Raw genomic sequence first — 72,089 nt, 5'->3', positions numbered from 1 at the left:
GTTCCGACATTTTCTTTTCTATGCCCAGAATCTTCTCATCTTGAGCCAGAAATTTCTCGTCAACAGACAAAATCTTTTTACCCAACTCTTTAATTTGTACCTCCATGTTTTCTACTCTCTTTTCAATCACCATCGTGATGTTTTCGAGTTTCTCGTTAATTGTTCTAGAATTTACCTCTAATTTCTCTTCCATGCCCTTAGCGATTTTTCTAGAGTTCTCTTCTAACTTTTCCTCCAATTTTCTGGAATATTCTTCACTCTTTCTGGAATTTTCTTCAACCATTCTGCAATTTTCTGCTTTCATTTCGTCCATTTTAGCATCTAATTTCTCCATCATTTTGGAATTTTCTTCACTTTTCTTATTCATTTCCTGCATTATCATAGCCAGCATTGATTTCAAATCGTCACCCCTGGCAGCTACCGATGAAACTTCCTCAACAGTGGATTCGCCCTTTGCCGGTAACTCGACTTCCTCCTTATCGTCGAACTCATATTCATCGATGTTCATTCCACGGCGCTCGAACTCTTCCAACAAGCGTTTTTTGTAGTTCGGCCTTGTTGCCAGTAGAACACAACTCCAACTTACTTAGCTCCTTCTTCAAGTCTTCCACTCGTAGATCCTTAAACTTCATTGTAGGATGATCGCAATCTCACTTCCTGACACCAATTGTTACGGAATTAGATTTAACTAATCTCCGTGTAGACGTTGTTTTATTCCCCGATACGATTTGTACCAAATAAAACAGGGTTCGTTTTAGATTACGTTTCTACAATGCTTTATTTACTTTATTACACTTATTCAGAACCGACTTTAATTACAAAGCACACAGCAAGTCTCTAGTTAGCACGCAGCTCTTATTTAACCGATCTGTTCAGTTCAACGCTTAAAACACAACTAACTCGTCATTGCCAGTTCCCCTGTATTTATATCCCAAAGTCTCCCTGTTCGAGAGTCCTCTAGAAAATGTCTGGCAACTCCTCGAATATGTACAACGAACACACAGACGCACATTCGCACTAAGCGAACAACCAGACTCACATACATGGGGAATGATCAATGACGTAATTACAACAACAAATAAATGCAAGAAAAGAAGTAACAAACTAAACGATAATTACATGATTTTGGCAAAACAAACAAAAGAACATTAACAAAAGGTAATGTAACGACTAGAATGATGAAGAGAGTTCTACATGGTAGTTGTTGTTGCTTAAATAAAATAACTGCGTAATAAAACGTTACGTTACAATTCAAATTTTTAAATTAACGGAAATTAAACTAAATTAACTTAAACCTATCAGTAGTGCGATTCTCTAACTCATTTTTTGAGTTACCGACAAATGTCGGTCAAATTAAAATGCTTATAATTTCGGTAGTTAACGATATTATTCGGTAAGTTAGCGACAAATAAAAACTAGTCGTAAAGTCCTACCGATAGCAACAGTGTTGCCCACTTTTATTTGAACTTTTCATACATAATTTTGCGTTTTAATGTTACCGATTTTTGTCGGTAACTCAAAAAATGTGTTAGAGAATCGCACTACAGTTACATTCGTAACAATATTTATCTCTTTTATACCCTGCGTTTACAAATGACAGGACAGTTGACTTCATGTATTGATTGTAAAAATCCCAAAACTTGTCATTAAAAAGGAAAACGGAGAAATATTAACATCAAGTTAACTATTTGGAATCCAGACACTAACTAAACGTTCACATATTATTGTTTAGTTGTAAACACAGTCTGGAATTAATTTGGAAGCTGTGAAATTGTGTGGTTCCAATAAAGTAATTGAGTATTTTATCGCCAGTACTGCTTTTACTTGTTATTGTTGTTTACTTACAATAACTGATTATGGCTCCCAAGAAGAAAGTGTATAAGTGCCCAATATGCAATATGACTGTTACTAGTTACAATTGCTCTGTTCCTTTACGTGCCTGAGGTTACCATATCTTACCATTTTTAACCTGTAAAGTGTTCCCTTATTTTTAATAGCATACAATTTATATGATAGCAGTTTACCATTTTTACCATTTTCTGCCACTGTTACCATTTTTAAAAGTAAAGGAACAGACCAAGTATTGGTTGCTCAGTCAGTGCTTAAAAATCACATTCTTATATAAGAATAAACATTTTTCTTTCAAATGCTCGAAGTGCATGAAATCAAAAAACGTCACTTCTGAAAATAATACTGTACTAAATGATATAAGTAACCAAAGTAGTAATGATTTATCTGTTGCGTCAGCTACTTGTAGTAGTATGAATATGACTAGTGAATTGCGTAAATGCTTCTCTGACCTTAGCGCATCACTAGAGAAACAGCAGGAGAGCTTTAAGATGGAACTGCATGAACAGATGAAAATTTTTGAAGAAAAATATTACGTATTATTGATGAACTTCGAGAAGAAATGAACACTAAATTCATGAAGCTGGACCAAGAGCTTAAAAATTGTTATGATATGGCTAACCGTTTAGATACCTGTCGACGCAATGAGATTCGCGAATTACATATGCAACAAGACATAATGCAAAGAAGGCTTAACAGATCAAATATTGTGGTAAATGGATTACCAGATGGCATGAAAGACCTCAGACAACCCATAGTAAAAATTGCTTCTTTGTGTGGTTTAGAATTGAGCCCCTTTGACATACAACATTGTTGCTATTTTCTAAATGGGAAAGCTGTTTTAATAAAGTTCAACTCTGTATACACTCGAGATACTTTGATGGCTAGATATCACAGTGGAGTTCGTCTATATTTACGGGGGATGATTCACGAAACAGAGTTTTTCTAAATGATCACCTTAATGCTACATCTTCAAAGCTAATATACCTTTGTAAAAAACTTAAATCTGCTGGAAAAATACAATAATATAAGCTGTTTAATGCAGATAAACCAAAAGTAGATGTTATTATGCCTGATGGTTCTAACAAAGAAATGGACATAGATCAGTGTGCGCAGTTTTTGGACGGAATGGACTCGTCAACTCCTGTATTGGCTACTTGATTATTATTATTTTGTATGCATATATATTTAATCTTATGTGTATATTATTACACTATATGTTTTTTTAAATGTATGTTGTCACTTTTTGTATACAAAAGTGCAGACCAACTGATGTCATACACGTGGAAAACATAAGGAGTAATATGACCATTAGCTTTAATGTTTTAATTTAAATCAGATTTTCCGTTACCTACACTCTTAAAATGAATATTGTCAGAGATAATTGTTATTTGAAGTCTATATTGAGCAATCCTAGGGATAACCTTAACATTGGTCACTGCAATTGCCAAAGTTTCAAGATCAACAAAAGTTCTTTAAAAATTAATGAGATAAGGGATATTTTAGAAGGAAATTATTTAGATTGCGTTGGAGTTAGCGAGACATGGTTAAAACCATACATGCCTTATAATGCTGTAAATGTACCCGGATATATTTGTCACAAAAGTGACCGCCCTAATGGCAGAGGTGGTGGCGTTGCCTTATATATTTCACAAAATATCAGACACAAAATTGTTTACAGAAGCACTTTGTATGGAAAAATAGAATGCATTTTTGCTGAATTAATTGTTGGTAGGAAAACGGTTTTGGTTGGTACAATTTATCTTCCTTATGGAGAGTTTATGGGTGTAGAAGAGCATTTATCTGATTTGATAATAAGATATAATGATGTTGTGTTAATGGGTGACTTTAATAATAATTTATTTAATTTGCAAAAATCACTTCGTGTGAGGAATATTTGTAGAAACATGAATTTATCTGTTTTTCACAATTCGATACCTACCCATTATGATGTTGTGCATAATTCAACATCTCTTATTGATTATTTTCTTCTGTCCTCTATAGACAATCTTAGACTTTCAGGTCAATTCCAATGCCCAGGTATTTCCCACCATGCTTTTATTTTCGTATCATTAACTATTCCGAAATGTAATAATACTCAGTTTTTTGAATTTTTTTTTATGAAGAATTAATAATGGCGTGTAACTTTTCCGATATGTATTCAACGAACAATGTTGATTTACAATTGAATGTGTTTTATTCGAATTTATTCAATATCAATTCTGCGTTTCCGGTTCGAAGACGTAAAATATGTTACAAAAGAAATGATTCCTGGTTCAATGATCCAGAAATTAAGCGATGCTTATCTCTCAGAAACCTGGCTTGGAATAATTATAATTTACATCCTTCTGCTGATAATTGGAAAGCTTTTTGTAGGTTGAGAAACAAGTCCAAACGGGTTATTAGGAGGATTTAAACTCAAGTCCATGCTAGACTATTTGATGATAAAACTACTGCTGAATTATGGGGAATATTAAAAAAATATGGTGTGGGAAAAGAAAATGATGTAATAGATGTTGACGTAAATGACCGTAATGACTCATTTCGTTCATTTCAATTACTTCCAGTTTTGATGGGCAATTTTCTTTTCGTTTGGCAGATGTACAGTCAGGGACAAAAGTTTACATACACCCCCTAAATCCCGGGTATTAGGGTTAGTAGTGATTTTTATGAAATTCCAAGTATGCAGTTTTATTTCGTCTGACTAATAAACAATATTTAATAGAACAAAAATATATTCCATAATACAAATAACGGTAAATTTTTCAAAAACCTAAAAATTATGGGGACAAAAGTTTACATACACCCCAAGGAAATGTGCGTATTGCCGTGCAATTTATGGAATTAACAGCAAAATTTATACATTTTATTGTTTTGGCGAATGCTTCTGGGTGTCTGAGATATATTTTAGAGAAAAGAAAATAATTTTTGGGGGTCAAATGCCGTTATTTAAGGTCAAACTTCTTGTATAGCTTGTTAAAGCTGACCTTGCTTTATTCTTTGCGTTTTTAGGTAATGCACTTTAAAAAAACCACAAAATTAGTGTCAGATTATAAAATGTGAGACCCTAGAAAGCTTTGGAGTTGTTCTTGTGCAAAATATAAATTCTTGGACGTCGATAAATGCCCGCTTTTCATCAGATTTCTCAGGAAGTTAATAGATTCCTCGGAATTCTTGGTGCAAATTACATATAGAAGGCCTTGAATTGCCTTGTAATATGGTCTGACACAATCCTCTGGCATCAATTAACTCAGAAATGTACATTTATACGAAACTTTTCGCCCCTATAGTGACGGTAATGATCATAATACGAAAACGACGTTGTTCACAGTACAAATTTCATGCTTTTTTGGTAGTGCTTACATTTTGATGCTTTGGAAGCTTCGGGAACAGGTTTGTAACAGAATATTTCACATTTCTGATTCAATTGATGTCAGAGGATTGTATCAGACCATTTTACAAGGCAATTCAAGGCCTTCTATATGTAATTTGCACCAAGAATTCCGCGGAATCTATTAACTTCCTGAGAAATCTGATGAAAAGCGGGCATTTATCGACGTCCAAAAAACAATATTTTGCACAAGAACAACTCCAAAGCTTTCTGGGGTCTCAAAATTTGCAATCTGACACTACTTTTGTGGTTTTTTTAAAGTGCATTACCTAAAAACGCAAAGAATTAAGCAAAGGTCGGCTTTAGCAAGCTATACAAGAAGTTTGACCTTAAATAACGGCATTTGACCCCCAAAAATTATTTTCTTTTCTCTAAAATATATCTCAAACACCCAGAGGCATTCGCCAAAACAATAAAATGTATAAATTTTGCTGTTAATTCCATAAATTGCACGGCAATACGCATATTTCCTTGGGGTGTATGTAAACTTTTGTCCCCATCATTTTTAGGTTTTTGTAAAATTTACCGTTATTTGTTTTATGGAATGTACTTGTGTTCTATTAAATATTGTTTATTATTGAGAAGAAATAAAACTGCATACTTGGAATTTCATAAAAATCACTACTAGCCCTAATACCCGAGATTTAGGGGGTGTATGTAAACTTTTGTCCCTGACTGTATATGATTTAAGGAATTCGTTTTCTCGTATTAAATCCAAGGCAGTAGGATCAGATGGTCTAACATTAAAATTTATAAAAATTATTTGGCCCTATGTTGAATTACATATACTACATCTGGTTAACACTATTTTAATGTCATCAACATATCCGTCATTGTGGAAAATAGGCAAAACCATTCCCATTCGTAAGAATGATTTCTCTGACACGTTTAGACCCATTTCGATGATGCCTATTTTATCTAAAATGGTTGAATATCTTATGAAGTCTCAAATTCTAGAATATCTCACTTCCTTGTCTATACTCCATGACTGCCAATTAGGGTTTAGGAGAAATCGGAGTACAACATCGCTTCTAATTGGTCTAACCGACAACATTAGAAATGTACTTAGCAATCATGGCTGCTTTGTTCTTCTTTCCATTGATATGGAAAAGGCATTTGACAGAATTGACCACACAGTTCTTGTTAATAAACTTTGCACATATTTTGAATTTTCCCAATCTGCAGGTCGCTTAATGGGATCTTATCTTACTAATAGATTTCAATATGTTTCGTGTAATGGTAACAATTCAGATCTTTTGCCAGTTTTAAGTGGGGTACCTCAAGGGTCAGTACTTGGACCGTTACTTTTTATAATGTTTATTAATGATCTATTTCCAATAATACCGAGTTCTAATTGTATTCCTTTTGGATTTGCTGATGATATACAGCTCCTTCTTAAATCTGATATGGGATATTGTGATGTTTTGCAGTGTGTCATTGACTCGTCAACGGCTATTTTAACTAATTGGTTATACCAAAATAAGCTGACCATAAATAAATCTAAAACAAAGGCAATGCAATTTGGATTGGGAATAAATGCTAATATATCGGTTAAATTTGGTCACAATGATATTGATTTTGTAAATAGTATTAAATGTCTTGGTCTCATTTTGGATAGACATTTAAACTTTGAGGAACACATAAATTCACTTGCTTCGAAAATAAATTTTCTTCTCAGAAAACTATATAATTTGGAACTAACTTTGAGCATAAGAAAAAAATTAGTTCATGCTATCATTATGCCTATTTTAATGTATTGTGTAGAAATTTATTCAGGCACAAATGCTAGTTATATGAAAAAAGTAGAATTCGTTTTCAATAGGGTAATTAGGTACATATATTCCTTACATATTCGCCAACATGTCGTCGGTGTCATGCTTAAGTGTTCCATACGCCATTTGCCAGATTTGAGAAAAACTCAAGTTAATGTTTGAGCCCATACGGATTAAAAGTGGTGCAAAAATCCAATACTTTAAGAGATCAGATCTACTTTACTAAACTCAAAGAATTTATCAGTAGTTTATTTTTGTCAGATATCTGTGATAGTCTAGAAGTTATGGCCGATTTTTATAATTGCAAAAAGTTGCTGATTTGTTCCATGGAGTCTTTTTTCATGTTTTTGGCTGTTTGTGTCACATGGAACACATTTTGTCACATTTCAACAGAACCACTTTTTATCAATTGTGTTCCACCTCCCTTATGTTAAGGTGCTAATGTGAGGTTAAAAATTCACGGCTTCAAATGAAACATTTATATGAGCAAATAAATATATTAAAAACCATTATTATATGTCTCCTAAACTTTTGTTTATTTGAAATATATAGAAGTAGCGTAGAATATGTGGAAAAATTTCGATCGGAACTGATTTTTACATTTCTAATGAAACATAAAAAATGTTTTCTCAAAACACCATTTTTGTAATCGGTATCCACATTAGCTTCAAGACGAATGAACGTATCTGCGTATATTTTTGTGAGCTTACATAAAAATCTTGTCTTAAAATGAGGAATTTTTTGTAGGGGACGTTACCTTAAGCGAAAAGAAATTGTGGTTTTCATATAAAATTACATTATTCAAAAATATTTGGAATTAAAAACTATTATCCTACAGTTTTTAAGTCCAGTCCTTTAAAGTAATTTGTTCCATACGCCACATTGTTCATAACTTAAGAAAATTGGGCAATTTTTTGTTCCAAACGCCTTGATTTTTTGGGCGGAACAATTCGTTCTTGTCTCTTTTTGTTCCATACGCCAAACGACATGGATATGGAACTAAAAAGTTCAAAGTTGTTTTGTTCCATAAGCCAGGCTTTATGGATATGGAACAAAAAGACATGATTTTTTGCGTCACAAAGCGAATATGGAACATATTGACATTTGAATATCTCAACAACTATAGGAGATAGAAGAAAACCGATTAAAAAATATGAAAGAGCATGGTTTAAAATCTAGTAAGGTGCCTTTATCTCAAAATGTCAAAAATGGCGTATGGAACACTTAAGCATGACACCGACGATGTAACAACTCATGTTATCAATTTTCTTGGATGCAGTTTGTCTCACTTTATTGGCATACGCAACATGATGCATTTCCACAAAACTATTCGACTTCAATGTCCTCTTTTTCTGGTTAGATTGTTTGTGTTTTCTAAGTTTATAAGAAATCCGCAACTAGTTTATCCGAAATTAACTCCACAACATCGTTTAACATCGTTCTTTCCACATAAGAGTTGCTAGGATATATAACTCCCTCCCACCTTGTTTAAAATCATTTAATTCATCTCAACTTTCATACCGTTAAAATCTTCTCCAACACATGCACTCACTTGAGTCAGATTTATTGTGAGCTATATAATTATTCTTGATCTTTTCCATGCTGTACAACTTTGTTTTACAAGACTTTACCAAGCAATTTTGTGTTTCTTGTTTGTGAAATATTTTATGTGTCGATATTAAAGAAAAGTTTATGAGTTTTAATAGGAGTCATCTCTAAATATATTAAAGTTTTCTACCAAAATATTCTTTAATTACTTTTTTTCTATTTGTGAGTAGTTGAATTTTACACAATTTTGAATGAATTTTACACAATGTAAATGAATTTATTAATTAGTAACATTTTTATAATGAAATTTACAGTTATGCTTGGTTTACATTTACGAAATCCACTCGATTTCAACTGTCAAATCCATAGGTTAAACGTCAAATGAAATCCAGATGAGATTTCATTTGACGTTTGAGCTATGGAATTGACAGTTGAAATCGAGTGGATTTCGTAAATGTAAACTTAGCATTAGAGTAGTTATCATTTAAATTTTTAGTTATTCATACTTTAAATTGTATTTAAATTGTTGGAGTCTAAAAATCTAGCTTTTATTCAATTTAATATTTTTATCCATATTATTATAAGTTATTTAATCTTTTCAAACTATGTATTGATTGTAGTATACTAGCCACATATGGCCATTTGGCTTGGCTTTGAAATGAATAAATTTAAATAATAAATAATAATAATAATAATGAAAATCGTCGATTTCATTTTGTTTTCCGTTCACATATTTTGTTTTTGTTCATGTTCTTTTGTTTTCAACACATTTCAATTATTAGGTGTGTCTTTTTACGTGATAATTCGTAATAATTATTACGAAATGTTACTAAGGCGGCCATCAGACCATCTGCTTTTTCACATGTACATATGTTGTCACTTTGAGTATACTAATATACAGAACAGCTGATGTCATACATGTGAAAAAGCAGATGGTCTGATGGCGGAATAAGCTGTATTTTTAGACAAAGGTTCAGTAAAAGAGAGCGGAGTGAGAGAACAATTTTGAAAGTTGTTTGCTGAGAAATTGCTAAAAGTTGCTGAAAGAATTTTTCCCAGCAACATTTAGCAAGTGCGATCAGCTGTTGTTTAATCATCTGCTAATGGTCAGCTGCTCAATGTTTATCTTATTTTTGTGGAAAAATATTATAAATATTAATTATTTTTTATTTATTTTGCTTAAAATTGAAGAAGGTTTTCATTGCTTTGGAGTTAGTTTTTCTTTCATGCATTCGCGCCAATGTTTTTGCTTTGGTTATCAACTGTTATCTTGCTAAAGTTTACTAAATGCTGTCTTTTTACTTTTTTCTCTATTTTCGTATCAAAGACTAACATCTCTCTTACTCTCTGAAAAGAAGTTACTGAATAAGTAAAAAGACACAACTATTATCTCACACATTTTTAAAAAAATTTCAAAAATTTGTTAACCATGCCGTCTTTGCAAAAATGATAGACAGCTGGAGGACAGCCGACAAATGTATGTATGTGCTAGTAAATCAGAGTTGTATTTGAAGACAAACTGTCTGGTGTAAACGCCTAGATAATTAGAGCCATGAATGTTAAATAAAAGCTCTGTTCCAGAACTAAAAAGTTTTTACAATTTTTACTACTTTTACACATTTTGCGTTCCCGTACACAAAATTTATATGAAAATCATTTACGACTTTTACAACTTTTACGACTTTTACCACTTTGTAAAGTACGGGAACAGGCCAAAAGTTTAATTTCATCTTTGCTTATCAATCCAGAAATCATTTGGCAGTTATGCGTGGTTTACATTTACGAAATCCACTCGATTTCAACTGTCAAATCCATAGGTTCAACGTCAAATGAAATCCAGTTGAGATTTCATTTGACGTTTGAGCTATGGAATTGACAGTTGAAATCGAGTGGATTTCGTAAATGTAAACAAAGTATTAAGTCCCATTCAGCAGTTGAAATTATGAATTGTATGAAATTGTATTTCAATTCAACCCATTGTTCTAGTACACCATCAAATGCCGAACCGCATGATAACACTTCAAAGCTATTATATGGTCTGTTCCTTTACTCTTGAAAATGGTAAAACCGGCAAAAGTAGTAAAAGTTGAAAACTGCTCTCATATGAATTGAATTGTGTCTGAAGTAAAGGAACGCTTTTCGAGTAAAAAGTTGTAAAACTTGAAGATTCTTGAACGTAAAGGAACAGAGCTATAAATTACACCAACTGTAACCATTTAGTAGCTCTGTTCCCTTACGTACAAAAATCTTCAAGTTTTACAACTTTTTACTCGAAAAGCGTTCCTTTACTTCAGACACCATACAATTCATATGGAAGGAGATTACCTTTTGCCGGTTTTACCACTTTCAAAAGTAAAGGAACAGACCAAGTATATGACGAATGCTATTTGCGCGATACGCGTGCGCTACTATTAAAAAAGTAGAGATAATCTGAAATAATTACTCATAAAAGAATTTCCCAAAAAATCCCCAAATATTTTTCAGATTTCCCTACAAGTTCTGCAATTCTCCAAGTCGAATTATTTTTCCCCATTACAGAAAAAATTCCCCAATTTGGGAAAAATTCCCAATACTGACAACGCTGCTGTAAAGCGTTGGTGCTCAAAATATTGTTACGAATGTAACTGATAGGTTTAAGTTAGTTTAGTTTAATTTCCGTTAATTTAAATATTTGAATTGTAACGTAAAGTTTTTATTACGCAGTTACTTTATTTAAGCAACAACAACTACCATGTAGAACTCTCTTCATTATTCTAGATGTTACTTTACCTTTCATTAATGTGCTTTTATTTTGTTTTGCCATAATCATGTAATTATTGTTTAGTTTGTTACTTCTTTGCACTTGTTTGTTGTTGTTACGTCATTACTGTGCTTGTCGTCCAATTGTATTCCCCCATGTATGTATGTGAGTATGGTTGTTCGCTTAGTGCGAATGTGCGTCTGTGTGTTCGCTGCACAGATTCGAGATGTTGCCATATGTGTTCTGGAGGACTCTAGAACAGGGAGACTTTGGGTTATAAATACCGGGGAAATGGCAATGACGGAGTAGTTGTGTTTTAAGAGTTGAACTGAACAGATCGGTTAAATAAGAGCTGCGTGCTAACTAGAGAAACGTAATCTAAAACGAACCCTGTTTTATTTGGTACAAATCGTACTGGGGAATAAAACAACGTCTACACGGAGATTAGTTAAATCTAATTCCGTAACAATTGGTGTCAGCAGTGAGATTACGATCATCCTACAATGAAGTTTAAGGATCTACGAGTGGAAGACTTGAAGAAGGAGCTAAGTAAGTTGAAGTTGTGTTCTACTGGCAACAAGGCCGAACTACAAAAACGCTTGTTGGAGGAGTTCGAACGCCGTGGAATGAACATCGATGAATATGAGTTCGACGGTAAGGAGGAAGTCGAGTTATCGGCAAAGGGCGAATCCAGCGTTGAGGAAGTTTCGTCGGTAGCTGCCAGGGGTGACGATTTGAAATCAATGCTGGCTATGATGATGCTGGAAATGAAATCTGACAACAGTAAAATGATGGAGAAATTAGATGCTAAAATGGAAGAAAATTCCAGAAAGAGTGAAGAATATTCCAGAAAATTGGAGGAAAAGTTAGAAGAGAACTCTAGAAAAATCACCGAAAACTTAATGGCAGAGAATTCTAGGATGTTTGAAGAAAATTCAAGAAACTTAAAAGAGGAGTTGGAAGAGAATTCTAGAAAAATTAACGAGAAACTCGAGAATATCACGATAGTGATTGAAAAGAGAGTAGAAAACGTGGAGGTACAAATGAAAGAGTTGGATAAAAAGATTTTGTCTGTTGACGAGAAATTTCTGGCTCAAGATGAGAAGATTCTGGGCATAGAAAAGAAAATGTCGGAACTGGAAATTAAAGGCGGTCCAGTGAGAGCTATCCATAACGCGTTAAAAATTAAGCCTCCAGTGTTCGACGGCTCTACCTCTTTCAATGTGTTCAAATTACAGTTCGAGACAATGGCTGCTAGAGATTCTTGGAACGACAACGACAAAGTGGTATCACTCCTGATGGCATTGAAGGGTGATGCTGCTGACGTATTGCAGAGTATTCCCGCCGCTTCTAGGAATAACTATGGAGATATAATGGCTGCTCTTGAACGTAGGTACGGTAGTGAACACAAGCAAGAGATCTACCGAATGGAACTGAGGGGAAGAGTCCAGAAGCCAAATGAGACCTTACAAGACTTTGCGGCTGATATAGAGCGATTGGCGCAGCTGGCATATCCAGGAGAGACACATCCGTTGGTGGACCGCATAAAGATTGAGACATTTGCAAGTGGTATTCGTGATCCAGAGATAAAATTTGCGACGTATGCGGCACCGATAGGAACATTTGCAGAAACCGTGTCATTTGCCCTGGGCCAAGAAACCGCGAAGATGCTGGTGATACCTAAAGCTTACAACGTGCGGAGGCTGGAAGTTGAGGACAACAATTCCCAGACCGTTGTCGACCTGCTGAAAGATGCACTAATGCATGTGAAACGAGGGGCTCCTAGAACGAAAAAGACTTGTTATAACTGTCGGAAAACTGGACACTTGGCCCGAGAATGCAGAGTGAGACAAGCAAGGCCCAGATCCACCTCACCGCCTTCAAAAAGCAACGACCAACCGGTGGCCAAGAATCTGCAAAGAGAGACATCAGGTGAATCAGATACAGCAAGTTCTGCTAATCACGAGGCGCCGGTGGCAGAGGATGAAAACGATGGTCCCACAATTTCTATAGCCATAGTCCGGCAGAAGAATCACAACTTGACGGTTAAAGGCTTCGTCAATGGTGTATTGCGTACCTTGACATTGGACACCGGTGCAACAAAGTCCATTATTAGACCGGATTTGGTAAAAGGGAAGGTATTGCCGTTAAATGGAGTTAAATTGCGGACGGCCACAGGCGAGACTACAACGGTGCATGGAAAGGCCTACCAAAGACTGAGCATGGGTAGAAAATCGGTAAATTTCGATTTTATAGTGGCCGATATTGTGGACGAAGTTATACTTGGTGTAGACTTCATGATTGCCTTCGATATCAATCTGGACATAAAGCACCGTGTGATGACATGGTCCAATGTGGAAATACCGATAAGTGTGGGCTACAACGAGAAAAGCAAACATCGCCCAAAGGCAGAATCCGGCGAGATCGCTGTCGATGTCCGTACGCTGAAGGTGGAAGCCGCCGACAATTGGCCAGTAGGAAAGCGGAAAAATCCAGCAAAGAGGACGAGAAAGCGAAGATGTATGTCGAGGAAAGGTCCATCGAAAAGCGGCCGTACAACAAGGAAGGAAAAGTCCGATGACGACCAGGTGGCACTTAGGAAGGTGACCACAAAGAAAGAAGGTATAACGTCAGGATTCCTGGAGAGAAAGCAACGTCGTTCAGAAGAGCAAAAGTCCAAAGCTGACGCAGTAGAGGGTACATCTAAAACAGTTGCCACCACTACGGAACGAGAACTGCGTCTAGTCAAGAGGAGCAGGCTTAAGCGGGAGGCAGTGTTACCAATGCCCATACCACCGAGAGGGAACTGTGCCTATTCGGGACGAACAGGCCTAAGCGGGAGGCAATGTTACGAATGTAACTGATAGGTTTAAGTTAGTTTAGTTTAATTTCCGTTAATTTAAATATTTGAATTGTAACGTAAAGTTTTTATTACGCAGTTACTTTATTTAAGCAACAACAACTACCATGTAGAACTCTCTTCATTATTCTAGATGTTACTTTACCTTTCATTAATGTGCTTTTATTTTGTTTTGCCATAATCATGTAATTATTGTTTAGTTTGTTACTTCTTTGCACTTGTTTGTTGTTGTTACGTCATTACTGTGCTTGTCGTCCAATTGTATTCCCCCATGTATGTATGTGAGTATGGTTGTTCGCTTAGTGCGAATGTGCGTCTGTGTGTTCGCTGCACAGATTCGAGATGTTGCCATATGTGTTCTGGAGGACTCTAGAACAGGGAGACTTTGGGTTATAAATACCGGGGAAATGGCAATGACGGAGTAGTTGTGTTTTAAGAGTTGAACTGAACAGATCGGTTAAATAAGAGCTGCGTGCTAACTAGAGACTTGCTGTGTGCTTAGTAATTAAAGTCGGTTCCGAATAAGTGTAATAAAGTAAATAAAGCATTGTAGAAACGTAATCTAAAACGAACCCTGTTTTATTTGGTACAAATCGTACTGGGGAATAAAACAACGTCTACACGGAGATTAGTTAAATCTAATTCCGTAACAATATCTTATGCATTGTTCTCTCTGAGTGACTCTTTCCGTTGCTAATACACGGCAGATGAAAATAAAGAGAACTTATGTTGTTGTAGTCACGTTAACGTACAGTGAGTGTCAAAAATATTCGTTTTTCAATTTCACCAATAATAACACCCCAGTATTTTAGAAGCCAATGCCCAAGGCATATTTATAGAAGGTAGAAGTGACAATCAGCTGTATTCTAACTTTTTTTTGTAAATTTAGTTTTCAAAATGTAATAGGGTCTACTCATGAAATTTGAAACTTCGAAATTTACTACCATAAAATGCTGTTTTTCTTCCTAAACGTGTAATAAAAATGACCTACGAGAGTTCTGAATGCTTTACATTTACATTTTGATTCAAATGTGTTCTATTTTAGAGGATTTTCAATACGTATTTATCTTAAAAAAATTTTTGGAACGACCCTATTATTCAATATTTCCTTTGACAATTAATTTTCAATACCAACAATGCTGTTTTTGTAAATTTGTTAGTTGTTGTAATTCATGCACATACCTTCTATAAATTTACCTTGCCAATGCCCAATATCCAAAAACCCAAATACTAAAAATATGTTGGTCCTGTGGCAATTAAAAAGTGTATGTAACATGGATCCATGGCATCCCTATAAGCGAGAATAACAAAGAAAACGTTGTTAACCCTGTTTTCTATGCGTCAAAAATATTCGGTTTTTGTAACTTTTGTTAAATATTTTGGAAAAAAACAGGTCATTATCGAATTTTTTTTGCAATATTAGTATACATTTTAATAATAAGGAAAAACGCTATCCTAGAAAAGAGAAAACTTGTTATATTTCATTATAAAAACAGCAGAAATAAAAGGAAATTTTGCTTATTTTTGAATATTTACTCGAATATATGTAGTTGAAGTAATGTGCATAAGTCACGAAAATATAGAAATAATAGATTTCGTGAAAAACATAAGGCAGCTACAACCAAGGACTGGGAGGGAATGTAGAGGAATCTCCTGAAAAATTACGGCTAAACCTCCCTTCATTTTCTTGAAATTGGTCACCCAGTCCTAAATGACTTTCAGAAGATAGAAAATATGAACTTACATTCCAGAAAAATCGTAAGGATAAAGCCTTTCATGGCCTTGTAACACATCATAAGATATTGATAGATACATGTCTCCTAGAAGCTCCTTTGTACTTTTTGTGTTGGAGTACACAGAAAGGCCGGAAACTTGGTGGTATACTGATTTTCCTGCTTAGACATTCAAAACTAACTCCATTTCACCAAGTTTCTGATGTACATCAAGTTTTGATGGGACATAAAGGCGAAACTTGGACTAGATTTTTGGTTACGTAAATAAGCCGATGGTTTGTAATGTGTTACAAGGCCATGAAAGGCTTTATCCTTACGATTTTTTTGAATGTAAGTGCATATTTTCTATCTTCTGAAAGTCATTTAGGACTCGTTGACCAATTTCAAGACAACTAAGGACGGTTTAGCCGTAATTTTTCAAGAGGTTCCTCTACCTTCCCTCCCTGTTCGGTTTTGGCTAGCTTATCAGCCCTATTCTGAACGCATGGGAGTTGGGAATTTTTTCCCATTCCCACATTTTCGTATTCTGAACAAAATTTTGTGGGAGTTTTTTTCCCATTTCCCATCTCCCCTCATTCTGAATGAAGTTCGAATTGGGAATTTGTTCCCATGGGAAAAAAGTATACATTCTCTATCTTGAATTGTGGGAGAATTTTGTGTCTTTTTGTTTGAAAAAAATTCAAGAAATTTTTTATATTTTTATGAAATTTCATATTTTAAGACACATACACGACAAAATTATTGCAAATATTTATAATCGCCATGTGTGTTGCTTAATAAAAGCATACAAAATGTACTGTAAAATATGTCATTAGTAGAATTCGGATTTTGCATATTCTGATATGATACAAAAACTTGCAAGAATCTAACATGTTTTACACCGATAAAAAAATGTTCCTTTATGTTAACGAACAAAACAAAAAAAGTAGTAAAAATTAGAAGATTTTTGCAGTTCTGGAACAGACCATATGTATAGAAATGCGAGAAAAAAAGTCATGGTTGATTCAATTTCAAAAGAATTTTTGGCAATAATTATTAAAATATATTGGAAAATAACCATAATATATACAGTCTTTACAACTTTTATTCATTTTCGTAATATAACCTTCGGGTTTTTTAAATCAGACGACTAACGTCCTATTGAAAACGTGTTAGTTTCCTCAACGACACGACAACGATCACACAAACGTACATACATATATGCCAAATTATTGCAATGCTATTCCATTTTCCGAAATGCCTTTTCTTGAATAGGATCGTTATTTTTGAACGTAGAAGCTTGAAATTTTTCAAGGGCACGTGTTTTAGTTTTATATTCAATCAAAAACGTATTTTATTTATTTTTTTTTTAGATACGTCTTCGGAAATTTATGGTGACGATATGTAATAACACGCAAAAATATGTAATAATTGAGAAAAATATCCGAATTTATCTTTTTGATTTTTTTTTTTAAATATGCAAAATACGAGTTCTAGATCATTAGGAATAAGTAAAACTAGCAATATACTCGTTAAACCCTAACTAAAATTACTCCGTATCAACATACAATTTTTAAATTCGTTACAAACTTAAAAAGTTCCAATTACTTATACAAAAAAAATTATTTTAGAAATGGAAAATATTTTTGCCTACTAATTAAAAAAATGCTTACACCAATTCGCACATTCTGAAGAAAATGGGCTTATTAGAACAACACCACACATCGCTGACTCCATTCACTTAAAAATCCATAAATCAATGCACGGTTGTTGAATTAAGTGAGTTGTGCTTTTGCTAATCTAATTCAAAAACCGCGAATACAATGCAAATAGGCATTTTGTATTATAAAACAAAATTACAGCTCCCAAAAGTATGCTATAATAATTTGGTGTACCTAATTTCGAATTTCGAAATTTCAGCTCCCATGGTTTGCAGTTCCCACGTCGCACAGAGGACGAAATCATTGATCTAGCGGCGCGAAAGTCAAAAAATCAAAGTATAAAATTGCGAAATGTTTTCCATTATATCGATTACAGACACTCTGCTGACTAAGATTTTGTTTTTACTTTTTTGTTGTTGTAAATAATCACTCAGTTATTCAGTGTCAAGTGCAAGAAATTTTGACGGATCAGATTTTAATAAAATTGTTGCTAAAAACCTGATCTCATATTTGTTTAATTGTTAAATAAATTCGTAATAAAACTAAACAAAGTTTATTTTTTATTGATAGGGGAGGGTTTAAGTTAAATTAAAATAAAATGTTTGGGGCCTGAAGTTACATAGTTATAAAGCAATAATTTTTCAAAAATTATTATTTTTTGTATGTTTTTAGTGCAATACACTTTTGTTGGATGGAGCGTAACTACAAAGGTTCGGTCCAGTTATTTTTTTAATAATTAAATTGGACTCCATGTATTCCGAATAACCAAAATTTAGCTGCAAATAGCTGCAAATCTTGCTGATAAATGGTCTTGAAAAATAGCTTAAATCCTCAAAATACCCAAAATCTGTCGGTACGGTTATATGGGGGCTATATCAAAATCTAGACCTATGTTCGCAATTTTTGGTGGAGAATTTTTGTGTCCACTGGGAACCCTAAATACCAAATTACACCTAATTTGGTCGGAAAATGTAGCTTTAAATCCCCAAACTACTGAAAGTCGGGAGGTACCTTAAAAGGGGCCTATACCTAAACGTGGACCTATGTCCACAATTTTTGGTGGAAAGGTTTAGTGATCACTAGAAACCCTAAGTACCAAATTACAACTAATTTGGAAGGAAAAGGTGGCTTAAATCCTCAAAATATCGAATATCAGGAGGTACCGTTATATGGGGGCTATATCAAAATATTTGCCTATGTTGTTCATATTTAGTCCATAATTACCCACAGACACAGATTGAGTTTGTGCAAAATTTCAGAAATATATCTTCATTCGTTTCCAAGTTATTAATTTCGCGCCGCTAGATCAGTGGTTTCGACCACTGTGCGTCGTTTAGAATATGGAAAACGTGGGAATGGGAAATTTCGCTCCCATGGGAATGTTCAGAATAGGGCTGTATGTGGTTCACGAAATCGATTATTTCTATATTTTCGTGACTTTTGCACATTATTTCCACTATCAGCCCAATCATGAACAACAACTCCCCGTGAGTTTTCTCACTTTCTCCTTTAAGTTGAAGCGGCAGAAAGGCAAAATTCACGGGGAGTTTGCATTCATGATCGCCCTGTATATTCGACTAAATATTCAAAAATAAGCAAAATTTCCTTTTTTTTTGCTGTTTTTATAATGAAATATGACCAGTTTTCTCTTTTATGGGATAGCGTTTTCCCTTAGCGCTAAATTTTAATAATTTGCTATAAAATATAATATTTTTGCACACAGGAACAAAGATTCTGTTCGCAATTAATAAAATGTATGCTAATAATGCAGAAAAAGTTCGCTAATGACCTATTTTTTGGCAAAATATATAAGAAAAGTTACAAAAACCGAATATTTTTGACGCATAGAAAACAGGGTTAACAACGTTTTCTTTGTTATTCTCGCTTATAGGGTTGCCATGGATCCATGTTACATACACTTTTTAATTGCCACAGGACCAACATATTTTTAAGTATTTGGGTTTTTAGATATTGGGCATGGGCTTCTAAAATACTGGGGTCTTATTATTGGTGAAATTGAAAACCGAATATTTTTGACACTCACTGTATGTATATGGGTGATCTTTGCTGCTGTAAAGACTGAAATAATAAAACACTCTTTAAGTTGATTTTAACTTCGCTTTTCAATATAATAACACAACAAAGGTGACACGATGGTTATGTCTGGAGAACTGTGAAGATCTCTTAACTCTGGTAGGGGCGTCCTCATTGACCGTGCAAAACGTAGAACTATCAATCTGCTCAGGCAGCGCGGGCTAATGTTAGGCACGTTATCTGAGATACAGCTATTTCTCGACGGGATGTATACGTTTAGCAACTCTATCTTGGCAGTTCCACACCTGACTGCTACCCCCATACATTCTATGTACGGGTCATTAGAGACAGGCTCAAGCGAGATAGGTCTGTATTGGACAGACTGGTTCAATAGGAAAGCTAATCCACTACCTCCACATCTGGTGCGATCCTTCCTTATTACGTTGTAACCATCACAACGTACTGAGCTGTGGTCGTTCAGCATGGTTTCCTGCACCGCCGCGACCTTGATCTTCCGATTCATAAATTCCACAATTTCATCGATCTTACCTTGGAGCTCATTGCAATTAAATTGGAAAAAGGATGCATTGTTTGGGATTGGAACTACAACGGTTGCTGTTGGGGGGACTGCGGGGGAGTTTCGTAATCTTACGACGACGACTCACTGGGGCTGTGTTCGCGCAGCATGCAGCAACATAGTCCCTCACGTGGACAAGTCCAGAGCAACTCCTAATATGCACCCACTCCTGACATCTATTGCATCTCACCGAAGGTTGGATGTGGGTGAAGATGCGGATCTGACAAACTGAGCACAAATAAATTGGTCCCGGAACTCTGATGTTGTGTGGTTCCGGGTCAATCCGGTACGAAAGAACTCGCTGCCGTGGGATTTTAATGTGATTGTTGTTGAGTTGTATTTGTTGTAATGAAATAAATAAATAAGAATAAAATTGACAGATAGAAGGGAAAAATTGGTTGTGATTTGTATGAAGCATAGAAACTTAAAACGTGTTTTTCTCGAAATGACATTTTGAAAAACTAAAGAACCGACTATCATATAATTTTGTGGGCTTATCAAGAACATCAAAAACTAGTCCTTCATCGATCGATTTTAAAAAAAAAAATATTAAAAAATTAAAACAAAAATATTAATTTTGGCTTAAAAACTAACGTTTTTCAGCCACAAAACGGGCAGACATTTTTTTTTAAATATGTGACGATCGGTTTATTAGTTATCGAGCTAGATTTGGCACCGCAAAATTCTTTAATAAAAAAAGAAAATTGCCACAAAACTACTTAATATTTTTCAACAAGAAAAATTCAAAAAGTAGATCTTTCCGATAAAAAAAAAACTTCTTCTAAAAAACGTTCTTGGACAAAGTCATGAAACATTGCTTAAGGTCACCCTAAAAAAAGAATTTATTATAATTGTTTTTTAAATATACATTGCTCGATATGTCGAGCATGGAAACTTTTTTCAGAAAACTAAATATAATTGGCTGATTTCCGTATCGTCATTTGCTTTGTGTTGTTTAAACTTCGTCAAAATATTTCAGTTGCACACTCATGCATGGTTCCTCGAAAATGCAACTAAATGTATCTATCAGAAATAAAAATGATACATGTTTGCATTTTACCTATGTATTAAAAAACGTATTTTTGACGTTTTGAAACACGTAACCTAGCAGTTGTTAAATACAACGGCGTTAAGAAACGTAATACAGAACAGAATGGCCTTTAATTTTAATTATAATAGGGACGAATAGCTTTAGCCGTTCCAATATCGAGGATTTCAAAACTTCGAGGACGCAGTATTATGTTTCATAATGCCGTTATACTTTACTACTGCAAAGCTATGTATGTCACAGTTACGCATTGTTGACGTAGTTACTGCTAAACCTAAATAACGACGGGACGTACACAAATATTTCACCAACCTACCAAAACAACGCTCTCTGAGCGTCCGTATTACCCAAATACGTTGAGTCCCAAATCACATTTAAAACACAAAATCCGCGACCAAAACTTTCTTAAATGTTTTAATTCGTGAAACAAATAATTTTCCTTTGCAATGAATTGTATTTCATGTTTTGTTGGGCTTTTCTTTTTAAAATACAAAACACACACACATACAAACAATAACGTTCTGTCAAAGTTAAACTTTTTCAACTTACAAAAAATATACGCTCGACGTATTTCGGTAGTCTTGTGCCAGACTATGAAAATTTTCATGAAAATGTTTTCAGCTTATGGGTAAGAAGGGAGAAAGGGAGCTCCTTCACCTCCCCTCTCTCCTAAAAGCTAAAATATTTTCATGTGTTATTTTCAGTGTCTGACACAAGAGGTAGTTCTGATAAGAATACATGTGTTCTACTTTTTTCACCTCACACGCCCTGGGTATACGTCCGTATATAGGTATGGGCCTTAAAAAGCAAACATGTATGCATATTTTTTGTATTTGAGTTGCATTTTCAAGGAACAATGCATAAGTCTTGTGCCAGACTATGAAAATTTTCATGAAAATGTTCTGAGCTTATGGGTAAGAAGGGAGAAAGGGAGCTCCTTCACCTCCGCTCTCTCCTAAAAGCTAAAATATTTCCATGTGTTATTTTCAATGTCTGGCACAAGAGTTAGTGTGCAACTGCAATATTTTGACAAAATCAAAAAGTTACAATGTGTTGATAGGTTTCGGAATTCAGCTTTTGTCGTTAGAAGTTTTTGAAAGAGAACTTCGGCGACGCAAACAAAAATCTGGGGAACTGAAGATAACCTTTGCTGAGGTTCGAAACTGTAGTCTTCCCTGTCTTAACCAATGACGAACAATACCAAATTTTCTCCACTAATAAATTAGTTCTTTTAATAAAATATTAAAACGACAACAATGGTATTAAGCCAGACTATTGAAAAAACAACATTAGAAAAAACTTTAAAAATGCTTAAGAATGAAAATAAATATCTGAATTCAATAGGAAATTGTCACATTTTTCAAAAAATCGAATAATACTAAATACTAATCCAATAATAAATATGTGGATATAAAGCTATGTTGAATTTAAAATAAAAGGTAATGTGGTGTGCGTTGCCATGTGACTATTGTTTAATACTGTTGAGGTAAGTATAAAATCGACACTAGACATATAATTGGAGATGTTTTCACCCAGGTAGCATTTGGAAGATTTTCTTTTTTCAAAAATCACATTGCCGAGTCTTTATAGAATCCTTTTTGTGATCAAAAACCGATTAAGTCCAATGTCTGATCAAAGGGACTCGAAAGAAAAAACAACAACAAAATGTTTAGCAATCGAAAATAAATCATTGAGGCGTTTAAAATGTGCCTATTTTTCGTTATTTATTTAATCAAAAAAGGAACATGCAGTTGTTTGAAATGTGACTAGAATTATGTATCTTCAGATCAGATTTTGAACAGATAGGTGATTAAACACATATTGTTTTGTTTGGTTGTATATAATGCTCATATACACTTTCTACAAAACTTTAATATAAATGGCACGTATAATATTAAGAGTATTGCCAAACACATGTTCAGGTTTTGTCAATTAAAATGAAGAAACAGTATACTAACCACCGTAACATAAAGGGATAGCTGAAAGTCATAACAAAGCAGAAAAGAAAACAAATGAAAGAGACAAACAACAAAGAAGAATAAAAAAGAAAATTCCTTTAATTTTGTCGTCTGATAAAAAGACTCATAAATGACTCACTAAAGACTCATAAACGATTATAAACATTAATCAAATTAATCAAAAATCACCAACAAATGATTAAAATACGACTCGAAAAAGACTTTATATACCATCAGAAAATGGTTGAAAATGACTTTAAACTAATGTAGAGAAAGACTCATTTGTGATTTGTTTAGACGAGTTGGCTAAGGTTACGTTTTTCTCCCGACAAATGAGTTTTTTTTATGAGAAAATGTGCTCATATTCCAGCTTTTTAATCGTGCAGTCGGTTCAAAACTCAAATTTGATTAAAATGCAACAAATGCAACACAAGCACCGACGTCGTTGTTATAGACAGTTATTGCACTCGGTGGTCATCTGTCCATTGTGTTCATCCTGAAAAGAAAGATAGAAAGGAAAAGGGGAAACGGGAAAGGAAGATAAGAGATTAGTTGGAACTAAACCTAAGTAGATCTAATAAGTCGATTCCGCATTGCGAAACGAGTCATGTCGCGTTGCCAGATGCAATTTTTACATTACGTATGGTAACATTCGCCTGACGCTGTCAAATTTTGTCGCCATATCGTTCATTTTCCTGGATGAGAAAATGGAATCCCACCTAAACGTAGCTCGTGGAGTCAGGCTTTTTGGTGAAACTAAGGCCACTTTTAAAGAAGTATGGTCCACCAGCCGGCACACCAGATGAATGGCGCAGAGTGTGGATTCATTTTAAAGCTAAAATAAAGAGAAAATTAGCTAATAATAAGAACACCGCTACTACAATTTTTCAAAATTGATCCTCTATTAAGTGCAACACTTCACTCAATACCACTGACAATGTGGGTTGAGTCATATCGAGGTAAAAGTCATTGCCATGGAATCTTTGAAAACTTCCTTCTGCAAAAAAAAAAAACGTACACTCTTTAAGGAGTGGCTGCTTGGCTGTTAAACTACGGCTCTTTTAAAGTCATTTTTAATGCCTCTACTATATAAAGCGTCTTTTTGAAGCAGAAAATAGCATTTAAACCTAAATTATAAACAATTATTTTGATGATTGTTGGAAACAAATCATCTACTCACAATTCTGATGCATTTCTAAAGGATTCCATTTTTTTTTTTTCTTAAATGTCTTCTTGTAGATGCTACGTTAATTATATCTCCTCTATCAACAAAAAACAGTTTCACTGAGCTTATAATTTTAGAAAAATATTCCTTTTGTTTCCAATTGGTTCCGATATTTTTTCTCATTTATTCAAATCATTATTTTTTATAGATACACCAGAAATCCTCAAATTTTCATACCACGATAGATCTTTTGTTGTTAGAATAGCTCGCATATGGAATGGTTTACCGTATGACTTGAAATTTTTTTTCAACTCCGACAACGTATTTCGTCTTAAATTGATGTAATTTCTTAACTGATCTTTTGTCCCCTTTATTTGAATGTCGGCAATATCTATCACTGGCATGACTTGTAATATTACTTGTAGTTCGCCCATTGTTTCCTTTTTATGGCTGGGAGCCAACATGTATTTTGAGATTATTTTTATTCTGTATTTAATTAATATGAATTTATTATATAAGTATCAGGCGTATTTTTGCCTTTGTAATATATAATTGGCCACCTGGGCTTCTTTATTATTGAATAAAAAAAAAATTAAATGAAATCGAATCAAAAAACGCTTTACTACATACGATAACAAGTTATCGGCGATTATTTTCTATCGCTTTACGTAGTACAACTTTTAAATTTTGTCGCAAATACGATTGACAACGCGACACGACTCGTGTCGCAATCGACCCATAAGATCAGGACCGCGCGTTCTATGAAGGGGACACCAAACAGCCTGTGTCTTTTCTCAACCAGACCAGAACGCAACCAGAAATGCTAGAAACAGGGTAATGACTTGGCACAGTTCTCCACTTCTAGATCAGAAGACTGAGAATCACGTCTCGGCGAAGTACTCTAATACCTTTAGAACAGCATTCAATACCTGATAAACGGTGCATTTGTCGTTATGTTTGTATGTGCGTCTGATGTTCCCTTCTTCATAGTACACAACAGCTCCGTGACAAATCGTGAAAAATGGCTTAGTTATCCGGGATTGGTCGGTCTGCTCTGCACCCACTCATTCCTGTTAATGATGCTTTTGGCAATGAAAAAAAGTAAAGCGAATTAATTCATAGCTTTTTCACACTGTTTTTTATTAAATATTATGTAATAATAATTTGTTATTATTGTATATGCTTTTAATGAATATTTAATGATAGTAACAGTCCAAAATTGTATTTCTTAATGTTCCATTGTGATACAGCTGCGGTGTTTTATCTTATCGGGTATGCATATGTTTCTGTATCGAATGATCATACTATGGCGTCTGTATATCTCACGCTGTTTTTTTCTTAGTGTGAATCATATCATTGATCACCACATCCACTACCAATTTGCTGATTTTGACTTTATCCCTACTGTTGATTGTTTGATTTGATTTGACCATTAACAATAGGCGCAAAGTACGGATGAGCCATTGCTTCACGCGCAGTTAATCGCTCAACATGATCATAACGTAAAAGCTTATCGAGAAAATCAAGAGCTTCTGGTGACACAAGATGCTGATTGTCGGAATGAACAAAACGTTCCCAACGTTTTCGCGAATGCCTTTGCAAAATATCATGGAATCGAGGATCTAATTCAATATTGTACTTATCCAAATAAGCATACAACTCTTCGGTTCCCAGCACTTTCGCTATACGAACAAGTTGATCGTAATTGTCATGTCCGTGGAAAAATGGTTCTTTGCGGAAAATCATTGAAGCTAACATGCAACCTAATGACCACATATCCAGTGAGTAATCATACATTTGATAATCAACTAACAATTCCGGACCTTTAAAATAACGTGATGCTACCCGAACGTTGTATTCCTGGCCAGGGTGATAAAATTCAGCTAGACCCCAATCTATTAAACGCAATTTGCGATTTTCATGATCAATCATCACATTGTGGGGTTTGACATCACGATGCATAATTCCCATACTATGACAATAATCAAGTGCTTTCAAAAGTTCGAATAGGTAGTATCGTATTTCATAATCTGTAAGTGTTTGGTACAGCTGCTTAAAATCTGTATTGTTAACATGTTCAAAAATTAGGGCAGGAGTTCGTGATACTGGGTCTTTTACCACTGCTAACAATGTTATAATGTTGGTGCCTCCACGCAAATTCTCCAAAATTTTTATTTCCCGCTTAATCTTCTTCTTTTTAACGGGCTTTAGAATTTTAACAACACATTTTTCATTGTTAGTAATATTTATAGCTTCAAATACTTCAGAATATTTGCCTCGGCCCAATTTCCTTACTAACTGGTAATCATCTTGATTAGCCCAGTCAACCACATAATTTTCGTAATCCCAATATTCGTCCGGCTTGTGTGCATTCACATCCGTGTACACGCGTGCGGCACTCGGCAAGGTCATCGTTTTATAAAAATATTTGTTTTCTTCTTTAGATGTTTGCTTTACTGTTGTATGATCCGAAACTCGATGTGAAGAATTACAAAAAGACCTGAAAATACATAAATAATTTATTACACTTTTCAATGCTATATTTGACTACCAATAAAATATTAAATAAAAGTGGTTTCATGAAACGATTCCCGATTCTTTTGCATGAGTTAAAATTATGTATTGAAAATTTGAACTTGCATGTCTTCAAGTGAAGTCGTGAAATATCCAATGACCGAAAACATATGAGACGATTCCCGTACCAATCATACACAGCCTCAAAATGTTCATTTTACTGACTTCCGAAACCTCAGCTGCTTTGCAATTTTTGGGTTTCGTCAAAATATTGTTCCTACATTGTAACTGCTAATACATCAGAAATAAAAGTGTGTTAAAAATGCGCAATTGTGACGGCGTTATGAAACACAATACTTCAAACATTTGCAACTGACGTTTCGGAAGTCAGTCATTTTTTAGTACGATTGCTGAAATGGACTTCGTGTATGCGTTGTCGAGATGATAAATGCAGCGGCTATATTTCATGGGGTGATCTTAAAACACCCCAAACCTATTGGGAGCATCAGGCGAAGTGATGGTACGTAGAAAAACTCCGCTCTAGAGATTCTTGACCTACTGGCAAAGACCCACTTTCCTATAGTCCTGACGAGCGGGTCTTTGTTGATACGTTTATAAGTGATCCAAGGATTTCTTGGGCGATCAGCACTTTTCAGCCCTATAAATCTCCTGATTCAAATGGCGCCATTCCGGCGATGCTTCAGAACGCCTGTCTGTCGCACATACCGGTACTGTGGAAAGAGGTAACAGTGACTTATATTCCCAAGGCTGGAAAGCCAAGCCACGCGCTACCGAAGGACTACAGACCGATTAGTCTTTCCTCTTTTGTACTGAAAACTCTAGAAAGGCTGCTCGACTTCGAGGTTAGATCTTATATAAAACGTGATCTTACAAGCAACTCACAGCAAGCTTATTTGAAAGGGACATCTACAGGAACAGCGCTACACGAGGTCGTGGGTTATAAAGAAAAGAACATGGATAACATGATTTTCGAGACATAGAAGGGGCGTTCAGTAATGTGAAACTCGATTCCATTCATTCCGCTCTTGAGATACTGAGTGTCCCCACTATCCTAATAAACTGGATTGATAAAATGCTGGAGAGTAGGCGGATCAATTCTAACATTGGAAAGAACTCCGTAAGGAAGTCAGTCACTAGAGGCACCCCACAGGGAGGAGTTTTATCTCCTCTACTGTGGCTCCTACTGGTGAACGGGATACTCAAGGAATTTGACAGATTAGGAACTGAAGTAGTAGCATATGCTGACGACGTTGTCATTTTAATTAGTGGAAGGATTCCCCCGCCGGGGATAACGATCTTGGCGCGATGCGGGGGCTAGACGACACAATCTTCCACTCAACTTCTTAGAGTGTTGAATTGGGGGTTGTGCCCGACCAAAGGTTATCCATCTCTACTGTCACAAACCAATACAGTGCACTGAAAGCCCACAGTATATCTCTGGAATGTGTGCGATCTCCTATCAAATTAAAAAAAAAAAAAACTTAAGATCCCCTAACACCGGGGTCTTAAGCGACCACGTGCCCATCGGTGTTCTAACGGTTTGCAGTTAAGGTACCAACTGTATTTTTTGAACGTAGCCTCGTTGATACCTGAGCGACTCAACGAGTAATTATCATGCCCTTGCCGTGGTAAGGAGGCTATGCCACGGTAGACCTCAGCTCCTCCACAACTCAATTCGAACTTTTAACAAAAAAACCAAAAACCCCAAAACCCTCAAAATGAATCTTCGACTGATGTAGGTGTGGATGCCTTGGCACCCTCAGTCTTAACACTCACTAGTGCAACCTCTTCATTATCCCTGACAATCACAAATATGGACATTGACAACGATTCCCCAAATGTTGCTGCCAGCAGCTCTATCTCTGCTGCAAATGAGCCCAGCAAAATTAAATGGAAGTGATTCCATGTGAAATCATGACTTCACTGGTTCTTTTGCATGAGTGCGAAAGGAGTCGTGAAAGATCCCATCTTTTTCATCGAATTTTCATGAGTGCAATTGAAGTCGTGAAAGGTCCGATCTTTTTCATCGAATTTTCATGAGTGCAATCGAAGTCATGAAAGATCCGATCTTTTTCATCGAATTTTCATGAGTGCAATTGAAGTCGTGAAAGATCCGATCTTTGTCACAATATTATCATGAGTTCAAATAAATTGATAAGTAACCGCACAATAAATTATCAAATACTCATATACCCGAATAATTGTGTACTTGCAAAAGTAATTGTTAAAATGAAAATAAAAGTCAGATGAAAGTGGTCGATAGTGGCAAAATTTATATATTTTAATTAAAAATACAATGTAAATTTATATAAAACAAAAGAAAAATATATTTTGTGTTTGGAAACCTGTTTCGTTTTGTGGATATTAAAAAGAAGTATGAAAAAGACCCGGTCTATAAACCACGAGCTTCCCCAGCCGACCAACACCGATATAGTAAAACATATCGAGCTGCAATTATTGGGTTGGTTGGGCCATGTTAACAGGATGGATAAAGATGCCACCGGCATATGAATACGAGCCATTTGACGTTATGCGACCCGAGGGAACAAAACTCCAATGGAAAGATCACGATATCACAAGCATGGCATGCAAAGTGAGAGAAGCAAAGTAGGAGATCGGTAAAATAAGTATAAAAGAGACCATAACGTGGTAACTATTACAGGATAAGCTTTTTCTTTTGAAATAAAATAACAGAATTCAAATTTATACTAGATTTCCCAAACGATGAGCTTGGTTCAGAGATTGACACATAATTTATCGAATATTGGAAAAACGGAACCCCCAAGTTGAAAGAAGTATCTTGCAGCCATCGGAAGAGATAAATATGATATTGCAGATTAATATAATATATAATTTTGAAAATTACATACAAAATAAAGAAAAATAACATCTGGCGATACAAATCATCTGCGCATTGTATTCTTATTAATTCAACAAATTACATAATTGTATTGCGAATTTTATTTCTGATTGGCAAAAATCCGGATCCAAAGCATTGGTGCAAGAAGCCATGACGATGAACTGGTGCAAGAAGCCATGACAATGAACTGGTGCAAGAAGCCATGACAATGAACCGGTGCAAGATGCTATGACAATGAACTGGTGCAAGATGCCGTGACAATGAACTGGTGCAAAATGCCATGACAATGAACTGGTGCAAAATGTCATGACAATGAACTGGTGCAAAATGCCGTGACAATGAACTGGTGCAAAATGCCGTGACAATGAACTGGTGCAAAATGTCATGACAATGAACTGGTGCGAAATGCCATGACAATGAATAGGTGAAATCAGGTGTCACTCCCTTGTAAATTTCATCGGTGATTCACCTAAATTTGCACCTATGACAAGTCACTTGCACCTATGATTCAACTCATGATCTGTCATCGAACATTTTGCTGGGAGCGAACTAAAAAAATGGGCGGGGACGACACTCCGGAACTGGACCATATAAACGACAGTATGAAAAGACAAAGCATACGACTCCTCAATCTAATTGAGGAAAGTGTCCCCTTGACACTCAAGGAGGAAAGCATCCCGGATGAAATTTGGAAAAAATTATAGCTGACTGAGGAGGAGGAAGATTTGGGCGCGACAGTGATCCATGTCCCTACCTCTAGTCTCGTTAATGATCCCCCATCCGGTGATGTTTTGGTGTCGGACAATCCCGACAAACCTCTACTTCTAAGGCAAAAAGCAGTAGAGGAGGGGAGTGACACGAGCGAAGAACCTATCGATAAGATGGATGATTCGCTGAATCCACAGACCTCCAATTTTTTTTATTTTTATTTCGGTGCAGTCCGATATCACTGTGCAACAAAATGGAGCTCAAAGTCTGGGGGTGGAAAATTCCTTTTGGGGATGAAAGCCCTTGGTGAGTACATACAGATCCCCGAACTTCTGAGTTATGGCGTGATCAATATTTTGCTGGAGACCCTATGAGCCGTCTGGAACCAGCGTCATATCTTTGTTTGCTGCTGTTTAATCTTATTTTTAAGATGACATGTCTTCAGTCAAATCAAATGAGGATTTTTTTCGACCTTCTAACTCGCTTCCTTCAATGTCCTTTTCGTCCTTTATTTCAAGAAAGTACCACAAGATGACATTTTACAGCTTGGGAATGTTCTGCAAAAATGTCGCTCGGAAGATTTTAGGTACGGTTCCTAAAGACATGAAATCGATACCATCTTGCTTAAGCGGTCCTTTTTCAATTTTACCCGAATTTGGCTAAGACAATCATCCTTTATCTATTTATTTCAATATGTTCCTTTTAACCTATTAATGATCTAGAAATGTCGGAGTCGTTACAAATATTGAGCGCAATTGGTTCTAGCTTTGCCGAGCACGTTAATGTCATTATTTTTTGGAGTACAGATCCGGGTATCCGAATTTTGGAACCGGTTATTTTAGTACTAAAACCGAATTTTTATTCGTTTTTTATGAACAACATTGTAAAAATTTCATATTAATTGTTCGTTTATGGCAACAAATTATGTAAAAACTATACGGTTTTTTGTGCAAATCTCTTGCTATTGGTCCCCAAAACAATATTCAGTCAAAAGTTTATTGCGATTAATAAAAATACGATCAAAAATAAGAATTGACTATTAGTTGGAGGTGACAATAAATGTATTGCAAAAATTACCAAATCTAAGGTTTCCTGTAGAATTACCAAAGTTATGTTCCTTAATGAGTTGTCTATCCACTTTGGACATTCATTGGAGCAGTAATGAGCTTAGTTAAACCAAAATTTAAGGCTCGGCAGGTTAGACTCTAAGGGTACTGGAGGACTTTTTTCGAATTTTTTCTTAAACTGGACCCAAAAAATTATAAGGGGTTATATCAGGAGTTTGGGCCGAGGTATTTATCAGTTTAGTTTTGTTATATTACATCAGCAACTTACACAAATAAGATTGCTATGTCATGATCTGGCCTTTGGAATGGTGAATAATGAAACCTGAGCCTAATATTATGGCTAACACTTGATATTTGTGTTTTGAAATCAAAAAGTCATTTAAGCCATAGTTAAAAAGTTTTTGTTGGTATATTTCTTGATTTTATATCAAAGTTCTTGGTAACATTTCCTGGTTGAGGTTTGAATCCACGTACCTAATAAAGTGAGTTAAACTTTTTGTAGGATTTTACTAAATTAAAGCAAAAAAGACTGGCAAAATTTGCATAGGTAGTACCTTTTTATCCTGTCAGGGGTAACAATCTTGACGCGATACAGGGGCTTAGGTCGCAATTTCTCGATACTCGACATGGCATCTTTGACGGACTAGCAGAGCTCCGCTCTACATGACTTTTAGAGAACGGGAAAGTGCGACTGACCAAAGGTTATCCAGGTAGTGATCTCCTACCCATTAGAGATCCCCCAACACCGGGGTATTATGCGTAATACTCGTGCCTATCGGTGTTTAAGGTTTGCAGTGGGGTACCTAAAACTGTATTCGAACGGAGCCTCGTTGACGCCTGGGCGAATCAACGAATAACGAACCTGTTTTTCTGTCAAGCCCCTACAGTGGTAAGGAGGCAATGCCACGGTTGACCTCCTGACCTTCCAGTAAACTACGCAACTCATGGATTATAGAACTTTTAAAAAAACCCCAAAAAACAAAAAACTCCGACTGATGTTGGTGTGGATGCCTTGGCATCCTCAGTCTTCACCGCCACAAGTGCAAATACCTCTCTCTCGTTGACGATTAAGAACATGAACACGGACAATTCTATATTAAATTCCCCCTCCACTTCGCGTGGTACCCCAGCCCTACTTTAGACATTATCAATGACAGTTTAAATAGACAAAGTAGGGACCTCTTATCCAAAATTAAGGAAAACTTTCTCTCACCAACAAATTTGGATGGCGAACAGGTCGACGAGGTAAATGACTCAACTCTAACCAATGGACAGCGCAGTTTGGACGTGAGTTGAATGTCGTGGTCGACGGTAGCAGAATTCCGACCACAAACTGCCCTAAAATTTTAGGGGTCACATTCGACACTACATTCACGTCGTGCGCACACGCCACAGCTATCTGCGACAAGTTGAAAAGTAGGAACAAGGTCCTCAAGTCCCTGGCCGGCAGCACTTGGGGTGCAGATAAAGAAACCTTGTTGACCACATATAACGCGATAGGTCGGTCTGTGGTAAGTTATGCGGCTTCAGTCTGGTCCCCGAGATTGTGTGATTCGAACTGGAAAAAGATTCAAACTTGCCAGAATGCAGCCCTGAGAACAGCGACAGGGTGCCTCCTCAAATCTTCAGTGGACCATCTACATAAGGAGGCAAAAATTCTTCCTGTAAAGCAACACAATGAGATGCTTTCGTTGCAGTATCTGCTTGGATGTTATCGTGTGAGCCATCCCAATCACCAACTTGTGGGTAGGCCCGGCCCATTCAGGGAGATCAGGAAGGATATCCATCCTCTAGAGGGAGAGGTCCAACGATACAGGAGAGAACCCCTAGATCAACAAGCATATCAAGCAGAATTGAATAGCATTCACACGGACGCAGTTGCCAAGGCCTTAAGCAATTATAGTGTGAATAAAGTACTCGGAGTACATCCTCCATCTATCGCAGCTGAGGAGCGTCAGCTGCCACGACAAACTAGAGTAGTTTTGGCTCAACTACGCTCGGGATATTGCAGTCGCCTAAATTCTTATTGGGCGGAAATCGATCGCGCCGTGCAAGACATCTGCCCAGTATGCGGCATGGGCCCGCACGATACTATGCACATTTCCAACTGCCCTGCCAAACCTACTCATATAACTCCAGTGGTTCTGTGGTTACAGTCCGATACTATTTTTGTTCGATGATTGGGGACTTCCTTATTAATAATAAGTTATTATTGCAGTGTCTGAACGACCTCCGTATAGCACCAATTGTTTAGAAGTTGACTTGTCTGATATACAGAAAATGCAAGTCAACGTTACGAAGAAGTTTGGTTTTAAATACGTTGGTCGTGACTTCGAGTCTCCGACAACATCAAGCCTATTGTAAATAATAAACATTATAGGTATAGTTTTAAATAAAAATAATTCTACAATATTCATATGGCTGGGGCCCTCTTATTTTGTTATTTTTTAAATATGTTTATTATATCATAGTTTAGCACTATATTAAGTTAATCTCCCAATACATGTATACTTGAACTTAAATGGCTTTCTTTGTATTGAATGTAAATAAATGAAATTTAAATAAAAGAAAATATACATGCGTGTAAATTAAACACAAACTTCATTCCCATTAGATTTATAAAATGGGTTCCAAATGCTGATGAAAAGATCGGCTCTTTTACAACTTCCTTCAAATGGGTTCATATGCTGAGGAAAAGATCGGATGTTTCATGAATTCTGTGTATCACTCATGGAATAGATCGGATCTATCATCACCTCATTGCAACAAATGCAAAATATCCAGAGAAATCATGGCCTCGCATGGAACGACTTCCATAAAATTATGCTTCCATATTCAATTATATTATTCTTATATTATTATTTTATGGTTCTATTGGAAAGTTGAAGAAAAAATGTTTGAGTTCTTTCTCTTTTTCGTCAAAATTTCGTGCAATAAGAAATATATTCCGTATATAGAATATTACAACACTTGAAACGCATATATCGTCACCATGCCGGAAGACGTAATCCACATGAAAATCGAAATTGGTTTTCTGATGGAATCTGATACATTAAGCTAAAATACATGCTCTGGCAAAATTTTAGGCGTCTACGTTTAAAAATAACGATCCTGTTTAAGAAATTCCAAAAGACGTAACACAAAAGGCGTAACCCACATTATTTGAAAATTAAACAGCAGTACAAACAACTTAGTCTTTGATTTTTGCAGCAATTATAATGCCAGAGGGAGGGTATATTGAGCTGATTACGGAAACGTATAATTTCCTTTGGGGCGAATACGGTTATCCGGTTATTTGACCCGATTCACAAACCGTGTTAGATCACATGGCGTGGTTATTTTAACAGGTTCTCTTATGCGGCTTATTTCTCCATATGTTTAATTTTACACTCAGATGACGATATCTCATGAATGGTGATTCCGTTTTAAAAATTATAAAGACCATTCTTGTTGCTAATTTTTAAATCTGCAACTTTCACTTTGTTTTTGTAACCCAAATAACTTTTTGCACCAAAATTCAGATTTGTGGGAATTTTTGATATTTCCCCTTATACGCATGTCATACCCAAAAACTCAGGTTTGGTAAAATGTCGAAAGTTTTAATAAAAAAGTGATTGAAGTGTCTAATTGAGGATGATGTCTGAAGACCGACCTATGTCCTTATTTAAATAAACTCCCAAGAACAACAAAAAACATGAAAACAAAAAAACAAAAGTAAACGTACAAAAGTAAATTTCTTATTTTGAAGACAAATGGCAACAAAAACTGATGTACGTGACAAGTCTTATGAGACGTTGGCCCGAAAACGTGTATATGCTCAAAATTCTCGTCGGTCTAACACAAAGATGTTTTTTAAAGACAACTACGATTATAGTGTAAGCTTGCCGAACAATGTTCTTATCAACCCGTGGTATAACATATTCAACTGATTTTAATGATATTCAAATAGGTCCAGAGAAATACGCAACTTTTCTGTATTGTCTACTTATGCAAATAGACAGGAGATCCAATAAACTGCAAACATTGACGTTTGATCTTAGCGGTATAATCTATTTTAAAACTGAAATAAAAGATAATTAACAGACTCTACCACAGACAATTTCCGGAGATTTAGGAGCAGTGGGTCCACCTTAGATGTACGCACAGATGCTTAAAGTTTCAAAAGAAATTTCATCACCTGCTAGACTTAAAACACTTAATTCCAAGTGATTGTCATTACATTTATGGCAACATTCCTGATGATAATTAAAAGTTACATTTAAATTGTTACACATCACTTAATTTATATTAACTATATTTTGTCTATACATTGACTTAAATACCACAATAAATATAATATTCTGGATCTGATGTTTTAAATATCTTCTAATACACTTGAAATTATAAGTAATTGTAGTGCTGGTTGACATAGACAGTTCACCTAATTGTGGTCCATTGAAATATCAACGTCAAGACTGGGAATTGAACCCAACACTGTCAGATTGCCAGTTTAAAGTTCGCTAAACCGCGTGGGGCAATAAACTAGTTGTAATTTGTTTATAATTGTTCATTTAAACTAGTTTCTTCAAATGTATACGCAATAAATTGAGGGTTACGTCTTTTGGCATTTCAGAAAAATACAATACCAAAAGACGTAACTTCTGAAATTCTGAAAAAAAAAATTAAATTTTTTTCCAAAGATATATTTCTTCGCTGTCTTAAAACACGATACTAACAATTTTCGATATTTTATAACACCGTTTTCCTTTTATAACGTTTTTTGCTTCACCTGTAAAGTTTTAGTTTTGTGGGTTACGTCTTCCGGCATTTATGGTGACGATATGACAATATGTAAAATTCAATATGTGGTATAACATTAAAATAATGTTATATTGAATATTACAACATTTTAAACGCATATAAATATACACTTTGTGAACTTTTATTTGGCGGTCACGATGTAGCATCAGTTGCATATTAAGGTGCAGAAAAAAGAAAAATGACCAACATTTCCAAGAAGTACATTTACATATTATGCGCATCCGATTGCAATCATCACAATTTTAAACATTACAACATTCTGTGCAGTTTCAGTCGGATGCATCAAGAGCCTTGATCACACTCAATTTAAAAAATCTATATCTCCGGATTCGCGATCGTTTTTAAATATCTATTGTCGCACATTTAAAACCTATCGCTCTATTTATTAAAGTAGAAAAGAAATATCCAAAACGCGTTTTAATTAATACTCGGTAAACGCGTTTTAATTAATACTTCCTGAAAAAGCGTTCCAATGCTTTTGCGATGTATAAGAGAGTTTTCAATTACTGTCTTGGCTACAATTTTTGTCTTTGTGTTGAATCGAAAATCTCAATGGTTTGACTGTTATATGCCAAAATATCCAAAAAAGTCAATAAAAAACTTAAAGTCAAAATCGGGAGGCTCGATTTTCACGGTAGATATATGGTCCAGTGGACTTTTTTGCTCAGTTCAATCCCAGGAATCAGAAACGCGAAGGGCTCATTAAGGTTTTCAAATCGCCCCAGCCTAACGAGCTGACCTCCGTATCATCAGTTGGTTTACAAATGACATTAAATCTGCGAAGTATTATGTTTCTTAATGCCGTTCTACTTAACAACTGCGAAGCTACCTGTTTCAAAAAGTCAAAAATACGTACTTTTACGCAGGTAAAAAGCAAACATGTATCATTTTTATTTCTGATGCATTTAGTTGCATTTTCGAGGAACAACGTATGAGCGTGCAACTGAAATATTTTGACGAAGTTTAAACAACATCAAACAACTGACGATACGGAAGTCAGCCGCTATGTGTGTCCGTCCGTCTTTTCATCTAAACCTTGTAATCACGCTACAGGTCGCAATTTTGATCGGATCGTCACCAAATGTTGGTTGTTGATGGGAGTCCCGGAGGGGAAGAAGCCTATTGATTTTGGTGATGGCCGGATGACATTTATTGGTCGGAATGGGCAAAACACTTATTTTGAGAAAAAGTCAACGTTTTATTTCAAAGCGAATATATCAGCTTCTATAAGGGGTATATACCAATGAAAGTAGAAAATATCACCACTATAACGATGCACTATAGGTAATTTGCCCTGTTTTTGAGGCAAAAAGTCGATTTTGCAACTTTTAATAATAATAATTTTTTAGTTGGCATTGAAAAAAGAACATGTCAAAATGTGTTAATATGAATGATATTTTTCAAAATAGCGTCATTATCGCGGTTTAAATTGCAATCAAAGTGAGAATTTCGAAGAAGAACTAAAAAAATATATATTGTAAGACATATTTCAATGTATTTAAAACAGCGGAAAAATAAACCAAATATAAATATATGAAAAATGGAATAGATTGACAATTGCGAGAGGAATTTATTTCATATATAATTGGTTTGTCTTTTTACGTACTGAACTTTACTGAACATTTTTTCTTCAGTAAAGTTTTGACAATTGTATAATTGAAATGTTGCTAAACATTACTGAAGAAACAATGTTCAGTAAAGTTCAGTACGTAAAAGGACAAACCTAATATAGCTTAAACATTTTGGGGAGCGACCAAAAACACAAAGTCAGAAATAAATATTTTATTTTTCTGAAACTCACTTCATATAGACTTATACTAAATTGGCCGTGTATGGCCGTGATTTTGCCACCTAGAATACATTACTGAAAGTCTTCTACAATGGTATTACTAGGTTTCAAAACCCGATTTTGCCCGTTTTTTGATATTTATAAGATTTTATTAGGTTACTTCTCAATAAAAAGTCTTAAAATTGTGGAAGTTTGGTTTGAGGAAATAAATAATAAATGTAAAAAATATTGTTGTTTACATTTTCATTGCAAGTGAAATAAGTAATTGCGACAAATTGTTCGTTATATCCGTGGTTTTCTATAAACGGTGCGGCAGTAGTAAGCTTTATTTTATCTCTCTATTACATATTAATCATTGATACGGTTTAAAGGAGTACTAAACTCGTCTTTATTAACGTATATTCAAAAAATATACCAAACTGTAGTAACAATTCGTTGGAAAATCTACTCGCGGGGACAAAATTTGTGTTACTTACTACCGTGATCGTTTTCATCAATTTGTTGTGTATAAGAAAACTAATGAAAAATGGCATTGGAAAAAATAGCTTTGTTCGTTATATACGTAGTTGCTTATAACCGTTGTTCCTTATATCCGAATTTATCTGTAAAAATCTTTGTTTTATCTCACTTTTATACATAAATAATATAAAAAGTTAAAAAATCTTTTAATTCCGGTGTTATTAATTTTTGTCTCAAAAACAGGGCAAATTACCTATAGTGCGATGTAAAGTAGTTTGCCGCAGGTGGTCAAACAACGAAGATATCGCAATAGTCGGTAATAGAACCCACCTTTTCATTCTTGCGATTTTAATTATAATGACGAATATCATAGATTTGGTTGGTGGCAAAAGAAAAGCATGAAAATGAAAGTAGAAAATCTAAACTTTACGATGATGCAAAGAAGGTAGGCGAAGGTGGTCAAACAACGGAGCTCTCTCCTTGGAATATGTCTAATAGAAGCAGAAATATCTGACATGGAAATATAATTCTATAAATTGGAAATTGGGATATCCCAACGTCTTTTTAAATATCACAAGCATTTCACCAACTTGGTAAAGCAATTTGGAACATTTTAAAGTTCAGAATGTCTTCATTGTTGAAACGCATCATCCAACCAAAGCTGATATACTTGTCAGTATAATTCAAACAAAAAATGGGTAAATGAGATGTGCGTCAACCTATTTTGCATCATAATAAAGATGATATTTTCCTCATCCATTGACTGGCTTTCCTTTTGGAATACGTCTACTAAAAGCGGAGATATTCGCATAAGAACATACGTTGTCTGTCTTGGCTACAATTTTTGTCTTTGTGTTGAATCGAAAATCTCAATGGTTTGACTGTTATATGCCAAAATATCCAAAAAACGTCAATAAAAACTTAAAGTCAAAATCGGGAGGCTCGATTTTCACGGTAGATATATGGTCCAGTGGACTTTTTTGCTCAGTTCAATCCCAGGAATCAGAAACGCGAAGGGCTCATTAAGGTTTTCAAATCGCCCCAGCCTAACGAGCTGACCTCCGTATCATCAGTTGGTTTACAAATGACATTAAATCTGCGAAGTATTATGTTTCTTAATGCCGTTCTACTTAACAACTGCGAAGCTACCTGTTTCAAAAAGTCAAAAATACGTACTTTTACGCAGGTAAAAAGCAAACATGTATCATTTTTATTTCTGATGCATTTAGTTGCATTTTCGAGGAACAACGTATGAGCGTGCAACTGAAATATTTTGACGAAGTTTAAACAACATCAAACAACTGACGATACGGAAGTCAGCCGCTATGTGTGTCCGTCCGTCTTTTCATCTAAACCTTGTAATCACGCTACAGGTCGCAATTTTGATCGGATCGTCACCAAATGTTGGTTGTTGATGGGAGTCCCGGAGGGGAAGAAGCCTATTGATTTTTGTGATGGCCGGATGACATTTATTGGTCGGAATGGGCAAAACACTTATTTTGAGAAAAAGTCAACGTTTTATTTCAAAGCGAATATATCAGCTTCTATAAGGGGTATATACCAATGAAAGTAGAAAATATCACCACTATAACGATGCACTATAGGTAATTTGCCCTGTTTTTGAGGCAAAAAGTCGATTTTGCAACTTTTAATAATAATAATTTTTTAGTTGGCATTGAAAAAAGAACATGTCAAAATGTGTTAATATGAATGATATTTTTCAAAATAGCGTCATTATCGCGGTTTAAATTGCAATCAAAGTGAGAATTTCGAAGAAGAACTAAAAAAATATATATTGTAAGACATATTTCAATGTATTTAAAACAGCGGAAAAATAAACCAAATATAAATATATGAAAAATGGAATAGATTGACAATTGCGAGAGGAATTTATTTCATATATAATATAGCTTAAACATTTTGGGGAGCGACCAAAAACACAAAGTCAGAAATAAATATTTTATTTTTCTGAAACTCACTTCATATAGACTTATACTAAATTGGCCGTGTATGGCCGTGATTTTGCCACCTAGAATACATTACTGAAAGTCTTCTACAATGGTATTACTAGGTTTCAAAACCCGATTTTGCCCGTTTTTTGATATTTATAAGATTTTATTAGGTTACTTCTCAATAAAAAGTCTTAAAATTGTGGAAGTTTGGTTTGAGGAAATAAATAATAAATGTAAAAAATATTGTTGTTTACATTTTCATTGCAAGTGAAATAAGTAATTGCGACAAATTGTTCGTTATATCCGTGGTTTTCTATAAACGGTGCGGCAGTAGTAAGCTTTATTTTATCTCTCTATTACATATTAATCATTGATACGGTTTAAAGGAGTACTAAACTCGTCTTTATTAACGTATATTCAAAAAATATACCAAACTGTAGTAACAATTCGTTGGAAAATCTACTCGCGGGGACAAAATTTGTGTTACTTACTACCGTGATCGTTTTCATTAATTTGTTGTGTATAAGAAAACTAATGAAAAATGGCATTGGAAAAAATAGCTTTGTTCGTTATATACGTAGTTGCTTATAACCGTTGTTCCTTATATCCGAATTTATCCGTAAAAATCTTTGTTTTATCTCACTTTTATACATAAATAATATAAAAAGTTAAAAAATCTTTTAATTCCGCTGTTATTAATTTTTGTCTCAAAAACAGGGCAAATTACCTATAGTGCGATGTAAAGTAGTTTGCCGCAGGTGGTCAAACAACGAAGATATCGCAATAGTCGGTAATAGAACCCACCTTTTCATTCTTGCGATTTTAATTATAATGACGAATATCATAGATTTAAAAAAAAAAGTAAAGCATGAAAATGAAAGTAGAAAATCTAAACTTTACGATGATACAAAGAAGGTAGGCGAAGGTGGTCAAACAACGGAGCTCTCTCCTTGGAATATGTCTAATAGAAGCAGAAATATCTGACATGGAAATATAATTCTATAAATTGGAAATTGGGATATCCCAACGTCTTTTTAAACATCACAAGCATTTCACCAACTTGGTAAAGCAATTTGGAACATTTTAAAGTTCAGAATGTCTTCATTGTTGAAACGAATCATCCAACCAAAGCTGATATACTTGTCAGTACAATTCAAACAAAAAATGGGTAAATGAGATGTGCGTCAACCTATTTTGCATCATAATAAAGATGATATTTTCCTCATCCATTGACTGGCTTTCCTTTTGGAATACGTCTACTAAAAGCGGAGATATTCGCATAAGAACATACGTTTATGCCCATTCCGACTCTTGAATATTATCCGTCCATCACCAAACATAATACCTTTTTACCTGAGGGAGTTTGCCATTCTCCTACCAGGCGCGTCTTCCCGGGTGGCGGATGGAGTCGGAGCCGTCCTTGGGCAAACAAAGCCGGACCCGACCTCGCTCATCGTGGAGACTCTGGGGTAGTTCCCTTAAATAAATTAACTAAAACGGGTAGAAAGAACAGGAGAAATAAAGTTACGGTGCAGGAAGTTAATAACCCAGTACCGGCGGCAAGCGTTGATGTGACCACAAGCCAGGTGTCGTCGAAATCAAGCGATTGTGATCCGGCTGTGTTAGGTGTGGATGCCTTGGCACCTACAGCTGTACCTGTTACAAGTGCATCAATTCCAACCCCCAAAATAGATGACGACCCGGCAATTCAAACGGAACATGATTTAACCAGGGCAGGTGAAAGCCAGTCTACGGCAGACAGGACCGCAGTTGTGGGCGGGGACGACCTTCACGGGACGCTCAGAACTATTCATGACAGTTTAGAGGCAAAGTAGGGAACTCCTCGACCAGCTGGATAGGCTTGTACCGGATGAGCATTGTGAGGACACACTCCCGGAGGAATTGCTACACAAACTGACCCTGACTGACGATGAGCTGGACACCACGGTGATCCCGGCCAAGTCTACACAGGAAGATTGCTGTGACTCTAACAAAGGGAGTGCGAGCCATGATACCCAACCGGATGCAAGTCTGATTCCGACTGGTCCTGTGTCGGCACTTGCCGACAATAGGCTTCAAAGGCAGACTGCAACTGAAACGATGTCCGACGACGGGGAATCTAACGAGACCCCGGCAACGGGCAGCGACTCGAAAGTTGCATCTGCACGAGAAGCATCGGATGTGAAGCACTACAAACGTGATGTATCCTATCTCCGCAAGTTCGTAGGGAGAGATGCGAACTTGCATTCGGCGAGGAGGTCCTCCCGGATAAAGTAGTGGAGCCGGCTAAGCCTAAAGGAAAAGGCTAATGAGTGCACCTCCAAACCTACGGGCACCCCTAGTGATGACCGACCGGTAAAGGACTCTGCCTCAAAGCCCGATTCTGCTCCGAAAGGCAAGGGTGAAGCGGCTGGAAATGCTGGTCTCAATAGGAAGATGGTTAGGCCAGCTAAGGAAACATTGTCTTCTGGAGGAACGAACAATGTCCCGCAGCATAAATCTGTGAAGCCCGTTCGTTCCTCCGAGGGTCCACAGCCTTCACATAAGAAGACGGTGACTTCTCAGCTGGTTGAACCATTAACCTCGTATGCGGCGGATGTTGAGCGTACAACCAAGGGGAAGCAACTTAGTACAGAGAAGGCATCCACCTCCTCTGGAAAAGTTAACCCCAAGGGGCACGGTCAAGGACGCAAGAAGCCATACAGTAGACCGGTTACAGTGGCAGATGATAAAGACCTTCATTTGGCAATCATCGACAGAGCTGACCCAATTGGTAGAATCAGCGACAGTCACTGGTTGCTTTTTGAAACTGGTCTTCGGTATGCCATAGTTTCTGGACCGGAAGATCAGGAAGACCGAAAATTTGGCAGCGCCTTCATACGAAAGGGTGTCAAGGTTATTAACTGTCTGAACAAGAAGTCACGAAATTTTCTTGTTCGGACAGTTGAGGGCTTTGGCGTTCTGTGGGAAGGAGCTGATCTTGCGGCGGTCTCCCTATCCGATATTCCGTCCAGGAAGATTCTTTTAGCGTGGATTCTCCCACCTGCTCCTGCTGAAAATGCTGAGATTGCAAAATCCCAACCTCACTACGTCGGGCTGGACTGTAATAAGTGTAGCACCCTGTAACGAGGATGGTGGTTTGGTTGCAAGAGTGGCGGTTGACCCCCCTGGGGAGTTATATCTTAGAGAACGTGAGGGAAAACTGAATTTCGGTTCAGGATGGGTTCGGTTTCGACTGAGTCGACCCCACGAAACTCAGTAAGGGTAGGGAAGCGGCAAAGGCTGCGCATCTTGCAGATTAATCTGCATCATTGCAAAGTCGCCGCCGCTGAACTACTCTTGTCCCTCACGACCTCTGAAGTGGACATTGTCTTAGTCCAGGAGCCTTATATCTATAAGAATAAGGTTTCTGGACTAAGCAATGCCGCGTCCTAGGGGGACAAGGTGAGGACTTGTATAGTAGGTAAAAAGAGCTTAAATCTAATATTTCTATCTAATTACAGCAACGGTGACGGCCACGCTGCTGTCATCCGTATACATGCCTTTTAAGGCCCCAGACCCATCAAACCTGGATGTCCGACGGTTGCTCGGTGATATGATGGGTACCTGCAACGTGATCCTGGGATGCGACGCAAACGCTCACCATTTCCAATGGGACAGCAAGGACACCAACAAAAGGGGTGAGTCTACATTCGATTTTATTTTATCATATAATTTACAATATGTAACAGGGGTAATGATCCAACCTTTAAAATTAGGGATAGGGAGGAGGTCATCGACCTAACCCTCTCTAATCTAGATGACTCCGTCCTAAGGAATTGGAGGGTATCTAAAGAATGTTCCTTCTCGGATCATATGAAGATATCCTTTGATGTCTTTTTGGGCGGAGGTCGCCAAATTCCTTATAGGAACCCGCGAAGAACAAACTGGGATAAGTACACGGAACTAACGAGTTCTCAACTGACTCTTAATATTAATGTAGAAACAGTTGAGGATCTTAATGGGACCGTTAAAAATCTTACAGCCGTTCTTCTCCGTTGCCATAAGGAATCCTGTCCACTAACCTATCCTGGGAAGAAATCTCAGCCCTTGTGGTGGAACAAGGAAATTGGCGAGCTTAGAAAACCCACCAGGCGACTGTATAACAGGGCGCATGAGACTAAACTCGACATTGATTGGGACTCCTACAAGGTGAGTTTCAATAAATACAAGATTAAGATCAAGCGAGCTAAGAAAAAATCTTGGGTTAACTTCTGTGAGTTAGTAGAATGAGTCAACGATGCAGCTAGGTTTCGAAGGTTACTTTCCAAGGACCCTAAATCCATCGGAAGTATCAAGAAGCAAGATGGTGCGTGGACAGACTCTGCTACCGAGACTCTTAACCTCTTGGCAAAGACCAACTTCCCAGGCTGTAAGGATGCGCACACCGTCAATAATGAATGTGACGACCTCCAAATTCAAGAGCCTTTGGATTCGGATCTCATTGATAAGGTGGTTAACAGAAATAAGATTAAATGGGCTGTCAACACTTTCAAGCCATATAAGTCACCTGGACCGGATGGTATAACTCCGGCGATGCTTCAATTTGCATCGGCACGTTTATATCAAATCCAGGAGGAGATCTAAAGGGCGTGTTTGACTCTCTCATATGTACCGGGTCTGTGGAAAGAGGTAAAAGATACTTACATTCCCAAATCGGGAAAACCTAGTCACTCTGCAGCAAAGGACTACAGACCCATCAGTTTATCATCCTTTCTCCTTAAGACTCTCGAAAGACTGATCGATCTGGAGATAAGGAGCCATGTAGACACCGCCTCTATAAGCAACTCACAACACGCCTATATTAAAGGCAAATCTGTGGAGTCTGCCATGCATGAGGTGGTTGGCTTCATTGAGATGAATATGAAAAACTCAAACTTTACCTTGGCTGCCTTTCTGGACATAGAAGGAGCTTTCAACAACGTAGAACTTGAGTCCATAAAACTCTCACTTAAGAAAGTTAACACACCTGAACCTCTAACTTGCTGGATAAATAATATGCTAGAAAGCAGAATTATAAACTCCAGCATTGGGGAGACAAAAATTAGGAAAACAGTAACTAGAGACACCCCCTAAGGGGGGGGGTGCTCTCACCATTACTGTGGCTACTTGTTATAAACAATATTTTGACTGATCTGGACAATCAAGGTATAAAAGTTATTGCCTATGCGGACGACGTTGTACTACTGATTTCCGGTAAGTTTCCGTCAACCATTTCGGAGCTTATGCAAGTAGCATTATCGACGTTGTCGCGCTGGGCTAAGGCCAATGGCCTTGGAGTAAACCCAACCAAGACAGAACTGGTAATGTTCACGAGAAAGCGTAAGCTCGGCGTATTTGTACCACTAACACTGGAGCTTCAGCTCTCGCCCGAGGCAAAGTACCTTGGCACAATCCTGGACTGTCAATTGCGATGGAACAGGAATGCTGAGGAAAGGGCGAAGAGAGGATTGATTGCACTTTATTCATGTAAGAATTCTATTGGGAAAAGTTGGGGGGCTAAACCCATCGATTATGCACTGGTTGTATAACACCGTGGTTAGACCCATCTTATCCTATGGTTCTCTTGTTTGGTGGCACTCACTGCGCCAAAAATCGACATCCAGTAGGCTTGACAAGGTACAAAGAGCTGCCTCGATTCTCATAACTGGAGCCACGAGGAGCAGATGAATTAGCTAGACGAGGATCGCAGTCTACAGATCTAGCTATCGCTGACTCTATCAAACCACCCATTTGTCATTTCTTCCAAAAAATTGAAACGTTCTCTGACGAAAGAGCCAGTGAATTGTGGCATAATGAACCTAGGTGCATTGTGGCAGGATCCATATGGCCGTCTCTGTCAGTCAAAGGAACGAACTCTCTGTTGAACCTGAGTAAAGCTGAAGTTAGAGTAACGACGGTAGTCATAACTGGACACTGCTATATCAGGGCCCTTACCATCAAATGGGATGAGGATGTTACTGACTACTGCAGACTCTGTGAGGATGAGGATGAGTTAGAGACGATCGAGCACATCCTGTGTCGTTGTCCAGCCTTGGCTCGTAGACGGCATAGGTTAGTAGGTGTTCACTTTCCACCGTGTCTAACTTTCTACTCAACTGTGGAACCTGCTGTGATCTACAACATCATCAAAAATCTGAAGTGGCTGGGACAATTATCGTTGAGTGGAGTTGCCAGTTGTCAAAATTGATCCACGTATGGCAACTCTCAACTGAAGTTGCGAATCTCAGTTGACGAAGCGGCTGTTTTTCAGCAACCACAAATTTTCAGTTGCAGTGAACATTTTCGAAGAAACAAGAAGTAAAATAGAAGGAAAAAATAAACATTTTGTTAACAGTTATTGATTCTTTGCATCATTAATTAATTTTTTGTATCAATACGGTGAAAATAACGACAAATCAACAGTTCGAAATATTAATTGATAAACTGAGTGAAAATCCAAACTTAGCCCGAGGAGTTCGGGAGTTTTAGTGAAACCAAAGCCACAGCGGATGAAGCGTGGAGGTCCATTTCGGACAGTTTAAACAGCCATGAACCTCCAACACGAACACCTGAAGAGTGGCAGAGTCTGGATTCACTTTAAAGCAAAGTTGAAAAAGAAAATGCCTCAAAATAAAATAAACTTAAACGACACTGGTGGTGGACCATCACAATAAGTGAATTTATCGCCTTTGGAGCGGACAGCAGCAAATCTTTTGCAAATGAATTTGGTGACAAATACAGTAGGTTCAGTTTAAGTACAAATGACGAACATCCTCCTACACCAGGGAATTTCGTTTTTGAATAAAAATGGTTTTTATTTTGCCTTTTTTCCTGCTCTCTCAACTTCGAAACACACAATTTGTCCTTTATCAAGGGGACAACTTCCTTCAATACTCTCGACAATGTAGATTGAGCCATGTAATTGTTAAAATCATTGCCATGGGACTTTTGGAAACTTCCGTCCTCAAAGAATCGCAACGCTGCGCACACTTTTAAAAGTGGGGGTATTGCTGTTGATCTGTAACTTACTTTGAAGTCATCCTTTAACGTTTCCACAACGTAAACTACCGCATCCTTTGGCAATCCAAAATACGCCTTAAACCTGAAATAGTTTACTGACTATACAGATCTTTCCACATGATCATCAGCTTACAGTGCAGATGGTAATTCCAATGGATTCGACTTGTCCCTCAAATTTCTTCTAATAGATGCAATGTCCTGTACATTTTCTTCATCATCAAAAAATAATTCCACCGAACTTATCATTTTATGGGACAGCAAATAAAACTTGACGATCCGAAGATTCAATGGGCAGGTTATATTCCAAAATATTAAAATATTGTCCAGAATACACAAAAGAGTTATCCAAAACGCAATTATTTTTAAAATGTTTTTTTTTTTTTTTTTTTTTTGCGAATAGAGGTCACAAGTTTGAAAAAACACTGATCGATAACATGTTTATCGACCACCCAGTTGAATTGACATTAATGGTACAAAATTTCGTCTCAGTCGCGCAGACAACTGACAACGCAACTCAAGTTTAGTGGCAATACAAGATAGACCCATATGTTTCAACTATTCTGCCTACCATTAAAAATAAATCTTTTTTTCCTTCTCTAAAGCTATTATTTATATTTATCGTTCTTCGTTCTATATTATTCGTTCTTTACTTTTCTAACAACTTCCTCTTTTTATTTCTTCCCCCAATCCTCTCTTTTTTTCCTCTTTTTTCTACTGGATGATCACAATGGACCGGAAGGTCTCCGAGTGACGCAGTCACAAGTCAGTGGCTGCACATCCCCTAACCTAATACCTTTATATCTCTGGGAGCCCTATTAACCACCAAAATGACATGGCAATTCTATCAAAATTGCTAACTGTAGCGTGATTACCCCAACCTACTTTGCAACAATAAAAAGGAAATCTTATCTTCTTCCAGTAATGGGAGTTCCTTTTGGAATACGCCTACCACATAAGGTTTTTGCCCATTCCGACCCCTGAATATTATCGATCATCACCAAAATCAACAGGCTTCTTCCTCCATGGGATTTCCATTAACCCTCAAAAGTTCTTGACGAGTAACAAAAAATCATAAAATTCCTTCATTTTTAAAGAGGAAAAATTCCAGATTTCGTATTTTGACTGAAGGCTTTCCTACACACTTAATATGTACACGTATACACGAAGGGGTTCGTCGGCCCGACAGCATCAGTGATAGTCAATGGAGGCCTTAAATAATGTGTATATCTCAGGAATGGTTCCTTCTAGGAAAAAATTATAAAGATTAAAATTGTATATTTCTGTCTAGAATAATAATAATCACTTTTTGATTAGACCCACCTTTTTCAAGAAAAAATTCGAAACCATAAAAAAATCCCTAAATTTTGACTTTTGACCCCGAATAACTGTTATTGTACATATGGACATTTTAGGACATTGCTTCTAATGGCAAACCCTAGCTCTCCACCAAAATTCAATTCAATGTCTATTTTGACTGAATAAATAATAGAAAAAATGTTTTCTAAGATGAAACAAAATCAGGTGCGGAGAGCGGTTCAGCTGCGGTAATTAATTTGCAATTTTGGATGTAAACTTTTTGCTGATAATTTATTTGTAGTTATTTCATGAATACGTTTGGATTAATAAAAAGTTTTGTGTGTAATGAAAATCATATTTCAATACAGCATTTTCCATTTTTCTAGCAAGACACGAAAATGTTATGAGAAAAGGTTGACGAAAATGACATGTCAAAGAATTGGTGAAAAAGACTTGCCAAAGCATTGGTGAAAATGACAAGTCAAAACATTGCTGAAAATTACGTACGTAAATAAAAAAAATCTGTTGTTGTCCACGCTCATAATTCATCGATGAAGATGCTAAAAATATGACATGCCAGATCAGATTGAATAGCATCTCCGGCATCGAGCATTTCGCTGGATAACTCTGAGGGTTTTTCCATAAAATGCATTGAAAAATTTGTGGAAAAAATCGACGCAATGACGTTTTTGGTTACAATCAAAGGACTTTTATTGTCAAGCAGCCTTCAAATAAATCGGATTCGCTACTAAATTAAATACTGACAATTTTGGTCAAAAATTCAGCTACAAGTTTTTTATTGTCCTCCTATTTTGTTCACCAAAATATTGGAAGATGATTTATCATATACAGTCGATGGGAAGATGCGGACTACAGAATTACGACTAACATCTAGGCGGTTGGTTTCAAGTCAATTAAGCTTGAATGTTTGCCATCCAATGTCGCATCTTTTTACAACCCGTGGTTCAAGATGTAATAAAAATATTAAAATGACACTGCCGGAATCGGCAAATATCCACTATACTGGCAAGAATAGAAAAGGATCAAAGTACGAAATTAAATGTGTTGGATGCCGTGTTATTGTTAGATGATGCGTGGAAAATGTAACGTCTTCTGTAATTCCTAATTGTTTTCATAATGCGGGATTGTAAATGGTCATTTGAACGATTCTGAAGACATTTATCTTCACTCTCATTTCTCCCAACACGTAGAAGATATTGATGAATTAGTTGCCATCGATGACCATGTTTCCACATCTGCCATGTATAATAACGACATAATATTGAAAGTTTTAGATTAAGGCAATTCTAACAAGGAAATTACCGAACTACTACAGAACCAGCATATCAATTACCGTCAGTGTCAGAGGCGTATCTAGAAACTCTTCAACAATTTACTTAGAAGATGTTACTAGCAAGGAAGGGGTTTTGGAACCCCTTTCAAAACTCAGATCTGAGTTAAATTTCAAACGTATATATAATTATTTGGTTTTTAAGTCATTTATACGTATGTATGTGTATAGAATCGAAAAGAAAAAAATAAAATTTAAAAAAAATTAATTGAATTTATTTACTTATTTTTACCCAAATGTCACTATACATAGTATAATCTCACCTCTTTTATAAATATCGTTTATAAAGACTATCGCTTTTAGCGTCCGATTTTGGTCGGTCCCTTGACCGACGTTATAAGCGATTTCGACTGTATTTATAATTTATCATATATGTATTTGAACTGTATTGGCTCTCAATTATCAAAATTTAATTGCACCTTTGATGAATCTATTTCTTATTTTTGCTTTTATGACTACGTTGAGACGTTGTATACAGCATAATAATCGATTTCTTATTTTCATTGTTATTTACATTTTTATATTTACCCCCTGTTTTTGTAAAAAATTTATTGTTCTCACACGAATTGTCAAATTTTATAGGTCGATTTACTCGCCTTAACGCAAATGTGGAACGCCAATTTTTTGAATGAGGAATTCTTAACTACATAGAGAACGTGTCTACGAAGAATTAGGTCTGTATGTCATCTAGGGGCCGATCTATGGATGTCCAAATTATTACGAATAAAGACGAACGAACAAAAATTAGTAACAAAAACAGGGGTTTAGCTAATTTTAATAATTATATTTACATTTTCATACTGCTTTAAGCTTTTTTTATTGTGCTGGAGTAGTGTAAACATAAATCTATATAATATGATTTAATTCAATCTTTTTTCCCAGATAAATAAATAAAATAAATAAATACACTATCATATAAAACACAATATTAGTATATTTTTCTCCAAATAGGATATAAAACTTTAAATTTTCTTTAAGTATCCTGATCTTGACAGACAGCCCTTGCGGTCCTGAGTATAACTATATACATTTTGCCTTTTACAAGTCCATACTTCCCGAGATATGGGCCTTCAAAGTTCCGCAAATACCAATGACATTTCTCATATTTTTAGGGCGGACCAAGGCAATATGGGTATCATTGTAAAGTCCGCAGTACAATTTAGAAGTTTAAGTGGCCCGCCGGCCTTTTAACAATTAATTTCTTAGGGTTTGAGTTGGCTTTCACGGCTTTACCAAAATGTACAACTTTTACCTGCGGTCATAATCGGTTATCAGGTTATTTGAACCAAAAGTTCGTTTAAAATACCCGAAATATAACCAAAACTACACTTTTACTATACTCTTTGATTTTATATTCCGATTATTAACAAAAAACATAAAATTTTACAGAAAATTGTGTATGCATAACCGAAATTTGCACCTGCTGCTCATAGGAAAATGTCTTAAACCAAACTTAAGAAATTTTAAGGAAAAAAAATTTTAAGGAAAAATTTGTCCGTGTAACCGAATTTTGCTCCATACCCTTAATCGGTTGTAATAGTATGAGAAATATCATTGGTATTTACACAGATTAATATCTCAGGATGTATGGACTTGTGCAAAACAAAACTTATGAGCTGACTTCTGTATCGTCATTTGCTTTGTGTTGTTTAAACTTCATCAAAATATTTCAGTTGCACACTCATACATTGTTCCTCGAAAATGCAAGTAAAGGTATCAGAAATAAAAATGATTCATGCTCGCTTTTTACCTGCTTTGAAAATGCGTATTTTTATGCTTTGAAACACGTAGCTTTGTAGTTAATTGCAGCGGCGTTAAGAAACATAATACTTCGCACATTTTCTGTCATTTGCCATCTGGAATCGGACCCTAAGCTGGACTTATGGCATTTTCTCTAAGTAGCCGGTCTTTGGCTGATAATTTGGGACTCTCTCCTATGGGCTGATGCAAATCACTCTTTAAAATTGTTTCTTTTGTTATTATTGAAGAGTCAATCAATCTCCATTACAGAGAATAATGTTTACAAAACGCACTGACAGCCTTGCAAAAGGCACTGATCCCTACCAATATCTTGATTTCATCCCGGCGTTTTGTAAACATTACTCTCTGCAATGGAGAGTAATAATAAAGTTATGCCAATGGGGAAATACTCCAGATCAGCGTTGTCAGTATTTTTCAGCCTATTTTCCAAAACTTCTCCAAAACTTTCCCCAAAATTCCACAGATTTGATTGAATTTCATGCATTTTGAGTGAGTGCCCCGTCTTTTGCCGGCGTTGCGTCCCCCCGTGGTTAGTAAGAATGTTGGGGTGAAAATGGTTCCTGAACTAGTGAATATCGATAGTGTTGGTCTGGAGAAGACATCACATCGTGTTCAGAACGTTCAGGAGGTATCACTTCCTGCATCTATTAATTCGGAGGCTGCTTCTGCAAATACTGGTCAAACCCTTCAGCCTGGTCAAAGGCCATTATCTATGGCTCCAGCCATGAAAATGGTATTTGTGTCTAGGATTGGATCGGATACGACAGCTGATGATATAAACTATTATATTAAGTCTAAAATCGAAGGCGATTTCTTTCTAAGTAAATCTTCTTTTAAAATAGTGATGCATGAAAATATTTTCCCGTAATTTATGTCGAAAGAATTTTGGCCTGCTAAGCATTTGTTAAGGAATTTGAGAAGATAACTGGTAATTAAGCTCACTTCCCTCCAAGATCAGCTTCATTATCAAAAAACTGAGTAATTTATTTTCTATTTGCTATCAGAATGTGAGGGGATTAAATACAAAATTGACTCGATTGTTTACTGACAGCTTTGGTTTTGATTATAATGTTATAGTATTCTCCGAAACATGGTTAAAAGCATCGGTAATAAATAGTGAAATATTATGTCGAAATTATCAGATATTTAGAGAAAAGATCGTAAAGATAAAAATGAGGCGGTGTCCTAATTGCAGTGGACACAATGTTTCCTGCTAATTTGATTGAATTAATTTATTTCCCTAATATTAAATTTTTAATTATATCTATTGAATTTGGCAAATTTAAATTATTTGTGACTCGGAAAATTCCACAAGCAGCAAATCGTGAACCACTACATTAGGTAATAAAATTAGCCCATGTTATTATTTAGCATTATTTCGCTATAACCTTAATTGATGCCCAAAAATTATAAAATGTTTAATTTCCAGGAAGCAAAACAGCGAGTTACACTTTTAAGGCATTAATTAAGATTAGCACTTAAGTAAAAAAATTTGGAAAAAAAAAAAAAAAAAAAAAAAAATTTGGAAAACCCATATAATTTTTTATTTCTTTCACTTATCAAAATAGTCTGGCTTTTTTCTTTCAATAAAAATAAAGGTTTCATTCAATTTGGAAAAGGTTTCATTTAATATGGAAATGCTATATAAATAAAAATATAAATAAATATAAATATAAATGTATGTATAAGCAACATATTTCTGCAATAAACTCAATTAATAAAACAATGCATGAGACAGATCGAATTGTAGTTCTTAGTGATTTTAATATACCTTCTGTTAAGTGGCTCTCATTGCCGGATTCTGAAGCTGCTAATCTTAACCAGTATACATTTGAAGTTGTAAGTCAATTTACTGATATCACTCTTTATCAAATAAATGATATATTAAACGCTCTTGATAGAATCCTTGACTTAGCATTTGTGAATTACACTCAATATTTTGAAATATTTAGAATTCCTCCCATAACTATTCCTGAAGATAAATTTCACCCTACTATATGCTTATCCATTATCCACAATTACTCCCTTGCAGAAAATCAGTCAAATTCATTAAAAACTTGTCTCAACTTCAAAAAACAAAATTTTGGAAAGCTCAATACCCTTCATACATACTGACTGACATACTGACTTAGATCTTACAATAGATAAGCTCTATAACATCTTAAATAATTTTTTTTTATAATGCGTTCCAACAACTAAAATTAAAAATAGAGATAAATGTCCTTGGATAACATTGAGTTATCAAAGGTCAAAAATTCAAAAAACTAACTATTTCGAAAATATAAAAAATCAGGCTCCTCAGTAGACTATGCTAATTATTCCGTTGCTAGGTCTAAGTATACCTTGGAATCTCGTAGGTTATACAATGCTTACGTCAACAAGATTAAAAAAAAGTGTTGTCACGGCGTGTTAGTGTTCAGAACCAAACTCATAACTTTCAAAGGCTACGCTAAGCGTTTGTCATGAAAGCCATACAAAGGTTTGAACAAAAAATTCAACTTTGCTTTCCTTTTTCAAAAAGCATCTTGGTCAGTAAGCTCGTCTCCAACGAGAAATTAATTAAAAAATTAATAAAAAAATTACCTTCGCCTAATAGGCAAAATTTTCAAATAAAAATAAAAATCAGCTTGAGCCAGGCTGGGGTTCGAACCCACGTCCTTGAAAAACACATGGAAAAAAGTGTTGTCACGGCGTGTTAGTGTTCAGAAGCAAACTCGTAACTTTCAAAGGCTACGCTAAGCGTTTGTCATGAAAGCCATACAAAGATTTGAACAAAAAATTCAACTTTGTAAAAAAAAAAACAACTTGCATTTGAAAGAGGAAATAAGTTAGAGGATAGCGAAGCCGCCCCACAGTCGATGTGTCTGAGGAGCCTTCCTAAACCAAAGGCGAAACATGCATGTCACACAGTGGTGATTGTGTGGGTTCGTATCGTCGGCTTTCCTTTTTCAAAAAGCATCTTGGTCAGTAAGCTCGTCTCTAACAAGAAATTAATTAAAAGATTAAGTATAATAGAACATTGGTGGCGTTTATTTAATTGGGATAGCTGTTACAATTTTGATTTTTCAAAATAGTCTGGCTAAATCCCTTTTGTTGTTTTAATATTTAAAACAACAAGTTTATTAGTGGAGAAGGTTTGGCATTGTTCGCCAAGGGGTAAGGCAAGGAAGACTAGGTTTCTCATTGAAGGTTTTTCTTTGTTTACGTTTATACTTCGAGCTGACGATTGATGTTTGGGTATAAAAAGTTTCTTGTTGAAGAAGTTATTGAAAAATAACTTCGGTGGAGAATATCCACAAACAAGAAACAAAGGGAACTGATGAGATCCAGTGGCGTGGATCGAAACTAGTCTTCCTTGCCTTACCCCTTGGCGAACAATGCCAAACCTTCTCCACTAATAAACTTGTTGTTTTAAATATTAAAACAACAAAAGGGATTTAGCCAGACTATTTTGAAAAATCAAGATTAAGTATAATTTTAAATACAATCCTAAATCTTTTAATGATTTTGTCAATTTAAAAAGAAAAACATCATCCAAACCTTCTTTATTGAAATTTCAAAATGAAGAATTTGTCAATAACTCTGATACTGCAGAATGTTTTGCAAATTTTTTTGCCACAACTTATTCTAATTTAACGTATCAATTTCAAGATTCATATCCTTACGAGCTATCTCAGATCGACCATATTTATATGCCCTTTTTACAATGTCAAGATGTTTCCAAAAGTCTACGGAGTTTAAAATCTTTTAAAAGTCCAGGTCCAGACGGTATACCTAGTATAATTCTTAAGCATTGTTCAAATACATTAGACGCACCTTTCTTTAACACTATTGTTTAATTATTCCTTAAATTTGGCTACATACATAATGGGGGTTATCATGAATGAAGTTTCCCCGTGAGTTTCGTCTTTCCGCCGTTGCAACTTAAGGGAGAAAGTGAAAAAAATCACGGGGAATTGCCGTTCATGATAACCCCCAATACCTCTTCACAAGCCCGGAAGTCTAACAAATGTATCTAACTATAGAGGATTTTCAATTTCACACAAAATTCTACCCATGCTAAGTCAATATCAGCATGGTTTTCGCAGTGGTCTTTCAACCGTTACTAACCTGGTTCAATTTACATCAACTGTTATAAAAGGATTCCGATTCAGATTTTAGCAAAGCTTTTGATAGGGTCAACCATAAGCTTTTGCTATATAAACTAGATTATATTGGCAAATTTAGTCAAGTGGATAGAGTCTTATTTACAAAATAGATCGCAAGTAGTTTTGTTCGATGGATGTCTATCAAGGTCGATAAATGTTCCGTCGTGTGTTCCGCAAGGAAGTCACCTTGGACTGGTTCTCTTTCTATTGTTCATAAATGATTTGCCAAACTCAATTGAACATTTCAAAGAGTTAATGTATGGAGACGATGTCAAGTTATTTGTCACTCATAATTCTGAAAAGCAAGCTGATTTACTCCAAAATGATTTAAATAGCCTTTTCCAATGGAGTAACTTAAATTGTATGGATTTAAATTTAAACAAATGTAAACATATGTGTTTCTCCAGATCTTCATCATTGATAAGGCAATACAATATTAATGGTTATGCTTTATCTACATTAGAATCATTTGTTGATCTCGGTGTGTTAATGGATCCAAAATTAAATTTTAATGACTATGTAATGGTAAATAATGCCCATGGAGTCTTAGGGTTTATTAAACGATGGACCAAAGAATTCTTTGGTCCCTATATAACAAAGCAACTATTTACGCCTGTTAGATCTATTATGAAATATACTCTGATAAAATCGAATCCGTGCAAAAACAATTTCTTCTTTTTGCACTAAGGGATCTTCATTGGAATAGTGATTTTGTGTTGCCTTCCTACACTAGCAAGTTAAAATTAATTCGATTGCCTACATTAAAAAGTAGGCGCATTATGTTGAATACTATGATGGTGCTAAAAATTGTGAATGGTAGTGTGCGATCAAATTTCCTAATTTCGTCCATTAGAATTAATGTTCCTTTGAGATCTAGTAGTGTGCTCATTTTAATTTTTTATATTATAATGTAGATTTTGGCATGAATTTAGAAGTTATAAATAATAACAAATAAACATAATTCTAGTCTATGTACCCTTTAACGTTTAACTAACTGGCTGATGAAGTAGATTCTGTAGCAGGTTATCGATTTCTTCTCATACCGCATCATGATGCCGATCATTGTGTGTACGTGATCCCTACGAAAAGGGAGGTCGCCCCCTCGTCGGCAGGGGTGGAAAAAGTGAGGCGTGGGAACGTTCGAAAAAAAAAAATACCGACTATTGCGATATCTCCGTTATTTGGCCACCTACGTAAACCTACTTCACATCATTGTAAAGATGGAGCCATTAGTGTTAAATAAAGTTTAATTTCATCATTGGTTATCAATCCAGAAATCATTTGTGGACTTCGGTCTTGGATTTGAGACTTACTCCTATGGACAGATGCAAATCTCGGCTACGCGAATAAAGTTTTCTTGTTTTTCCTGCATTTAAAAGTACTATCCATAGCGTTTGAAATTATATCCATATTGCATATGTTAGGTTCCGAAACTTCCACGACCCGATTCCGAAGCTTTCAGGACCCCTATCTCTGGAAATATAGAGTTTGCAAACAACATAGACATACTATCTATGCAGTACACTTTGGAGGAAAGTGGATGTAGTGGCTGGGATTTGAAACCTTTTCAACATAAAGTTATACATTTTTTGTCGGAAATAGTCGTTCTTCTGCCGGAACTTTAGACTTTCTCCTATGGGCAGATGCTAAGCTGGGCTAAGGCCATGTTTATATTATAGACTTTTGTAGGGTTAACCTTCTTAATGAGGATTTATTTGACGTATACGCAAAGGAATTGGCATTTGAAACCCAGTGGGTTTGTTAAATCCGGTTATATATAAACGTACTATAACACAATTTATGCCTACACTTTAAAAGCTTGCTAAAACCTCCATATTACCTTCATCAATCAATAAGACAAAAACACTTTTGGAACTTCAGAGATCCATATCTCGGGAAGTATCGACTTATACACATATATTTGTGATCCGATCCGAAGCTTTGCGAGTCAGCTCATCTTATGCCCTAAATTGTATCACTAAATAAATATGGATCTAATATAAAATGTTTCTCCTGATCCACCAATTTTAGTTGACACAAATATGTAAAATTTATGTGCATTTTTTAGCTCACCTTAAAATCGATATTCTAATGTCTCGCTTGAGTGTATAGTTTTGCACACTTGTGCTGCAGCTGTGAATTCTCAATAGCCGGACAACAAATTTCACTGTGAAAAACGTAGATTTATAACAAGGCTTGATAAACACAATGTTAGACCCTATTTTAAGGAAGTTTGCCTATGCAACCGGCAACGGTTTTTACAATAGTATTGACTGCAGTGGGTGTACGCGAGGATTTAGATGTTCAGATTTGATCCGTATTTCTCTATTTACAACGTTCCGGTTGGATTGATAGTTGTTGTGTAAGCCCTTGTTTTGTATGATGTACCCTAGTAGAGGAAACACAAATATTAAAACAATACATTCGGACGGAATTTATGTTATGTGACATTACAGTAATTATAATTTTTTGCAGCACCAATGGAAAATAAGTAACTCGTTTTTAAGTCGATAAAAAAATCAAAAAAATGAGTGGGACAGATGTATAATACGATGGTGGATACCAGTTACTGCGTATTATACGACTACCAAGATAACCACTTCCGCAATAAAACTTTTTTATATTATTATATGTGAGGTTCACACGTAGTGTATTCTCGTACCTTTTGTACCGGTAACTCCGCATTTACATCTAACACGTGTACGTAATCCTCTCGATTTCAACTGTCAATTCCATTGCTTATAGTGCGGTTACACTACAGTTTTTTGCCGGGTTAACCCACTTTATGAGGATTTATTGCTTAATCTGGTCAAATCTGACCAGATTTGCCATACAAAAATTAAATCCTCTCACGACTGGGTTTATTTTAAATCCGGCACAAATCCACCAAAAATACAGTGTTGTATTCGGTATTTGTGCAAAAAAATCCAACTCTACTCAAAGAGTACCAAAAGTTGCAACTGTTTTTGCAACAGAGTTTGTCGTGTTTTACACGTTTACGATTGGTCGCATGAGATTTTATGGAGTTAATAAATCTAAAGTTATTTGAAAATCATAAAATTATTTATTTTTTTACATTAGACACTTTTTTAACAAAAAGTACGCTTGATACCATGATACAAAAATGTATCCCTGTGTGTAAAATATACCAATATGAGCAAAGAGGGGATGATATCTCATACGAGAAATTGTAAAAGTGTAACACACGACTTTATCAGTTATTTTGTATGTATACGTAAACCAACATTAGCTGACAGTTTATATCCTCGAAAAGCTAAGTGTAACCAGCAAAGATTAACCCACTGGATCTATTAAACCCAGTGGGTTAACCTTCAATAGTGTAACCGGGGTATTAAACGACAAATAAAGTCCAATGGATTTCAGATGAGAATTCATCTGACGTATATGCAAAGGAATTGCAAGTTGAAATCCACTCGATTTCGTAAATGTAAATGTATGTATTATAAGTCTTAATTAGAAAGGTTAGCTGAAGCTGTCAGTTTAAATTATTTCTTTCGAGTGTTCCTAAAACTTCACAACAATATATATGTAAATGTATATCAACATTATTGAATTCATTTTTTTAAATGGCTTCTGCCATGGAATCTAAATTTTAATTGTAATCTCACAATACATGTATAATTGGCCTTGTAGGCTTTTTTTGTGTTGATATCGAATAAATAAATAAATAAATAATGCTTGGTTTACATTCGGCGTCGTTTCGTGATTTCGAAGGCGTTTCGTGATTTCGCGCGGAATCAAGCAAAATTTATCATGATTTCGCATACAAAAATGAAATCTTCTCATTTTGCGATTTCAGCGAAATCAACAACGAAATCACAGTACTCATTATATACAACCCTGTTTTTGCCTAAAATAGTACCAAAAGTTGCAACACTTTTAACGTATCACAATAAACAAGGTAGATGGTCAATTGCTGCAACAAAAAATTTTATTATAAAAATGTGTAAACAATGTGAAAAAAATATTAAGTTATGCTTAGTTTACATTTGGCGTCGTTTCGTGATTTCGAAGGCGTTTCGTGATTTCGCGCGGAATCAAGCAAAATTTATCATGATTTCGCATACAAAAATGAAATCCTCTCATTTCGTGATTTCAGCGAAATCAACATCGAAATCACAGTACACATGATATACAACCCTGCGTTTGCCTAAAAAAGTACCAAAAGTTGCAACACTTTTCACGTATCACAATAAACAAGGTAGATGGTCAATTGCTGCAACAAAAAATTTTAGTATCAAAATTTGTAAACGATGTGAAAAAAATATTAAATTACTTTGTTACAATGATATTTTTTATTGTGTTCCCGTACTTTTTAATGGTAATGTTAGAAAAAAGAGCGAATTGTCAAAACTTGCTTCCCCATACAAATTTTTTAAAAAATAAGGGGACGGAAAAATGACGGAAATTGCAAAAACTCCAGCATAAATATCAAAATCAACGTATAGGCTATCATATTAGATGCCAATGAACATGCTTGCTGCTAGTTTCTACTAGGCCAAAATTGTATGGCAGAAAACAGAAGAAGAGGGTGTTATTCGGCGCTATTTTTGTATAAAGAAAAGTGCAAGTCTTGCTAGATTTCGGAGTAGGGGAACGCAATTTTAGCACTAAACGGGAAAACTACTGCAAGTACTAATTTTGTGCAGGTTCTGAGCACAATTTTTATCTATCAAATGGCCTGTTCCCGTACTTTATAAAGTGGTAAAAGTTGTAAAAGTCGTAAACGATTTTCATATAAATTTTGTGTAAGGGAACGAAAATGTGTAAAAGTGGTAAAAATTGTAAAAACTTTTTAGTTCTGGAACAGAGCTAAAATTTATTATAACGAAGTCTCAACGATAAAATCATTTTTTGATATTTTCATTTGTTAGTACTATACACAATTAATACGATATATAGATCATTTTACGATAATTTTCCAAATAAAGTTTTAAAGTTCTATATTGTCGTATATTTTTGATGCTTAATTCAATTTACAACAACTTGTTTTGAAAATTCATGTTCGATCAGCTGCGCATATGCATCCACCTTGATCATTGTGATATGTTTGAAATCAACAAAAAAATAAGTGTAAACACCGGGGTGTATTTCAGGATTTCGTGAAATCCAGTGGATTTTGGAGCGCAAGTATAAACTTGGCATTACTTTGTTACAATGATATGTTCCATTGTGTTCCCGTACTTTTTTAACGGTAATGTTAGAAAAAAGAGCGAATTGTCAAAAATTGCTTTCCGATACAAATTTCTTAAAAAATACGGGAACGGAAAAATGACGGAAATTGCAAAAACTCCAGCAGAAATGTCAAAATCAACGTATCAGCTATCATATTCAGATGCCAATAAACTATGCCAAATTTGTGTAGCAGAAAACAAGAGAAAAGGGTATTTGTTATTCAGCGCTATTTTCGTTTAAAGAGAAGTGCAAGTCTTGCTAGATTTTGGAGTACGGGAAAGCATTTGTAGCACTAAACGGGAAAACTACGGCAGGTAGTAATATTTTGCACGTTCTGAACACAACCAAAATTTATTACTATGATGTCTCAACGATAAAATCATTTTTTATTTTTTCATTTGTTAGTATTATAACCAATCAATACGATATATAGATAAATGTACAATAATTTTTGAAATAAAGCAGTAAAGTTCTATATTGTCGTATTTTTTGATGACTAATTCAATTTACAACAGCTTGTTTTGAAAATTCATGTTCGATCAGCTGCGCATATGCATCTACCTTGATAATTGTGATACGTTTGAAATCAACAAAAAAAATAAGTATAAACACCGGGGTGTATTTCAGGATTTCGTGAAATGCAGTGGATTTTGGAGCGTAAGTGTAAACTTGGCATAAGTCTTAATTAGAACCCAGCAAAAAATTTTGGAAGTTGTGCATGTGGAGTTATGATTTCACAACATCCTTCGATGCAGTCCACACGGAGTTACGAAAAATGCACTCCGTTGGATACAATTTATAAGTAGTTGCTTTAGACATCCCTATAAAAAAACATTTTGTTGATCTCTACCGGCCGCTGGCGAAATCATAAAATAATGCTAAGTTTACTTTTACGAAATCCACTCGATTTCAACTGTCAATTCCATAGCTCAAACTTCAAATGAAATCTCATCTGGATTTCATTTGACGTTTAACCTATGGATTTGACAGTTGAAATCGAGTGGATTTCGTAAATGTAAACCAAGCATAAGAGGGAGTATATAGCTTTGTTCCTTTACTATTTTAATGGTAAAAGTGGTAAAAGAGAAAAGTGTCAAAATTTCTCAAAATTGCTCTCTCATGAACATTTCTACCAGAAAATGGTCTGTTCCTTTACTTTTAAAAATGGTAACAGTGGCAAAAAATGGTAAAAGTGGTGAATTGCTCTCATATAAATTGCATGCTTTTTAAAGTAAAGGAACGCTTTGCAGGTTAAAAATGGTAAGAAATGGTAACCTCAGGTAAGTAAAGGAACAGAGCAAAAGTAAAGGAAAAATGGTAGATCTGGTAGCAATGTCTAAAAGAAACATAAAACAATTTTCGTCTTTTATTTCACAGTTTTTACTTTAGTTTTGTCAGCGTTCAAGTTTTTCTTCTTTTCTTCGTCCAGAAGTCCAAAAATCAGTTCTACCATTTTTTACCTGCAGAAATTTGTATCATTGTTTTACACAAATAATAAATGCGTTTTATTTATTCTGGGATATTTCGCAATGGCTTGCATCTTTAGTCTGACTAAAAATGCAATCCGAAGAGTGCCTTGAAATTCAATCCAAAACAGTACATCAAAAGCTGTGATGTGGATCGAAAATGGAGTGCATCCTAGCTGTGTGCTGTATAAGCAAAATGGAGCGCACCCTAGCCGCGCGCTCCCTTGTAAAATTCATAAGTGAATTCATAGAAAAATATGTACTCCAACGACAAATCCCAGCAAAAAGTTTGCATCCGTGGATGCAGTTTAATAAGTACAAGTGTACAGTACATTTGTCGTTGGAGAACATCTTTTTCTATGAATTCACCTGCCTTCCCATCACTAGGTTAGCTTTGGACATGGACTCCAACTGCACCCCACTCCATTAAAAATTTCCGTTTCGTGAACTAACGTAAAAATGTTCGCAACTTAAGTTTTTATTTCTTTATTTTATAACAAATTCTTAGAAATGTGTGTACATATACACTCCCTCTTATTTTATGATTTCGCCAGCGGGTAGAGATATACCAACTGTTTTTTATAGGGATCTCTAAAGCAACTACATATAAATTGTATCCAACGGAGAGCATTTTGCCTAACTCCGTGTGGACTGCATCGAAGGATGTTGTGAAATCATACATAACTCTACATGCACAACTTCCAAAATTTTTTGCTTGGATGTACTGTACACTTGTACTGATTAAACTGCATCCACGGATGCAAACTTTTTGCTGGGAAAGGTTAGCTGAAGCTATCTGTCAGTTTATATTTTTTCTTCGGAGTGTTCCTAATGGGTACTTTATACGATATGTATTTTGCGTATGAGTTGTCACTTCTCCAATACAAAATGTATATGCAAAGTGACAACTCATATGTAAAAAACATATCGTGTAAAGTACCATAAAACTACAAACCAACCCAGCAAAAAGTTTGCATCCGCGGATGCAGTTGAATCACTAAAAATGTACAGTGCATTTGCCGTTGGAGTACGTCTTTTCCTATGAATTCACTTATGAATTTTACAAGAGAGCGCGCAGCTAGGATGCACTCTATTTTGCTTCCACAGCACACAGCTAGGATGCACTCCGTTTTCGATCCAAATCACAGCTTTCGATGTAGTCGTTTGGATTGAATTTAAAGGCACTATTCGGGTTGTGTTTTAATCAATCTAAAGATGCAGTAAAAATGCAAGCTATTGGGAAATATCCCAGAATAAATAAAATGCATTTATTATTTATGTAAAACAATAATACAAAGATATAATAAAGTTCTTTGTATTATTGTATTAAAAAAGTTTCCATTAAATTCAATCACATTTGAGTTTACTTTCTCCGTTCTCCAATTAATCCAAGCGCATCTGATTTTGCTTCATCATCCTAAAGGTTTTTTATGTTGCCTTCCCATCACTAGGTTAGCTTTCGACTTGGACTCCAACTGCACTCCACTCCATTAAAAATTTCCGTTTCGTGAACTAACGTAAAAATGTTCGCAACTTAATGCTTGGTTTACATTTACGAAATCCACTCGATTTCAACTGTCAATTCCTTTGCGTATACGTCAAATGAAAACTCATTGAAATTCATTGGATTTCATTTGACGTTTAAGCAATGGAATTGACAGTTGAAATCGAGTGGATTTCGTAAATGTAAACCAAGCATAAGTTTTTATTTCTTTATTTTATAACAAATTCTTAGAAATGTGTGTACATATACACTCCCTCTTATTTTATGATTTTGCCAGCGGCGGGTAGAGATCAACCAACTGTTTTTTTATAGGGATCTCTAAAGCAACTACTTATAAATTGTATCCAACGGAGCGCATTTTTCATAACTCCGTGTGGACTGCATCGAAGGATGTTGTGAAATCATAACTCCACATGGACAACTTCCAAAATTTTTTGCTGGGATGTACTGTACACTTGTACTGATTAAACTACATCCACGGATGCAAACTTTTTTGAAATCATAACTCCACATGAACAACTTCCAAATTTTTTGCTGGGAATATACACAATCTCTGTATATGTGTGTACTGATTGAATAATATGCCAAACAATTTTAAAAACAACCGAATTCAATGTTTTTAAAAATAGTTTTTAAAACATTTGTATGGAAGAAATTTTTCAGTTTTGCATTTAAACAAACATTAACCCACTTAGCGCCGAGGATTTTTTTTTTCGAGAAAATTATATTTTTGAGAATTTTTAGACCGTGTTTAGACGTTCAAACTGGAAAGAAAATTTTTCTTCTCAATTTCTTTTAAAATTTCCTTGTTGTTTAGACACGGAAATCATGTTTGTGTTAATTTTATAATTTTTATTATTCTTCTTCACACTAATTTTGTCATAGCGCCGTTCAAAACAATCCAAAGCAAAATTGTAACGAAAAGTGAAAATGGACATGAGTGATAAACAATTAATTATTAAAGGTACCCTTGAATTGCATTTTAATTTTGATATTTCCACTTATTTCGAATTGTGTTTGCTTAAAAAAAAATAGTTTTTCCTCCAAAAGGTTTTTTTTTTCAATTGTCCTCGCTGTTGTTTGTTTCTCGACAGAAAAGATAAAATGAAAGAAAATGCAAAAACAAATCTGCAGCCAACTTCAGGTTGTATACGAAGAAAAACGAAACAAAACAGAATTTGCCAATAAGTAGGTGTGCGTACCCCCTCTTATTCCTCCCTACTTTCTCGCCCATTGGAGTGGAGAAACCTTGACACTTTATTAATTTTTCGCGTTTTTTTACAAAATTCTCAAAACAGGTTTTATAAACAAACCCACTTGTTGCTTTTGCGTTCAGTAATTTTGAAGTTTTATACCCTAGACAGACGGCAGCGTTAATTTGCATTAACTGCCTTAATAAAAATTTATTCGTGCAATATCCACATTCTTAATGCACAAAATCAAACTGAATTTATATTGCATTTATGTATTTCAATATGGCAATACCGTAAAATAGAACCCATGTTCATGTAGGAGAGAGAGCATATTCATCTGAGACACGAGGAAAGCAACAAATTGCAAGGCAAACAACGACAAAACAATTCTTTACCAGCAATTAGCTGTTTCGTAAATGCAGAAACTTTTGTCTGTCACGTTAAAATTAAATGCAGATCTTAATGCAAATTAACGTTGCCGGCTGTCTAGGGTATTAGGAATTCAGGAAAAACCAGGGCCTGGATTCTTGTTCTATGAAAATTTGAAATGAAAAATATTTCCTTTATAAATATTTTCATTTGACAGTTTCTTTCTGTATAAAAGTTTTCATTTCACATTTTCATAGAAACAGAATTGAGCCCCAGGTTTCTAAATTGTTTTCATCTAGATCTAGCTCTTTACATAAACTCGCAGAAACTTAAGTCCGAAAGTTTCGATAATTTTTTTTACATTTTGCTTTACATTGTCATTCTTTTTATCATTTTTTCTTAGGCGGGTATACACTATCAGTTTTGACTGTCAGCTTTGCTCAAATAATCAGTTGCCAGTGGCCGTTCAGTTTTGTCATTCATCAGGCAACCACAAAAAATTTTGTGGATGTTGGACAGTCAACTGTTGGTTGTTTGCTTGTTTGATGGTGTGAACAAAATAGCGTCATTCAAGGAACAAATTTTGCGCTGTAAATATCATATAAAAATAAAGAATATAGCTTCGTTCCAGAACTAAATAGTTTTTACACATTTAACACATTTTGAACATTTTTCCCCGAAATGCGTTTCCGTACACCAAAAAAGTTTCAAAATGTTCACATCTCTTTGAACAAAAATGGCGCTGAATGGCTTTCGCTTTAGAAACTTTTTACACGACAAATTTGAGCGAGCTAAAATGTGCAGCATGTTTGTCGGCTTCCGATTGGCTGACACGCCGACTTTGATATTTGTTCCAGTTTTTTTACGTTTCTTCCATTTTTCCGTTCCCGTACATTTTGGAAAAATGTGTGCGTTCAACTCATTTTTGACGGTTCTCTCTTTTGCACATTTTCCATTAAAAAAGTACTGGAACGAGCTTATGTATTTTCAATTTAATTTCGAGAATTACTATTGTAAATAGCGATACGTGCTGTCATAATAAAAGCAAATTGACGAAGCAGTGAATGTAATATAAAGAAAAAGAGATGATTCCGTGGATGATGCACAAACAAAAAGAACAAAGAAATTTATCTATAGTGCTAATGGAAAAATTATGTTGAAAATTTTCCGGTGTTTAAATTGAATGTGCTGTACAAATAAATGTGTTATTTTAATAAATGTTGTAGTTTTTCAAATTCATTATACATTTGTATTTTTTTCATGTTAATGGGATGTCATGGGTAACAGAGTAGGAGATTTCATGTACATATTTTTAAAGAATATAGATAATAAGCAAATACTCAGCAAAATGTATGCATCCGCGGATGCAGTTGAATCACTACAAGTGTACAGTATATTTGCCGTTGGAGTACATCTTTTCCTATGAATTCACTTATGAACTCCATTTTGCTTCTATTCGTTTTCGATCCAAATCACAACATTTTATGTAGTCTTTTGGATTGAATTTAAAGGCACTCTTCGTATTGTGTTCTTAATCAATCCAAAGATGCAGTAAAAATGCAAGATTTTGCTATTGCAGAATAAATAAAATGAGTTTATTATTTGTGTAAAACAAGAATACAAAGAACTTTATTATATAAACATAAATTAAAAAAAAGTTTTCTTTAAATTCAATCACAATTGAGTGTACATCCTCCGTTCTCCATTTCATGGCACAATAATACAGGTATAACGGCAAAAACAGCTGATCTTCATACAAGTTGTCAAAATCAAGATCTATTTAACAGGTCACGTAAGTAGCACAACAACAACTCTATTTTGGCCGAAAATTCTTCAATATGTCAAAATGTTTGTTTACGTTTTCATACAATTTATTCACAATAGCAAAATATTTGACAGATTGAAACCAATCAGCTGGCCGTTTAACGCCTCATCATGGTCAAAATGCATTATTGTGCATTAAAATCACATACAAAATGTAAACAAGCAATTCACAGTAATGCATTATTGTGAGCAAATTTGAAGTTTGACATGATTTGATGTAACACCTTCTTATTCCACCATGCTCCATTTAATCCAAGCGCAACAGATTTTGCTTCGTCATCATAAAGGGTTTTTTTGTTGGCTTCCCATCACTAGTTCAGCTTTCGGTATGGACTCCACTCCATTAAAAATTTCCGTCTCGTAAATTACCACAAAAATGTTTGCAACTTTAGCTTGTATTTTTTATTTTATAACAAATTCTTCGAAATATATTCACCCTTGTTTCTTTTCTGATGAAATGAAGACGGGTAGGGATCAACCAACAGTTTTTGTTTTGTGGGGATCTCTAAAGCAACTGCTTATCAAATGTATCGAACGGAGTGCATTTTCAATAACTCTGTTGGACTACATCGAAAGATGTTGTGAAATCATAACTCCAATTGCACAACTTCCAATTTTTTTGCTGGAAAAGTTAGCATCCGTGGATGCATTTTAATCAGTACAAGTGTACAGTACAAATGCCGTTGGAGTACATCTTTTTCTATGAATTCACTTAATTTTTACAAGGATGCACTCCATTTTGCTTCCAGAGCACACAGCTGGGATGCAGTCCATTTTCGATCCAAATTAATGCATTTGATGCAGTGTTTTGGATTGAATTTAAATGCAGTCTTAGGATGCTATAAAAATGCAAGCCATTTCAAAGTATCCCAAAATAAAACAATACATTTATTATTTGTGTAAAACAAGAATATTAAGAACTTTATTACATTAACACAAATTATAAAAACTGTTCATTATATTTAATCGTGACTGAATTTACTTCCTCTGCTGTGCATTTTGTGCCACCGCAATTGATTTTGCTTCGTCATCCGAAGGGTTTTTATACATAATGTCCTACCACTCCAGCTCAGATTTCGCAATTAACTCCAACTCTGCTCCAAAACAAATTTCCGTCTCGTGAATTATCGCATTGTTTCGACTTTAATTTTATTTTTTTATTTATTGAAACATTTTGTAAAGTAAGCCTACTCCCAAATATATAGTGTATACAAATGCATATATAAATACAAGTTATTTATAAACTAAAGTCATAAAGCTAAAGTTATATATATGTAATTGTTTTTTCTGTTTATTTATCAGAACACTTTAATACAACAGGATATGTGAGACATTACTCATATGTTGATCTAATGTATAGAAGAAAGCGCTTTCGAAAAGTAGAAATAGAGAAACTGAAATTTTTTAGATTATTGGGAAGGGAATTGATGAGAAGAGAAACTCTAACTTGAAATGATTTATCCATTCGTCAATCCAAGCGAGGGATTTTGAGGCTAGTATATCGTGTAAATCGAGAAAATGTAAAGGAAGTCGCAAGGAAACAAGGACACTGGAATTTACAAATCTTATAAAAAGAAGGAAGCACCGAAGATTAATCAGATCATAACTGTAAAAGAATCAGTGAAAATATTAAATGACCAAAGGGTCATGGGAAACAAGAGTGCTGTTGAAACTGTTATTGCCCTTTCGGAAACAGTAGGTGTGCAAATAGCCGAAGAAAACATAGAAGAGGCGTATTTTTTAAAAAAGAGGAATGATAACTATAAAAATCAATCATTAGTTGTTAAATTTACTGCAAAATGTGCTAAAAGTAAATTGATGGATTCTAAGAAGAAATTGAAACACAATGAAAACACAAAGCCAGTGTACGTAAACGATTTCCTAAGTAATGAATCGTTGGAACTTTTTAATTATACCAAATCATTGAAAAATATTGGATACAAATACATATACAACTGTGAAAACAAAATATACATAGAGAAAGTGCCATAAACAAACCGAAATTAATTCGTAGAAAAGAAGATGTCGACGAAATATTACTCGAGACAACAATACACAGCGTCCATGGAAGACGATCAATGCGAATTTTATCAGCCCCAGAAGAAGATGATACAGATGACAATGAAATTGATGGTAATCCCGAATTTGAGTCACCAGTTAATCAACGTAATTGAATATATATTTTTTTGCTTACTATTATTATTATTAAATATACATCATGAATACTAAAAATAAATATCACAAAAGTATTGATTTATTTAAAGACAATTTCACAGATAATAATAAAAACGAATTTAATATTATGTCTGTAAACATAAGAAGCATTTCTTCATTAACTAAATTTTATAAATTTAAATCATTAGTGGCAAGTCTTCCAGTTTTACCGAAGATCATAGCTATTCAGGAAACGTGGTTGCAAAGTAATATAACACAGATTTATGTAATTCCTGGGTATAATGCTATACACTGTTGTCGTCATGACGGCTATGGAGGTACATCTTTGCACATACGAGACAACTTGACATATAAAGTGGAGCTTTGTGAAAGTAAAAATCTAATAGTACCTTGATATATAACCGGATTTAACAAACCCACTGGATTTTACATGTCAATTCCATTACATATACGTCAAACAAATCCTCATAAAGAAGGTTAACCCTGCAAAAGGCTATAATATAAATGTTGGAGGAGATCATTATCTATATATGTTGTTGTTTATTTTCGTTAAAATAATTCATTTATTCAATTTAATTGTTTCGCTTCGGTCCTTAAACATTTTATGCGGCCCACCTTAATGTCCTATTTGTTCGTCCCACCCTAATGTGCAAGTTCGAGTTTGTGTTTTGTCAGGGGCTGGATTCTTGTTCTATGAAAGTTTGAAATGAAAAATATTTCCTTTATAATTTTTTTCATTTGACAGTTTTTTCCTTTATAAAAGTTTTCATTTCACATTTTTATAGAAACAGAATTGAGCCCCTGAAATGCATTTTCTGATTTTGTTTTGTGTTATTTCCTCTCAACGAGAAGCAATAACAACATTGCCTACTTATCGTTTAGGCATCTGTATGTTTTGCCCTCTTCGTCTGTTTTGTGTTGGATGGGCAATCACAACAACAACACTGTTGTTTCTTGGTCAGTTTTGTATGTATAACATACATATTAATAACTGTGCCCCATCGATCTTGTTTTGTGCGAATTTCGCCTATTCGTATGTTTGATATGTTTTGTTATTCTTTGTTTTTATCTTGTTCCTATTCAATTCTGTTCCCCTTTATTATTATGTAGTAAGTTGACATTTAACCAGCATAATACACCGACGAATAAATTGAAGCTTTAAATCGACAATAAAACGAGTGTTTTTATTTAATATTTTCGGATGCAAAAAATTAATATCTTTCTGTCAAACATTTTGGCGACCGTGACAGGACGGTAGCTTTCAAAGTTGAAGTAAATTAGTTATTAAAATAATTAATTGAACTAAAAATAAAGTGGACGTTTGTTTTTCGGGAGAATCAAAGTTGATTTTTTTCGTTTTTGTTGCCTTCACATTCGGTGTTGCAACAGAAACCAAACATTTGAGCTGCTTTAATTAAAACATTTCGTTGATCGACTTTAATCGCTACTATCGTAAACTTTGTTGTTTTGAAAAGAATTATTAAATTCTTTAACAGAAAGTAATTTTGTGGCTCGAAGAAAATTGGTGTTGCATAATCCAAGTTGGTGACACATACATATACAAACCTGAACATTTTCGTGAAAAGTATTGGAAATTATACCAATACTTAAAAGTGTTTTTCTATTTAATACTGAAAACACACAATACATTAAAACTAATCGTTTATAGATCACCATATTGAGTGAGACTTTTAATTTTGGCGCTTTTATTTTAAAAATTGAAGATACTTTCTCTTGTTGAATTCGCTTGTTTCTATTGTTGTGTTGCTCTTATTCTATTCGAAATGCCTAAAGACGATATTGAGATCGTGGAAGAGAACGCAAGCGGTTCGGATCTGGCTTCTCTTAAACAGCAACGTAGCTCAATAAAGAAAAACATTGACCATATACAAAAGAAAGTGGAAAAAGAATGATCTAAAATGGATTCGACCATTTTAGAATGTCGTCTCGATGTATTAGAATCGTATTTCAAACAGTTGTGCGATATACAAACAAAAACTGAAGCAATTAATGCTAGTGACAATACTCGGATTGAAGTAGAAGAAGCTTTTATAGTGGCAAAGGCAAAAATAATGAAATTGATAAAGAAAACTCGTGGCTCAGTGTCTGCAGAAATGAGTTTAATGAACGCTTCAATGGCTTGTGGTTCTAGTTCTCGGTTACTTTCTTTAAAGTTACCCAAATTCGACGGTAAATATAGTGAATATCAAAGATTCATAGCAGCGATAAATAATATGGTACATGAAAACCCCTCAATCAGTGTCATTGAAATGTTTAATTA

At 35.3% G+C, this 72,089-nt stretch overlaps 1 protein-coding gene across 1 annotated transcript; it reads right to left on the bottom strand.

Annotated features, from left to right (window-relative positions):
- Window positions 1-25,425: 25,425 nt before the first annotated feature.
- Window positions 25,426-58,701, bottom strand: CkIIalpha (casein kinase II subunit alpha). The gene is made up of 3 exons (XM_073992672.1): window positions 58,536-58,701; window positions 58,155-58,470; window positions 25,426-26,814 (listed from the first exon to the last, which is right to left on the bottom strand). The coding sequence occupies exon 3, from the start codon at window positions 26,724-26,726 to the stop codon at window positions 25,716-25,718; it is 1,011 nt and encodes a 336-aa protein (XP_073848773.1). The 5' UTR covers window positions 26,727-26,814; window positions 58,155-58,470; window positions 58,536-58,701; the 3' UTR covers window positions 25,426-25,715.
- Between the last annotated feature and the right edge of the window lie 13,388 nt (window positions 58,702-72,089).

This window comes from Musca autumnalis, unplaced genomic scaffold, assembly GCF_047663935.1.
Source record: "Musca autumnalis isolate F117 unplaced genomic scaffold, ASM4766393v1 scaffold_1, whole genome shotgun sequence".
Lineage (NCBI taxonomy): Eukaryota > Metazoa > Arthropoda > Insecta > Diptera > Muscidae > Musca > Musca autumnalis.
This window is presented reverse-complemented; position numbering and strand designations above follow the sequence as displayed.

Excerpts from the sequence above, each read along its gene's own strand:
- CkIIalpha (XM_073992672.1), bottom strand. The coding sequence starts at position 26,726 with ATGACCTTGCCGAGTGCCGCACGCGTGTACACGGATGTGAATGCACAC.